Source organism: Ovis aries, chromosome 7 (assembly GCF_016772045.2).
Source record: "Ovis aries strain OAR_USU_Benz2616 breed Rambouillet chromosome 7, ARS-UI_Ramb_v3.0, whole genome shotgun sequence".
NCBI lineage: Eukaryota > Metazoa > Chordata > Mammalia > Artiodactyla > Bovidae > Ovis > Ovis aries.
Window position 1 is genome coordinate 57461496 of NC_056060.1, and position 72089 is coordinate 57533584.

At 43.8% G+C, this 72089-nt stretch overlaps 1 protein-coding gene across 2 annotated transcripts; it reads left to right on the top strand.

The window, feature by feature from the left end:
* The first annotated feature begins 14090 nt into the window (after positions 1-14090).
* On the top strand, positions 14091-57063 carry TNFAIP8L3 (TNF alpha induced protein 8 like 3). 2 transcript variants are annotated; one of them, XM_027971837.3, is made up of 2 exons: positions 14091-14337; positions 55544-57063. In XM_027971837.3, the coding sequence occupies exons 1-2, from the start codon at positions 14286-14288 to the stop codon at positions 56104-56106; spliced, it is 615 nt and encodes a 204-aa protein (XP_027827638.1). In that variant the 5' UTR covers positions 14091-14285; the 3' UTR covers positions 56107-57063. The 2 variants fall into 2 exon arrangements, with proteins under 2 accessions (XP_027827638.1, XP_042108399.1); XM_042252465.2 differs by lacking the exon at positions 14091-14337 and adding an exon at positions 49336-49537.
* Positions 57064-72089: the final 15026 nt, after the last annotated feature.

Consider the following 72089-nt stretch of genomic DNA (forward strand, 5'->3'; position numbering starts at 1 on the left):
TGTACACTAAAAGCTTCCTCTTGGTTCTGTGATCTGAATCCCTGATGGTGGGACTTTAGGCACGTGCCCAGCAGGAGAGAAGGTGTGGAGCTGTTTGGTTTACCCAAACCACACCCCTTAAATCACCTCATGCCTACTTAGAAGGTTAACTCTAATAGCAGCTAAAAGTCCATTTATGTAGGCAAGGCATTAGAGAGATTTGAGAATTTAGGTCATAGTTCCAGCGGCATCATCCAGATAAATGACAGCATGCAGTCAGGGCTTGGATGGAGTTCTTGCCCAAAGGTTTGGGTTTCTTCTCTCTGGTGCTTAAAATCACTGCCTGGCAGAGGACACAGCCAGCAGGGGATCATTACCGAACCCTTCTTGATATGAAATGCAAGAATGTCCAGGCACTGCCTAGAAGCCCATGGTCATGATGCTTGCCTGATCTCCTAGCTGAATCCATTGAAAGGAATTATTTCAGTACCAAGAACACCTTTTTCCTGTTTCTGTCCACAAAATTGAAAGTGTTAGTCACTCAATCATGTCCAGCTCTCTGTGACTCCATGGACTGTAGCCCGCCAGGCTCTTCTGTCTGTGGAATTTTTCAGGCAAGAATACTGGTGTGTGTTAGTTGTTCAGTCATGTCTGACTCTTTGTGATCCCATGAACTATAGCCTGCCAGCCTTCTCTGTCCATGGAATTCTCCATGTAGGAATACTGGAATGGATTGCCATTCCCTTCTCCAAAGAATAGTGGAGTAGGTTGCAATTTCCTTCTCCAGAGGATCTTCCTGACCCAGGGATCAAACTCGGGTCTCCTGCATTGCAGGCAGATTCTTTATCTTCTGAATCAGCAGGGAAGCCCCTTCCATCCAGATGTGAAGAGAAAAGGCAAACGCCTCTCAATGTGCCAGTGCCCAGAAACAAGCAGAAACCTCACCCACAGTGGTGGCCAACATCTGAGTTTTTCAGGAGTCTCTTTGAAGAAGCAATGATATTCTTCTGAGGAGGGTGGGGTGTGGTGGTGATTAATATGGAAGGGGGAAAAGAAAACAGCTCAGAAAGTGAGGATTGTGTAAGAGGCTGTCCCCTGGGGGCATGTCTCTGCTTCCTATCCATCCCGCCTGCTGCACCCCAGGCCACTGGTTCCTTCCTCCAGCAGAACTAGTTGCAGCAAAACCCCATTCCCATGAAAGAGATGCATCTGAACTTGAAGAGGATTTGACCTATGCCTGGAGAAGTACTCTAACCTATGTGCACCTCAGGGTGGTTATCAATTCCCACCGTAATTGGAAAGGGCATGGAGTCCAAAGCTTAGTTCTCCCATTTAGCTGTGTGACCAGGACAAGCTTTTCAACCTCTCTAATCAGTTTTTCATTTGAACTTAAGATAACTTTATGTCCATAGGGCCATCTGGATGAAACATGATTAAATGTAATTTAATCTATTACTTTGGTCCTATACTTTGGCCACCTGATGCAAAGAACTGACTCATTGAAAAAGACCGTGATGCTGGGAAAGACTGAAGGCAGGAGAAGAGGATGACAGAGAATGAGATGGCTGGATGGCATCACTGACTCAATGGACATGAGTTTGAGCAAGCTCCGGAAGTTGGTGACAGACAGGGAATCCTGGCGTGCTGTAGTCCATGGGGTTGCAAAGAGTCAGACACAACTGAGTGACTGAACTGAAATGCAATTAAATACATAAAGGATCTAGAAAGTGCCCACGAGCTAATGGGTGCTCAATAAACACATTTTTCCTGTTGAAATGCCTCATTGTTTAACTTACTAAATGATGTTATATTACTTTGCAGTGGATTATTATTTCTTTTAACTTCCAGTCTAGATGGTCCCTTTTAGCTTCTGGTAGTTTTGTTTTAGGTAATGTAAGATATGTTTTATCTTACCATTTTATTTTGCTTACAATTTTGTGGGCTTCCCAGGTAGTGCTAGTGGTAAAGAACCTGCCAGCCAATGCAAGAGATGTAAGAGATACAGGTTCAGTCCCTGGACCAGGAAGATCCCCTGGAAGAGGGCATGGGAACCCATGCCAGTATTCTTGCCTGGAGAATCCCATGGTCAGAGGAGCCTATTCATGGGATCACAAAGAGTTGGATACAACTGAAGTGACTTAGCATGCATGCACACAAGATATGTTTGGTTTTTAATAAAGTTATAATAAAGCTTTATGTTGGAACTAGCTCAATCTAATAACATTCTCAAATTCTAAGGTGATTTGAGGGACATTCATTCCTGCATTAATTCATTTATAGCCCAACTGCATCAAAACACTTGTTTCAAAAGTATTTTTAAGGGGCTTACAAAAATGGATAGAGAAGGATATAAAGAAATAAAATTGTTACATGTTGGTCACAGAATTAGTCCTGAGCTTCCTAGAAGCCATAGCAAAGAGGAAAAGCTGAGCAAAAATAAGATTCACAGTGTTTGTAAGATACCAACTGCTCCCAAGAAACACTTCTCCTGCCCTAAGCTCTAAGTGACCTCGATCCCCTCTCAACAGTATCTCCACAGAGCAGCTGCCTCTGATCCTGTCTGTTGGTACAAACTAGGGCACCACACCTGAGGGCCACTCAAAAACAACCCAACCAAGGTAGGCTTTCTGTTGGTTGGGCTTGATTCAGGGGTGGGATTTTACTGACAGGAATCAATGAAATGTATATCTCTTACAGTTACTACAGATGCATAACAAATTACCCTCAAATTTAGTGACTTACAACTACCATTTTATTTTCCTTACAATTTTGTGGGCCAGAAATTTGACCAGACTGTAACATCTTTGGACAATACAATCTGCTATAATACCTTTTATGCAATCACCCATAAATACTGTATCTGCAACTAAGCCTTGATGAGAATTAAGTAGATCTACAGGGCTTACAGGGTGTCCTTCTGGTGCCAAACATCAAGGAAGAAGGTCTTGGCTTATATACAGCAGGTTCGAGAGTCACAGTGAACATACACTGAATGAAGCGGCAGATTTTCGGTCCCCATGTATATCATTCTGCTCAATCTCCACACAAGATACCATAGACTAGGTGCTTAAACAAAAGAAATGTTATTTACTCACAGTCTGGAGGCTAGAAATCTAAGATCAAAGTCCCAGCATAGTCAGCTTCTGCTGAGAGATTTTCTCTTGAGTTGTACATGGCCAAATTCTCACTTCCCTGGTAGCTCAGCTGGTAAAGAATCCTCCTGCAATGCAGAAGACCCCAGTTCAATTCCTAGGTCAGGAAGATCCCCTGGAGAAGGGATAAGCTACCTACTCCAGTATTCTTGGGCTTCCCTGGTGGCTCAGACAGTAAAGAATCCCCCTGCAATGTGGGAGACCTGAGCTTGATCCCTGGGTGGGGAAAATCCCTTGGAGGAGGTCATGGCAACCCACTCCAGTATTCTTGCCTGGAGAATCCCCATGGACAGAGGAGCCTGGCGGGTGACAGTCCATGGGACTGCAAAGAGTCAGACATGGCTGGATGACTAAGCACAGCATAGCGCAGTACCTTCTCACTGTGTGTTCACATGACCCTTTCTTTGTGTGAGCTCATGGAGAGAGGGAGAGAGTTCAATTCTATCTGTTCCTATAAAGACACTAATCCCATTATAAGGACCTCACCTTCATAACCTCATCTAACCTGAATCACCTCCCAAAGAACTCATCTCCAAATACCTTCACATTAGGATTTCGGGCTTCAACATATGAATGGGGACACAAACATTCAGTTCAGAATACCATAGCTGCAGATATGCCTGCATTTAGTGGGAAACGATGTCAATTCCTGAATATGTCCAAATATCTGGAGTCTTTAATCAAGTAGACAAATCATCCACATATGTGAATTTTTCACTTTTTTTCCAGTTTAGTCTTATAGTTAAAACTCAAGCCAGAGACTATGGCAGATATAAATAGAGCATCATTATATATAATTTGGAAAGGATTTCACTGGTGTACATCTGTAAGCAGTTCAGGAACACTTTCAAGCTGTGTTTACATGATATCAAACATCTGGATGAAAACTGAAAAAAATAATCAATTTGGATTGGAAACAAAACAGAAGTACAAATCTCAGTGCGCTAGCTCTTGGAATACTGAACACAGCATTCCCATACCCCAAGAAGGAGATAATGGTACACAAGAAGGGCTATTAGAATGACCAGGCGGTGGGGAGGGGCTTCTGTGGGAAGGCATACTTTATCTTTTAATTTTAATTTTTTTATATTATGAAACTATGATAACACACTTACAGGAGAGTTGGAAAATACAGAACAAGGTTACATATAGTTCCACTATATATTACAATGATTTTTTTAAGCAGATAAAATAAGATTTTTAGTTGGAGTTTTAATATCAAACCATTTACCTCTTACCTCTTACACTGAGGTAAGACCCAAGAACACTGTTTACACAGTCTGGGGGACAGAGCCAAAGGAGAAACTGTGGGTCAGTGACTATACAGGGACCCAGGGTATGCTGAGTGCCGGTTACAGATAAGACTCATCCCCCTCCTTGTCTTGTGGCAGGAGAAAGGGGCTTGGTTAGGACAGGTTTGGGCATTAGCAGGGAAGTGGTGGATATGTTCAAGGCATGCAAGATGGCAAGCTGAAGGTCCTCAGAACTGGTATCTGAAGAGGGCTGAGGCAGGCAGCCCTGACTTATTTAAACTCACACATCAAGTTCATGACAAAAATCCAGGTGTCTTCACTCTGACATGCCAGAAATTACCCAACACTTAGTGGTCCAGAAGCAAAGCCAAGAAGATGTGGGTTCCAGGAACATCAAGGATTGTTGGCCCAAAGTTCCCATGAGGGTAATTCTGGGGACAAGGGCCTAAGGCCAAGCCAGAGAGTCAAAACCTCTAGCTGTCAGAGCAAAGCATCCCGGCTGGCTGGAAGGAGGCAAGCCTTATGCTAGGGGAAGAAGGAAAAGGGGCCAACACATCAGCAAGTAGAGAGAGAAATTAAGGCAGGAAGCAGAGAGAGACTGAAACGCGGTGCACTGGGACAAACCATCATTGTTGATACTCTGGCAAGTTCTTTGTTTTGACACGTATTCAAGGCTCTCCTGGGCATAGGGAGTAGAGCAGGATGGCGAAGACACAAACCCTCAGATGAAAAAGAGTGATGGTTGAGGGAGCCTGAGCTCTGGCTTGGGTACAGGGGGATTTATTTGGGCAAGGCTGGAGGAAGTGTGTTGTTGCAGCATTCAAGACACTGGTAAAGAGCTGGGAGGAGAGAGACTGTGAATTTGGAAATGAAAGAATAAAATCTGGGATGACCCAGAGGGATGGTATGGGGAAGGAGGTGGGAGGAGGGTTCAGGATTGGGAACACGTGTACACTCATGGCGGATTCATGTCGATGTATGGCAAAACCAATACAATATTACAAAGTAGTTAGTCTCCAATTAAAATAAATAAATTTAAATTTAAAAAAAGAGATCTGTGGAAGAAATAGCATTAGAATTTGATAGAACTGTGAACACCAAAGTGGAAGTAAGACCCCCCAGAAAAATCACAGAACTAATTTGAAGACAAATGTGGGGAGCTGGGAGGCTGTTGGCACCTTAGGTAACTGTGGAGATTTTGGAAAGATGTGATTTCTGGAACTGAGAGTTAGTGTTGCTCTGACCCACCGTCCAATCCTCTCTAGGAGAGGAGAGCACGATGGGGTTAGGATTCTGGTGTCCAAGGCTGCCTCTTTCCTCTGTTCCCGCTAACTCTTATAGCAGTACCACCTGGACCAAGGAAGGAGACGGGTGTTCCCTACGTTTGTTTCCTGGGACAGAAATCCAATATTTGATCCTTGGACTTATCGACTTCTTCAAGAGAAATTAAAGTATGAATTATAGGAATGTGAAGGGTAAAGTGAGTTCCTGGATTCTTGATAAGTATGTGACTTGACAAAATCCACATTGGAAGAAAGTAACACAAAATTTGGAAGGATAGAATAATATAATTAAGCCAACTGGAAATATGTTGTCAACGTGTCTGTTTGGGGGTAGGATTAGTTCATTTGAACAGGGTCACGGTGACTCAAATATTATATTGCAATGATGTTATCCTGAAAGAGCTTCAGTAAATCTGATCACTCATGACTGTCCAGATAACATAAATTTGGAAAGATCTAAAAACCAGCTAAGATTGATACTGACAGCCAAAAGAGAAAGTTGAAACAATGGAAATTCCCATGGGATGATACATTTTAATAGTCTGACCTAGAATAAATATTACATTCTTGGCTAGGGGAGGATTTCCCATCTATGCTATAGTGTTTGAGGTGTTAAGATGATCACATCCATAACTGAGAGGCCAGAGAAGTGATCTGGACAGGCCCAGGGGGCCTGCCAAGGAATGGCATTAATTTATGGCTTTCCTCAGAGAATGATCAAAGGTTTATGGCAACCAGGAATCAGATCCAGGGCTTGAAAGATTCCTCGCTTAGAAGTGTTGATGGCTTCAACTGGGATGACGGAACACAAAAGGGAGAGACCGGTTAAAGGGCCAGGCCAAGAGAAGACTTGGTGGGAAGGAAAAATGTTGGCTAGGGAGGAGAGAAGAATGGAAAATCTGAGAATCCAGGAAAGAAGGGGAGTGGAGGAGAAAGAAGGGAAGGGGAAGGAGCCAAAGGAAGTTGTTGATGAGATAAAGAAATTTTAAAAAGGGCTTAGTCAACTCCTACTTTGATAATTCCATTCCAAGTGGAGATGGGCTACTGAAACCCTGGAAAGCAGGAGTTCGAAAGAAGGGAAAGACAGCACTGGGAAGATATTTGGGAACTGAAGGCAGAAGCAGATTGAAAACTGGATGCAGTGAATGACAGTAAACAGCCCATAAACGAGTATGATGGTATAAGTACCTTGAACTCAGACCTGAGACCTGGGTTCTTGCCCTACTCTGCCCCTAAAGTTGGGAAAGCCACTCCGTCTTTCTGAACCTGTTTCTTTACATCTAAAGTGATAGGGTTAGACTAGGTGGCCTTGAGCATTCCTTTCCTTTTCTACAGCCCTCAATTCAACATAGACATTATGAAATCAGAGACTTATATAAATGGAATCTTCCAGATTGGAATGTGTATTTAGCTTTTCTAAGTACAAAATGCTTTGAAGGAAGGAAAAAAAGGTTCTACTCAACCCTTGGCGAGTGGTATTTGTTCTGTAAAATAATTAGCGAGTAAGTGTTATTGAACTAGGTTGTCACATAATCACAAAAGAATTTTTTTAAAAAAAGGATTTAGGAGACTCAATTTTCCCTCCCATAGATCAAAAGAGTGACTAATAGAAACCATGGGTGGATGGTTAATAAAAATTTATACAGGAGGAGAGAGCCAACATGAAATGAAAAGAGTGCTGATCTCAGGTCAGGAGCCTTGAGTTCTAATCCCAACTCTGAAAATACATTATTTTTAAAAGAATAATGCATGGGACCAGTTACAGGGGGATGGAAGAGCTGAGAAGCCAGAGGGCAGTGCAGCAACCTGGAGTGTTTGTGCTCAGTCATGTCCGACTCTTTGTGACCCCATAGACTGTAGCCCACCAGGCTCCTTTGTCCATAATATTGTCCCAGAAAGAGCAGGTTGCCATTTCCTATTCCAGGGGATCTTCACCACCCAGGGATTAAACCTGCATCTCTTGTGTCTCCTGCTTGGCAGATGGATTGTTTACCACTAACACCATCTGGGGAACCCCAAGGAACCCTAGATATTAGCAACAGCAGGAAGCCACTGCCATCCTGGGCTGGAGGGGAAAAAAGAGAGGATGTGCTATTACTGGAACCCAGAGGCCATGGTGACCTGATGGAAGCTGGAACCGCAGTGGGTCCATTAGCGGGAGCTGGAGCCACAGAAGAGATACAGCAACAGTCCCAGGACTGAAGGATGGAGGGCTGGAGAGAATATCCTGGCTCTTTCTTGCCCTGGCCTCCCGTCTTCTGCCAGTGCTTCACATTGCTAGATCCAGCTAGCAACTAGCTCACATCACAGGACAGCAAATGCAGCCTGCAATGGTCAGCGCTTCCTCCAGCCCATCCTCCTCTCTACAGAGCAGAGAACGTGCAAGGATGGTTCTGAGGACAAGCAGGCCAGGAATGGCCCTAAATACAAATTCTGCTTTCGTGTAACACTGACCCATAGTGTTACAGATCAGCATGCAACTTATAATACTGTGTGTAACTTATAACAGTGTATAACTTATAACACTGATCTCCAGTTCCCTTTTGGCCTAGAGTCTAGGTCTGTACACATCTGAGGACGTCCATCCTGTCATGTCTTGTTTTCTTCCTTTCCCAAGCCTGACATTCAAACTTCCTTATACAGAATACTTCCCAAACCTCCTTCACTGTTCTGGTATCCCTCCTTCTGGGAGCTCCCTGGGATGTGGTACCAGATGTTCACAAGACCCCTGGTGACCCGAACACCAGCTCAGAAACAGAGGACTAATCCTGCCCTTCTTGTAGCACTGCAGCAGTCATCCCACTCATGTGGAATCTACGGACTATCAAGACCCATGTACTTTTTTTCTATGTGATTTCAAGTCTTTCCTGATCTGTCTTAGCAGGGCAACCACACATTTGATAAACACAACCAAATTCATCCTCCAAAGCGCTGGTTTAAAAAGAAGAGGAGGAGGAAGAAAAAGAATAGAGTAGACCAGAGCAAAGAACCGAGCTCTGTGTCACTCCACCGGAGAACTCCCTTCAAGTTAACTCAGAACTATGAATCAAGCCTCACTGGTTGGTGCTGCTCAACCAGTTCTAGATCCACCTACCAGCAAGGCTTCATCAGATTCTTTACTTATATCACAATGTATAATATCCATGGCAGTCAGCTCTCTTCACTTCAAGCACAGAGCACTTAACTAATACTTGCTGCCTTAAAGTTAAATAAAATTATCTTGATTCACCTAATGATACTGTTTAAAGAAAGTTAACATGGTCATCTTAATGGGATATCATAATGAACCCATGTTGGCTGCTGGGGATCACCACTTTCTTCTTTAAACATATATGAACCTACTTGTTCCAGACGTTTTCTAAAGAGTGGCCAAAAAGGCCTATTATGGACCTGTGATTCCTGAAATCTACTCCTTTCTTACTTTAGAAAGCTGGGGCAATATTGCCCGTATACAGTCTTTGGGTACTCTCTTATCTTCCTAAACTGGAGGGATTCTAGTTGCTGCTTGAGTTTCATGGGTCTTGAGACCACCCTTCTCCCCAGTAGGAATAAACTGACCCTTTCCACACAAGGAAGGATCCATGAAGATGGGAAGACATATGGCACAGCAAAATCCATCATTTAGGGTGCCCATATACAAGCCTTGTGGATGGTTATAAGAACAGCTCCAATACAGCACCCTCACATCCTGCAGCCCCCAGACGGAATGCCACAGGGGGCCCAAGATACCATACGTAATCAGGGGGACTCCCAGAGAGGCTGAACCTGTGATCCTGGTCCTTCTGTTTAAAAGGCTTATAAACAGCCCCATAGGAAGCTGAGCCAAAACACAACGGAGATCGGGGCCATGAAGTTTTCCTCCTCATCTCTCTTCCTCTTCTCTCTTTTTCAGCTTCCCTCTCCCTCTGAATCTGTGCTTTAGAGTCACTATCATTGCATTTGCTGCTCAGGAAGCTGTCCTGTAGGCAGCTCATGAGGGCAGAACTAAAAGCCTGGGAGAACAGCCTGAAGCCCAAATGACCAGCCTCTTCCACCCCTGCCTCCCCACAGGGGTCTGGACGTGGATGGGCCTGTGCAGAGGACACAGTGCCCACCAAAAAATGCAGAAAGATGTTTTTTATTCCTCGCCTCAACCCATAAAAATGCCCTCTGAGCTCAATCAATGCTTGATAAATTCAAGAACGAACTCAACTAACCCATCCTCTGCCAAGAGGGATCGTGCTCATTAAAATTCTTGATAACCTTAATGTTTCAGGATAGATACCGCTATTATTTTGTTAGCTATAATTTTCTGTCTTGTTTTTTTCCTCCCAAGAACAATGGAGGCTGCTGAAGGTTGACAGACACTGATTAAAGACATGTGCAAAGATTTGGACAGAAAGATATTCACTCATGCTATTTTAGCAGAAAATTGGAAACAACCTATATGCCCAACAATAGAGGATGTTTAAATACCTATGGTACACCCATATAATAGAATACTGTGCAGCTTTTAAAAATCATGTTGTCAGACAGTAGATGGAGTGATGTTCACCACTGTTAAAAGGAAAAAGCAAGTTACAAAAGCAGACTGCTATACACACAAAGAAGGAAAATTCTCAAAAGATATGCTAATAATTACTGCCACTGGTGGAATTATGAATGGATTTTAAAATCTTCTTTTGCTTGTAAGTTTTTCCCATTTTTTTCTATAGTAATGTGCATTGTTTTTGAAATAAGGCAAAGTGGGATGGGTAACAATAAAAATTATTTTGCTAGCCAGGAAAAAAAATAGGAAAATCCCCCTCTTTCAAGGCTGTCTTCCAGCATCTTGTTCTGCCAGATGGATAGGAAGCAAGCTCAAACCCCACTGGTCCAGCTTGCCCAGAGCCCCACAGAGGTCACCTTGGCTCTGGGCAGAAGCTTCCTTGGTGCCAGCAACCATCTCAAGACGAGTTATTTAAAATGAGGCTGTCCCAGGCAAGATCTGGTTCCAAAGTACCAAGGGCCACTTCAGCCCAAAGAAATGGCAGTTCCAGAACCCTGTGAATTTTCGAAGCAGAACAGCAGCCCTAGCTTGGGAGAGGAACCTCCCTCCCTCTCTTCTCCCGGCTGCCTGCCGAAGGTTGCAGACAGCTCCCTTTCCATCCCACAAGAGGAGACAGGCAGATGAGTCATAGCACTGGCTTGGATTAAAGGAGTATTATCGTGTTAGAAGAAATGGATCTATTTTATTATCTGTTTCTTGTCGCCTTACAAATAAATATGCTTTTCCACCAGACAAAGTTCCTTAAAAAGCCACCAATTTCATTAGCTGAAGCTACGAAATGACCAATATGAGTTAGAAATGTTCATGTCTGAAGAGTAGCCAAGCCAAAAAGATGTAGTGGAAACACTGAGGAAAGTGGTTTAAAAGTCTAGATTCAAGTCTGCAAAGTGAGGCCATTCTTCTAAAAATATACAGAGGAACCACGGAAGTCCTTTCCCCTTTTCTAAGAGCTTTCTCTTTCTTTCTTTTAAAGAAACATACTAGGATTGGTTTGTAAATCTGAGATTCAACACCTCAGATTTCCCCTTTTTTGTTGAGATGATGATCAAGCGATACTATTTTAAGGACTTCCTTCTCTTATACAGATTTTTCCACACTGGGAGGATAGATAAGGTATGTTCCACTAATGTTCCTCATTAAACCCATTTGCGTGCCAGCAGTCATTTCCCTTTGTCTTGCTATCCCATGACAACAGATTGCGTATCATAGGAAATTGGAATGGAGATTTTATTTGGTTTGGATCTCTCTTCTCCATTGTTTAATTCCACATTCAGTTTTTCATTCTACATCTGCCTCCTTTTACAGACATATACTACGATTAAAACCTCGGAGAAGGCAATGGCACCCCACTCCAGTACTCTTGCCTGGAAAATCCCGTGGACAGAGGAGCCTGGTAGGCTGCAGTCCATGGGGTTGCTAAGAATCGGACACCACTGAGCGACTTCACTTTCACTTTCAAGCATTGGAGAAGGAAATGGCAGCCCACTCCAGTGTTCTTGCCTGGAGAATCCCAGGGACAGGGGAGCCTGGTGGGCTGCTGTCTATGGGGTCGCACAGAGTCGGACACGACTGAAGCGACTTAGCAGCGACTACGATTAAATACAGGGATGGCTAAACGAGTTGGTGTTGCTTATTGACGACTCACCTCATAGACTTCTCAGGAGCTCTCTGACCAGCCCTCTCTCTCCCCGGAGTTGCAAAGAGTCAGACATGACTGAGCATACATACACACATACCCTCTGCCCTCAGAATCTTATCTCTGGTCTAAAATGTACTACGTACTCAGTAAAGAGCTGATGACTGACGGATATATCTCTGTTGTTAATTGCACTCCCAGTACTTTGTTTACTGTTGATCAAGTTCCAATAGTGAGTTTCCCTGTTTGCGCTAAGATGTGTAGATGTTTCAGTGATATTTCTGTCTTCAACCCAGATCACTTGTCCATTAAAACAAAGAAAAAGAAAAATTAAAAAAAAATCTTCCACCAAGTGCCAGAAAAGTAGGTCTAGGGGGGCAGAGAAAGTTTCACATTTCCTGTTGCTGAATTTAGGCACGGCCCTTAGAGGAAGCTGGATGACTTTTCAATCCAATATGCTCTGTTCTCTGATGCTATCATCCTTGTTTTTCCTTAGGACTACAAAACCATGATGCCAAACTTTTTTAATGACCCAGCTATTTGTTTTTTGAGTGTCAACTTTTATCCAACTGTTGCTGTGACTTTTTTTCTTTTCACTTAAATTTGTGATTTTAAAATATTTTGTTTTTCTAAATGGGATCCATTAAATCTAAGAATGTTCTTTCCATTTATCAAACATGAACTATGTGCCAGGCATTGGGTACTAACTAGCTTCCACACTCATTATTTCACTCACTCCTTTACAACCACCCTATGAAGGAGATGCCATCGCCTGAGAAAACTAAGGGAGGTTAAGCCATTTGTCCAAGATCTTATGTCTAGCAAGGGTTCTTTAGACCCTTCCAGTGAAATCCATCCAGCTCTTACTAGCTTAAGTCCATGAGTTTTGCCATCCAGAAAACGTTTTCTGAGAACCCAAAGGAGAACTGTATTTGCTCTCTGAAAAGTCCAGACCTCCTCCAAAAGAGGCAGACTCCAGGCAGTCAAGAGGCCAAACTCACTTGTGATGCTACCTTAATGGTCAGTAGAAAGCCCAGACATCAGATCAGATTTCAAGGCCCAACTCACCCACATACTGAGCCTGAGACCATAGGCTCAGAGACTGTTTCCACATCTCAAAACGGAGATAACAGCTTAAGTTATCTTGGAAACTGCCAACTTTCAACCATTTTTGACCTCCAAAACAAAATATTTTTTTCAAATTCCTCACTGGATCGTTGTAGAGGTTAAAACGAGTGCACAGAGGAAACAGTAAATGGCTCTTTTGAGCAGACTTTTCTCTTTCCAATTTCATTTTGCTCGGGTCAGTAAAGTGTGTCCCTGTTCTCTGCCCACACTTTACATGTAGAGAAGCTGGCTTAAGGTTATGTAAGTGTTGGAGCTGACAGTTCAGGAAGAAAATAAGACTGCGTGGATAATCAGGAATTAACAACAAAGGATCCCCTCAGGCCTTAGTGCTCCGTGCATTTCCCCCCAGTTTAGTCTCTTAATTACTAAATCAGTACACAACTGCTTCTTTTTCTCTCTCTCTCTTTTTTAAGTTTTTTTCTTTTAGAAAGTGGAAGGAGGAGGGTATTGAGGAAATTTAGCACTCTGCGTTAAAGTAAAGGTTTTAAAATCCATTCTTGCCCGAGTCTATGCCTGGAAATGGCTTGGCTCCTTGGCCAGCAGGTGGGGGAGTCCTGCCTTGGACGGGAGCTAGGGCTCCAGACCGTGGCCACCCGCACCCACGCCAGAAGAGCCACCAGCGTTAGTTTCACCTGCCGCACGCCGTTTACTTCCTCGCTAGGTGCCAGGCCCTGATCTTGGCCCCTCACACGCATGACTTACATACTCCTCTCACACCATTCGGGACAAAAGGGAACTCTCATTTTCCCCATTTTCCAGGTGAGGAAATAGGCACAGAGAAGCTAAGTCACTCGCCCAAGATTTCCTAACTGTAAAGTCAGACTCGAACCCGGGCAGCCCCAGCATTCCCTCTCGGAACCTCTCCTTTTCCAACTTGGGCAGAGGCGCTTTTTCATTTAAGAATTCTCCAAACTTGGCCACCCGCAAGGGAAGGGGCTCGGCCTCGCCAACTCGCACGACCTAGCCGGGCTCCGCAAGTCCAGGGCTGCGGGTCGCGGGTGGAGGAGCGGCGCCTCCCCCGGGTATTTAACCCCAGTCTGGAGCCCGCGGGCGCCGGACGCTCCTGCTCCTCCCAGCTCGCGCCTCCCCGCCCTCCTCCCGGCTCTCCCGGCGCGCCCCATCCTCCGCCCCGCTCTCGCCTCGCGCACAGGCACCGGCCGGCGGGCGCGGGGAGCGGAGAGCGGGCCGCGCTGGCCTCTTCCGAGCCGCCCCCTACCGCGGCCGCCGCGCATCGCCCGGCCGGAGTGCGACGCGGCTGCCCGAGTCCGGACGCCGGCCCCGGACTCCCCGGGGACGGACGGGCGGCTGTGGACGCCAGCCGGCGGCATGGATTCAGATTCAGGCGAGCAAAGCGAGGGCGAGCCCGGGACCGCCGCAGGTACGAGGGGTCGGGGCAGCGCCCCCAGGAAGACTGGGGCATCGAGGAGGGGAGGCCCGGGAGGGAAATCGCGAGTATTCTCGGAGCTGCCAGGCGGGAGGCCGATCCCCAACAGTCCGATCCTTTCCAGGCCGGGACTGGGACGGCTCTGCGCTCTGACTTTGCTTTGGGGTTTTCTCCCCATTGCATTTGGGCGCTGGAGGGAGCGTAGGTGCGTTTGAGGGTGGCTCTCCGTGCTGCAGGATTGGGTCGTCGGGCCGGGGCAGGGGGTGGGGAGGTATTGGGCCGGGGTTGGGGTGGGGGAGCGGGTGACAAGGTTTGGGAAATCCTGTCCTGTAGTTTGCTGCAGTGAGGGTTGAAACACATCTGCTTTTTGAAATAACTTTCCAAGAGCCGGCCGGTTCCTCGAACTCCGAGCTCCAGGGACGCTGCGGAACAGATGACCGGCTCCGAGGGCGTGACAGGACATTCGGGGAAGAAAATGCCCCCGTGGGTGGCTAGGCAGGACTCAAACCACAGCTCGTGGTTGCGGTTCCCGAGGTTGCTAGATGAGCCGGTGCGGAAGCGTTGGCCCATCACTGCCCTGCACACGCGGAGGAGGTCCCCCACGAAGGGTCCAGGGAGACAGACACGTTGGCGCGCGGGGGCCGAGCTTCGCCTTTAAGGGGCGCAGCCAGCTTTTCACAATCGATAGTTAATCGAAACGATGGGTGGATGCTTACTTAAGAAAAAAATGAATGTCCTCCCCCGCCTCTCCCTGATACTGAGCAACAGGAGGAAGCCACCCACAGCCTTGAGTCGACTTACCGCCGGGCTCTGCCCACCTACCTCCACTGGCCCGCTCCGCCCGCCGCCCACGGGTCCAGGGGCAGAAGACCTATGGTACGCACAGGTACCCGTGGCTTCCCTCGCATCACACCGCCCTGCAGGCTGGCCCTGGCCAGCAGACCTGTGACCTGAGAGCTGGGGTCCTCAGGTACAGATCCGAGGTCCCAGACTAGTCCCCACTCTTCCCAGTTCAGACCAGGGTCCCCAGGGTGGGGACCAAGTGTCAGCAGGCACCGTCGGCCCAGGCGTGCCTGTGGGAAAGGCAGACTCAGGAATCAGGCAGGTCAGCGCCAGAAGCTGTGCCAAAGGCCCTGCATATATTATTCTCCTTCATCCTCACAGCACCTAGCCTGGTGGTTATTATCTCCATATTTCAGAACTGGGTTAGGTGGCTTACCCTTAAATCATAGCCAGGGCCTAGCCAAGGGCGGAGTGACTGCCTTTCTGTTGCACCTCACAGGGCAGCTGTGGTAAATACCTACAGCTGGGTGGGAAGAGAGGAGGATGGCAGAGAAACAAGGTGGCATCGTCAAGATGCCTGTGTGTGAGGACTCCTATCTCTGTGCAAGGGCCACCTGCTTTATGTAGGTATGTGTGGACCTAATTAATAAACATGAGCTCTTCTCCAACCTGTATGTTCCCATGACTATGAAGCACCAAGCTTTTGTTTCACAGGTGGCTTGTGGATCTCTTCCCATCATTTAAAAGTTCCAGTGGGTGTTTGTGTGTATCTAAGTATATCTCTAGAGTTCAGGAGGAGGAGGGGAGGTGGATACATTGACACTGAAACTTTACTCTCTCAAAATCTCAGGAACATGCTCTCCCAGCTCCCACCCTCAGATCTTTTATGTCAGTTGATGGAGAAGGGGAGGATAGGAGGCTTTGAGAAAGAGGAGGGGGAGAGAAGGTGGTGGAGGGGCGGGGGGCCGTAGCAGGAGACACTCAGAAGAGTTGGTACTTGGATGACAGGTGAGGAAAAGAGTTCTGAAGGGTCTGGTTGCTTCTCCCGGCAGCCTGCTCAGCAAGGAATATCCCTGGGGATTCATGTCTGTTTGTGTGGAAGACCGCTACACGGCTAACAGCAGCTGAGCCGTGACTACTGAGGTTGGATGGATCCCATGAAGAAGGGCAGCCAGTTCTGTGAGCTGTCACCATTTGTTTCTGCCTTACCGTTTTCCACAGTCATTTCTTCTTCCTCTGTGTGCTTGAATCTCACAAGTTGAACATTTATTTGAACGTCACAAGCCATTCTGCTAAATGGCATTCAGTCTCACTCATCACTTTCAATCTTAAAGTCTTCGTGACACACCTTCAAAACTAAGTGCTAATTCATCATCTAGCTGTGGCTACATCCTATTGAAAGGAAACTCCTGTTGCAGCTTCAGATGCAGTTTAAATTATCCATAGGGCTGATCACTGTCCCTGTAAGTAACATGACATCCATCTGTGGACCTGTATCTGTGCAAGCTGAGTGGGTTTGTAACTGAGGACAGCAGAGGAAGTGGGGCGTCTTGGAGTATTAATGTGTGTATTTGTGTGTACCCACCTCACAGGGAGCTGAGATGAAGGGCTGCTTCCTCCTCAATGCCCTCTCCTTCCTGAACTTGTAGAAAAGCCCTGCTGTAAGATGGACCGTATTAAAGTTCTGAGTCTGGACTCTGGAATCAGAGAGACCTGGGTCTTAATCTCTACCCTCGTGTGTTCTAAGTTGCTTCAGTTGTGTCTGACTGTTTGTGACCCCATGGACCATATCCCACCAGGCTCCTCTGTCTATGGGATTCCTCAGGCAAGAATACTGGTGTGGGTTGCCATTCCCTTCTCCAGGGGTTCTTCCCAACCCAGAGATCTAACCAGCATCTCTTACATCTCCTGCATTGGCCGGCGGGTTCTTTACCACTAGCACCACCTGATGGGCAAGTTAATTTCCCCATCTGTAAAATGGGGATAACATTTAATAACATGTATAAAACATTTATAACATGTATAAAACAATTAGTATTATTGTCATTATTATTACATTAATGTAATTGCCTGAGAAGATTTGTTTTGAATTTTCTCCTTTTCACTCTGTCTTGTGTATGTGTGTGTGTGTGTGTGTGCGTGTGCACACGTGCACACGCACACACACACGCAGATGTATTTGTTTGGGAGAGGTTATTTTTAAGTTACCCCTTCTCATCCTCATGTTCTAGTTCAAGGCATAAAGAAGGGGTCTTTCAAAACTACTGCTTTCACCATCCATCTCTTCTGGCTTTAGAGAAAGTTGCACAAAGTAGAGAACACCTTATCCAGTCTACCTTCTAACCTGGAGGTTAGCCATTTTTATGCCACTTCCGATAGAAGAGTGGTTAATCCCCACACACACTGGTTCACCTTTTCCCTTCAAGGTAACAGGAGACAGGGGAGATAGTCACTATTCTTCTGTCCATTTTGCCCATCTCATAACCTTCCTGGTCAAAAACTGGCAGAGGAGTGAGGAAATGTCTTTACTGTACCCCTTTCAAGAGCCTTTTCCAAAGATCTCCACAGTATCTGCCGTACTGCTCTCTCATGGAGCAGTGCCTGCATAGGAAGGTCAAAGGGGGAGTGTGGATAAGATTTGTCCCAATCTGCATTTTCTGTTTTTCAAGAAGCACAGGATGGTGCTTCTATGTCATTCTGCTGCCTGCAGCTCTCCTTTGCCTCTCTGTAGTTTTATGGTTCTCTCTATGATTAGGAAAGAGACAGCGTTTATGAAACACTGGATTCTTTCCAGAGACCCAACTTGGCAGTCTCTCCTTTGACAAACCCACCATCCATCTCTCAGAAATCTTAGAGCTTGGTATATTAACTCAGCACTGATTCAGATTCTTTCCTAAGAAGCAACAAGCGAGTAAACATTAGCAGTGCCAGTTTCTTTCCTTTCTGGCTTGTAAAACTGAGATCGTCTACCCCAGCTGAAACAGACAAGCTCCTTCTACCCAGAGCTAGCGCGAAGTAGTCACACTGATGGAGCATCCCTGTGGCTGGGTAGGTGCCACAGAAAAGCATTTCTATGCGATGGAGTTGGGATGTGATAAGGAAACCTCAAGATAATAAAGGAAGTGGGAAAACAGCAGGCTCCTGACTTTGCCCTCCCTGTCTTTCCCATTCCCTAGGTTCTAAGCTTGGTCCAGGAAGACAGAGTGGCAAAGGAGTGGGTAGGATTCAGTAGTTAGCCAAGTGGAGATAAGGTGTTCCAGAAGTCAGACACCATTGAGCAAAGGCACAGATGAACAGGGAAGCAGTTGGAGTGGAGGGCATATACTAAGGTGTGCATGTGTGTGCTAACAGTCGCTTCAGTCATGCCCAACTTTTTGTGACCCCATGGACTATAGCCTGCCAGGCTCCTCATCTGTGGGATTCTCCAGGCAAGAATACTAGACTGGGTTGCCATGCCCTCCTCTGGGATACCAAGGTGTACTGGGAAATAAAGTTAGATGAATGTAGGGAGAGCCACTTACTAGAGGGGGTCTTAATAACTTGGTCCTGGCAGCGCTGAAGAAGCCCCAGCTGAGCTGATAGCAGAGCAGAGATGTCCCTGACTGAGAGCTGTGTTTTCAGAAGCCACGTCTGACAGACATGAAGTAGGGGGATGGCCTAGGCTTGGAGCCTCGGCTACCAGGGTGTGACCACACAGTCAGAGGGGATGGTATCCCTAAGCGAGGCAGAAGAGTAAGGATGAAAATGCCATTTCAGAGAAACAAACAGCAGAAGTTGGTGACAGATTGTACAAAAGCAGTAAAAGGAGAGGGACAGTGCACAGGGACTGGCGTGTTGAGTTGGGCTGAGGCAGGGAAATGCAGGAGACAGACTTCCCCACCCGGCCAGTGCTTCCTTTCTTTCCATCAGATACTTAATAGCGAGGAAAAGACCCCGAAGACAGGAAAGATTGAAGGCAGGAGGAGAAGGGGATGACAGAGGACGGGATGGCTGGATGGCATCATCGACTCAATGGACATGAATTGGAACAAGCTCCGGGAGATGGTGGAGGACAGGGAAGCCTGGCATGCTGCAGTCCATGGGGCAAAGAGTCGGAAATGACTTAGCGAGTGAATAACAACAAAGTTTCACTCAAAGGCACCTCCCCCCACCCACAGTAAATTATGCTGGGACATTGGTTTTGGAGGATCATGGGGTTTTGGAGTTTGTTGATTCTTATTGTTGGGTTATTTGTGGAGGCTATTCAGTAACATTTGTCGCCTGACAAATTAACAGTTGATGGACTGAACAACCAAACAACCATGGGCAAGGACACCACCTGGGGATGATGAACTACTTGGCTATCAGTCACAGTCCCAGGTCTCGTCCTTACTTTGGACACTTTCAGGGGCTTCGGCCCCAACCACACCGTGGGCTGCTGTGAGGATCAGGACCTTGTCCCATGCTTTCATGTTTCCAGGGTTTTACGGACATTATAAATGAATGAGAAATTTGAGGAGCCTCCTGAGAGCTCTGCACTAAAAGGCCAGATGGACAGCCAAAATCCTGTCCTATAAAGTAGGGCTGCCAACGCTTTCCTTCAGTGCTTTGCTTCAGTGTTTTAAGATCACTTGCACTATCTGGGACTCTGTGTTGGAAAGTATAGGGGCATGAAAAGAGATATAAGGATACAGTCCATTCTGACTCTAGGAGGGCTCGGGATCAGATGGGCAGATAGGACACAGGTACTGATGGCCACAGCTTAAGCCAGTACAGGAAGACTCTCACACCATTGCCCTGAGGTTAGATCCTGCCACGTCTCTGTTTATATATTTTCTCTTGACACCAGCCACTTTCCATTGTGTGTTTCACAGTTATTCCTGTACATGTCTCATCTCTGGTATTGGTCTTAGCTCCCTAAGGGTAAAGACTGGGCCTTTTTCCTCTATATCACCTCTCATCAACACCACCTGTGTGCCCTAAACACAGTGGTAGGTTACTGCCTGGCTGGCTGGCTGCTTGGATAGATGGATGGATCTACAAATGCTGTTATAAGTTGGTTCTCCAGGAAGCAGACCCTGAGATGGAGGTTAGCATGCAATGTGTTTACTGGGAGAGGGTCTTGGGATCAATACCTGGGGAAGACAAACAGAGGGGAGGGATGCCAGGCTGGGCAGAGGGAGAAGCTGAGCTGCAGAGCAGGCCCAACAAGTTGAAGGTGGAAAGCCCTACAGAACTGAGTTGAGGTGAGGGACTAGGCTTTTATATCCCCTGACATAATGATCAGTCGTTAGATGCAGGCCATCCCTGCATCTTGAACAAACCTGCCCCTTCAGCTGAGAGCTGTCTGCAGGCAGCACTTCCAGCAGCTGTGGAGCACTAGGCCTTTCATTCCTGAAGGGGGACCTGGAACGTACACCATGGCATCTACCACGGGTGGCCTCCACAGTTCTCCAGGAAAGTTTCATGAGGGGTGGCAGCCCTGCCTATGGGCAGCTATGAACATTATCTGGACCTAATTAGAGCAATTTAGATAGCCAGATGAAATTAGCCATTCTAGATCTCACAGATCTGCACCCAGCTGTTCAACCCATACAACCCAATAGATATTGGTTCATCATCTGTTTTGTGTTCAGTATGTGGGGGGTACTATGGTAGCAGACAGAAATGGTATTAGGGACCTCCCTGGTGGTCCAGTGGTTAAAACTCCACTTTCCAATGGAGGAAGTGTGGGTTAGATCCCTGGTAGGGGAACTAAGATCCATCCCACATGTCGTAGGGTGTGGCCAAAAATCAAATAAAATGTTTTTTTTTTCTTTTTTAAAAAAGAAATGGAATTAGATGTGGCCCTGCCCTCTAGAGGCTTGCACCCATAGGGAGAGAAAATGCCTACCCAAAATGAATCTGTAAAATTGACAGCATCAGCAATAAATAGTGGAGGATTCAGGGACTTCCCTGGTGGTCTCGTAGCTAAGACTGCATTCCCAATGCAGGAGGCCTAGATTCAATCCCTGGTTGGGGAACTAGATCCTACATGCCGCAACTAAGACCCAGTGCAGCCAAATAAATTAGTTGAAATAAATTTGTTAAATAGTGTCAGGTTTGGAGCATGGGGCATAATGGTCTGGGGTTCTGGGGGAAGGCCTCATGGTGGAGATGGGCCTTGAGGACAGCCCTGAAGGAGTGAAAGATTTCGACGGGGAAGAGAATGAGCCAAGGGACTCAGAGAAGAAGGGACAGACAGGAGTCCATGGGAAGCCTGGCGCAGCCCAGGGGGCCCCCTTAGAGGGCTAAAAGGAAGAGAGGGTGGACATATTTAGAATGTCAAATTGGGTATTGTGGTAGTTGTGGCCAATGTGTAAATTTCTGGAGATGGAGACAGAATGTGTATGTGTATGTAAATATAAAGCTATTTTCTACATTATTTTTCCCTAAAAATATGGCACCTGCTTTTTTATTTGTCAGCAAAACCAAATTATAGTTACACTTTCCATTAGCACTTTTCTTTAATTGGTTCATTTTCCTCCAGAGTTACCATTGGCTCCCATCTGAATTCACATGTAAATCTCTGTAAAGACACTATATACATAATTTTGTTTTGTTTTTCAGTCACTTGGCTTCCAACTCTTACTGTAAAATGCTGTGTAGGTGGGTGTTTGGGCTGTACTGTGTACAAGTATAGATATGAAGGCTTGAGAAGAAGAATTTAGCAGATAAGTTCTCTTGAGATAGCCCAGTCTAAGAAAACATAAAGAGTAGTGAGAACCCTTTTCCCCAGCATATATTATCACATGCCCCCAAAACATATTTTTTATACATCAGAAGTGCTCTTTTTAGGCAACTGCATAGGACAAATTCTGAAACTGCCTTAGAACAGTCTTCATGTTCATATTGGATTTCCTAAACATCATTGCCTAGGAGTAAAATTGAGATTGTTCATGGAAAATCTAGTGTGCAGACTATAAAAATGGAATGCTTGGCCTCAAACAAAGTGCTAGACACACCCTAATAGAAACCAGTATTTTGTAATTCAGTTCTCCAGGAAAAAAAAAAAGAGAGAGACATTGGTGGTATCCAAATGCTGGTTTAAACAGCTGAAAAACCACAGGAGCAGCCACTAGTTTCTAGATTGTCTTCTTGAAAGTAAAATATGCTTTCTGAGAAACTTTTCTAGCCTGAAAAGGAAGTATTTTGGTGATACACAGCTTTATGGAAAGTCACAGTTAATGTTTTTATGGTGGAGGCATCCAGGGTCATGTGCGGGACGAAATTCTGTAAAGGGTTGTTCTGGTGAGCACACACATCCCGCATTCCTAATTTGGGGCGTGAGGGTTATGCTAGGAAGATATAACCAGATTTTTGGGGAATAATATGGGAGGGAAGTGAAGGGGGCTATCTGCCTGGCAGGCCTCTGCAGCAGCTCTTCCCTACCCCACTTGAGTCTGGTTCCTTGGTTTGCTTGGAATGACATTAAGAAAGTCAGGGAGAGAAGACTGGGGTCCAGGTCACAGGGAAGAGAAAGTAGATTTAAGAAGTTGTGGCATATACCAAACAAGATGAGAAATGGTCTTTGCCAGCCAGAGTCCAGTCCCAGAGGGCTGGTACTGAATGTAAAATAATAGTGATGTTTTGAGTTTGTACTTAATTTTATATTATTTAAGTACATACAACGTATTTGAGACCAGGTTAACTATTTATATGGTATTTAAGACTTACACAGGCCTTATAGGTTAGGTACTATAAATAGCCCCATTGTATAGGCCAGGAAACTGAGGCACAGAGAGGTTAAGTAACTTGCTCAGGGATGTTCAGTTTCTCAGTGGATATAAAGCCAGTCTAAACTCCAAACACGGTGCTCTTTACCAGGTAAACTCTGTTGTTAGATCAGTAGATGCCACCAAGCTCCTTTACATCCGCCACCAGCTCCCACAGCGCCCTTGGACTATAAGGTTCCTTCTTCAGGCTCCTACTGGTAGCTTAGGACATTCTACCTCCAGAAGGCCCTGTTCAAGCTGCAGACATTTCCTGCAGTGGCCCAATAATACATGGGCAAGGAGGGGCTGTCATGGGTTCCAAAACAGGAGCTAGTAGGAGTTGGTTTAGGAGGGAAGAAGAGGAGAGCAGCACAAAGCAGCTCTCAGGGAGAGAAGGTCCTGGAAGGACCCTGCAGCCATGTATACGTCTAGGGTCCTGGCAACGTGGTGGAGGAGGAGATGGAGAGGAGAGGGGGTTGAAAAGCAGCATCAAGAGAGGTGCCAAACAAGTATTGCCTCTATCAGAGTGCACTTAGGCATTTTTTCCACTCCAGTATTTAGAATCATTCTAGATATAGAATCATCAGGACATGGTGACCAGTTGGGCTCAAGGGCAAGAGAAAACTCGAAGTTGAGACTATAGCACAATAACGAGACACTGAGCTGAACAACTTGGGTTTGGGTTTCTTACTTACTGCCTTTCAGTAGCATTATTTTCCAACCAAAGGAATGCAAGCTCATGATAGAATATGCAAAAACAGTACAAAGAAGAAAATGAGATTGAGTCCCAAGAATAGATGGGCTTTTCCAAAAGAGTGTAGTCCAAAAGCCATCCTGAAAAATGCAAGAGACCTTTATTTAGGGAGGAAGGAAGTTTTGTAAGAAAACAAGAGCCCCACTTCTGAAATGTTTAGTAAGAACATTGGCTACACTGCCAGACAGCATCAGCACCAGAGCTGGAAGCCAGATATTCTGGCTCTATTGTCCCCAAACATATGTAATTTTAAAAAAGGATCAGAGTAATTCTGGGTGTTGGGATATCAAAAGGACCACTCCCATGTTTCCTTTTGACACCGTCCACTGTGTTCTTGCCATCCCCTTCCCCTTTTCCTCTCCTGAGCTTTCTCCCTCCCAGCACAGCTGCCCAGAAGTCAGACACCACAGGCCCACACCAGGCCCTTCCCATGTACAGGGCCCTCTTCACCAGTCAGGAGAGCCCTACATGGAGCCCTTAGAATATTTTTACATTTTTTTTAATACCCAAGAATAATTTAGTATGTTTTATAGATGCATGGTGACAATTGCAAAGGTTAATTTACTTTGAGTTTAATAACTTCCAGCTTCGGGAATAGATTTATTCATTTCTAGTTCTCCAAATATGCTTTTACTCTTTGTTTAGATTGATCTTTTACTTTATAAGGAAAGAGGAAAATTTGTTCACCTGTGTTAGCCTTTCTCTCACCCTTAAGATTTAATTCATTGATTCAATCTCAGTCAAACAAAGCAGACAGAGCTAAGTTAATACAGTCAACTTTTAGCAGCCCAGAGCAGTACATGGTGGGAATTAAATGTAAATTTTCTTGACTCTTTTTTAATTTTGGTTTCTCTGATCGTATGTAATCCTGATTTTTCCTGTTGTTGTTGTTCAGTTGCCCAGTCGTGTCCAATTGTTTGAGACCCCATGGACTGCAGCATGCCAGGCCTCCCTGTCCCTCACCATCTCCTGAAGTTTGCCCAAGTTCATGTCCATTGCATCGGTGATGCCATCCAGCCACCTCATCCTCTGATGCCCTCTTCTCCTTCTACCTTCAATCTTTCCCAGCATCAGAGACTTTTGCAATGAGTCCACTGTTCACATCAGATCACCAAAATACTGGAGCTTCAGCTTCAGAATCAGTCCTTCCAATGAGTATTCAGGGTTGATTTCCCTTAAGATTGGCTGGTTTGATCTCCTTGCTGTCCAAGAGACTTTCAGGAGTCTTCTCTGGCACCACAGTTCAAAGGCATCAATATTTTGGCATTCTGCCTTCTTTACAGTCCAGCTCTCACAGCTGTACATGACCACTGGGAAGACCACAGCCTTGACTCTATGGACCTTGCTTTTCAACACACTGTCTAGGTTTGTCATAGCTTTCCTGCCAAGAAGCAATCATCTTCTGATTTCATGTGTGCAGTCACCATCCACAGTGATTTTAGAGCCCAAGAATAGGAAATGGAGCTGGATGCAATGATCTTATCTTTTAATGTTTAGTTTTAAGCTGGCTCTTTCACTCTCCTCCTTCACCCTCATCAAGAGTCTCTTTAGTTCCTCTTTGCTTTCTGCCATTACACTGGCATCATCTGCATATCTGAGGTTGTTGATGTTTCTCCCACCTATCTTCATTCCAGCTTGTAACTCATCCAACCTGGCATTTATCATGATGTGCTCAGTGTATAGGTTAAACAAACAGGGTGACAGCAGACAGCCCTGTCATACTTCTTTCTTGATCTTGAACCAATCAGTTGTTTCATGCAGGATTCTAACTGTTGCTTCTTGACCTGCATACGGATTCCTCAGGAGACAGGTAAGATGATCTGGTATTCACATTTCTTTAAGAGCTTTCCACAGTTTGTTATGATCCACACAGTCAAAGGCTTTAGTGTAGTGAATGAAACAGAGGTAGATGTTTTTCTGGAATTCCCTTGCTTTCTCTATGATCCAGCGAACGTTGGCAGTTTGATCTCTGGTTCCTCTTCCACTTCCTTTTCCCTGTATCCCTCCTCAATTTCCCCTTCTGCCATCCCTCATTAATACTTTTTTTATACCTGTGTCTCCTAAGGCTTTGCTCTTGGCCTTGTTCTTTTCTAACAATACACTTTCATTTGGAAAAGCCTGCCCACTTTTCATTCGGAAAGTGGAAAAGTGAAGTCACTCAGTCGTGTCCAACTCTTTGTGACTGTCCATGGGATTTTCCAGGCAAGAGTACTGGAGGGGGTTGCCATTTCCTTCTCCAGGGGATCTCCCCAACTCAGGGATTGAACCCCTGAGTTCAATTGAATCCCTGATTCAACCCCTGAGTCCGCGTTGCAGGCGGACGCTTTACCCTCTAAGCCACCAGGGAAGCCCTTTTTCATTTGGAAAAGCCCTCCCATTTTTCCAGCATGAAGCTAAAGGTTCCCAAAGCTGTGGTCTAACCTGGTCCTCTCTCCAGAGCAAGAATCATGCCCTTCAAAGTCATCTGGGCTTCATCTCCTTCCTGTCCAGGAGATACCCCAAGGCAGCACAGCTGTACCTGGACTGTTACCTTTCCATCACCTTCTCTCAGCCCTTCTGGTGGCCTCACCAGCCACCAAGTCATTCAAAATTAAACTGTGAAGTCATAAGAAGAATGAAATCTCCTATACACATGCTCTCATAGCAAAATCAGGAAATGGAGAAAGCAGGCATTATTCTCAGTTTATAGATAAAGAAACACATCCACAGAGATTATTTACCCCAGATCACAAAATAAGTGGTAGATTTCCACTATTTAAAGCTACATCCCCCTCCCCCCCCAAGAAAAAAATGGGAGGGGCAGAAACAAATCTAAATGTTCAACCTAAAAATATATAAGCCCAGACTTTGGAGTCACATATGACCTTGAAGCACTGCCTAGAAACATTTCAGAATCTGTTTCCTCACATCCCTGGGGTGGCCAGCAGGTTCCATGTGTGCTCAGTTGCTCAGTCATATCCAACTCTTTGCAACCCTATAGACTGTAGCCCGCCAGGCTCCTCTATCCATGGAATTTTCCAGGCAAGAATACTGGAGTAGGTTGCCATTTCCTCCTCCAGGGGATCTTCCTGATCCAGGAATTGAACTGGAGTCTCCTGCCTTTCCTGCATTGCAGGCAGATTCTCTACTACTGAGTCACCTGGGAAGCCCCATTCAACCCAAGCATGTATTTACCTATTTACCTGAATATTATTCAGCTGTTAAGGAAAATTAATTTGGAAAAAATATAGATGTTTGTACTATAATATATGGAGAAAGCTTGATAATCTATGATCATAATTTTGCTATATACATACATGTACACATATATACATGTATATTTATTTATACATGTACACCCATACACCTATACGTACATATCAATCCATCCCTTTTTAAAAATTTGTATTGAAATATAGTTGATTTACAATGTCCTGTTTAATTTCTGCTATACAGCAAAATGGCTTTGTTATACATATACGTATATATATTATTTTTCATCCTTTTTCATTATAGTTTATTACAGGATATTGAATATAGTTCCCTGTGCTATAGAGTAGGACCTTGTTGTCCATCCATCCTGTATATAATGATTTGCATCTGCTAATCTCAAAATCCCAATCCATCCCTCTCCCCCCTCCTCCTTGGCAACCACAGTTCTATTCTCTATGTCTGTGAGTCTGTTTTTGTTTCATAGGTCACATACCCCTTTTTTTTAATAGAGAGAAGGGGAAGAAACTCTCCCTCCATTCACATTCATGAACTATTTTTTTAAAATCCTGGAACAGAATTAACCACTCTGTATGATAAGTTTGTAGGCAATTTTAATTTCCATCTTTTTTGCTTTCCTTCCATACTAAATGAGAATGTATAGCTTTCAGCAGATTTTTATTTTGAAAACCACCCCAAATGAGATCCAGTGGACTTGTCCACTGCTCATCCTTCTGACTTTCTTGCAGGTTTGTCACAGGTCCCTCTGTTTTCTTCCTTGACACTCATTCTTCCCTCTGTTCCCCATGATCCTCTTCCCCATCAGACCAGGCCTCCATGGGTTCTTTTCATGGGCTCCTAGTGGCTCACTGGTGGGGGCAATTCTGGACTTCTCTCCTCAGCCCCCTTCCTACTTGCCCACTGCCCTGGCTTCAGCTCTGCACCTCCACCTTATCACACCCTCCCTTCTGAGCCCACCTGGCCTGCGCCCCCATGCCAGGTATGGGAAGCATGAAGAGTCAGGGTAGATAACGAGCTTATAGATTTGAGGCCAAGGACCTTGCAAGCCAAATGGACCTGCTGGGTGAGCTTGCTGACTCAGCCATTTTGGCTCTAGACTGTGGCCTTGCTGTTGCTTGATGACCAGCAGTGTGTGCATCCTCTATCCCTAACCCTACTCCTTCCCGACCCCCATCCCAAACATGAGTGACTTTCAGTTTCCACTTGTTCATCCTCACATTGATTTTGTCTTTACTACTTTTACGATTTGAAAAAAAGAAGAGGCATTTAAAATTCTGTTTTAACAGGATTATTAGCTTTTCGGAGATATTAGTCTTCCACCCCTAAGTTTGATCTGTCTTTCCAAAAAAGTTCATTATTGAAATGCTGTTGTTGATGTTTAGTCGCTCAGTCATGTCCAACTCTTTGTGGCCCCGTGGACTACAGCTCACCAGGCTCCTCTGTCCACAGGATTTCCCAGGCAAGAATACTAGAATGGGTTGCCATTCCCATCTCTTGGGGATCTTCCCAACCCAGGGATTGAAATCCACATTTCCTGCATTGGCAGGCAGATTCTGTACCACTGAGCTACCTGGGAAGCCCATTGAAAAGTTAATATGATATTAAGTATTATATGTATCTATTTCTGAAGGAATTAGAAATCATTGAGGTCTTGTAATAACCTATAATGGAAAAGAATCTGGAAAAGAATCTACACAACTGAATCACTTTGCTGAACACTTGAAACTAACATAACACTGTAAATTAACTATACTTTAATAAAAGAAAAAGAAGAAATGTATTGGATTTCATTTGTATCTTGGAGCTGAAAATAAGAGATATCATGGCCCCAGTATTATTTGCTGCCCCCCATTTCCATCTTATTTTACTCTAGTCCATCAAATAGGGATAGCCCAGTCAGGAAACTCATAGGAAACAAAGGTGTTCACCCTTTAGACTCACATTAATTAGAGTTTTTTAACCTAGTTTTAAATTAGCCCCATTCACCCTTAATAACCGATATTCCCCATCAGCTAGGATTTTGTCTATATTTACTTTCTTGACTTATACTATAAAATATGATTATTTTATGAGGTCACAAAGAGTTGGACACAGCTGAGTGACTGAACTGAATTTATATTGATACTGATGATTATTTTACTCATTCTCAGATATAAAAACATATAGTAACTAAGCATTTTTACCCTGCCAGAAAAGTTCCTCCTTCCATTAAAAAAATCACTTTCTTAATCTTTAAGTGGAAAGCAGTATCAGTTTCCTTATTGAAAAGCCATATCTTATTAATTGCAAATGGGGGAATATGACGACTGTGGATTTTAAAGGAGAGATCAGAGAATATGAGAGGAAGAATAATAGAGATAGGAGTACATTCCTAGAGGAAGCAGGTGTTTATGTCAAGAGTGATGGTTGGTACATCCTAAGACCAGCAGGTTCTATAAGCACCCAAGCAGGATCTCTAGAGACTATCACCTGTCTTTCCCTTCACCCTAGGAGGGAAGTCAGTGATGAGCTGGCACTCACTCGTGAGTAAAGAAGTTTGGATCCAACCATTCTTGGTTTTCTTTATTTCATTTTTATTAGAAAAAAAAAAAAAAACAACAACCAAAAAAAACCCTCTCCACATAAATTAGCTCTTCGGGGCTTCCTGGTGGCTTAGTAGTAAGGAATCTCCCTGCCATGCAGGAGACACAGGTTTGATACCTGATCCAGGGAGATCCCACATGCCTTAAAAACAACTAAGCTCGTGCACCACAAACTACTGAGCCTGTGCTCTAGAGCTTGGGAGCCACATCTACTGAAGCACAAGCACCCTAGAGCCCATGCTCCAAAGCAAGAGAAGTCACCACAATGAGAAGCCTGCAAGCGGCAACTACAGAGTAGGAGAGAAAAGCCCACACAGCCATGAAGACTCAGCACAGCCAAAAATAGATAAATTCAAGCCAAAAATAAAATTACTTTTAAAAATAGCTTTGCTAGAGATCTAATTGCCAACATCCGCTGGATCATGGAAAAAGCAAGAGAGTTCCAGAAAACATCTATTTCTGCTTTATTGACTATGCCAAAGCCTTTGACTGTGTGGATCACAATAAACTGTGGACAATTCTGAAAGATATGAGAATACCAGACCACCTAACCTGCCTCTTGAGAAATCTGTATGCAGGTCAGGAAGCAACAGTTAGAACTGGACATGGAACAACAGACTGGTTCCAAATAGGAAAAGGAGTACATCAAGGCTGTATATTGTCACCTTGCTTATTTAACTTATATGCAGAGTACATCATGAGAAACGCTGGACTGGAAGAAACACAAGCTGGAATCAAGATTGCCGGGAGAAATATCAATAACCTCAGATATGCAGATGACACCACCCTTATGGCAGAAAGTGAAGAGGAACTAAAAAGCCTCTTGATGAAAGTGAAAGAGGAGAGTGAAAAAGTTGGCTTAAAGCTCAACATTCAGAAAACGAAGATCATGGCATCTGGTCTCATCACTTCATGGGAAATAGATGGGGAAACAGTAGAAACAGTGTCAGACTTTATTTTGGGGGGCTCCAAAATCACTGAAGATAGTGATTGCAGCCATGAAATTAAAAGACGCATACTCCTTGGAAGGAAAGTTATGACCAACCTAGATATTCAAAAGCAGAGACATTACTTTGCCAACAAAGGTCCGTCTAGTCAAGGCTATGCTTTTTCCAGTAGTCATGTATGGATGTGAGAGTTGGACTGTGAAGAAGGCTGAGCACTGAAGAATTGATGCGTTTGAACTATGGTGTTGGAGAAGACTCTTGAGAGTCCCTTGGACTGCAAGGAGATCCAACCAGTCCATTCTGAAGGAGATCAACCCTGGGATTTCTTTGGAAGGAATGATGCTAAAGCTGAAGCTCCAGTACTTTGGGCACCTCATGCGAAGAGTTGACTCATTGGAAAAGACTCTGATGCTGGGAGGGACTGGGGGCAGAAGGAGAAGGGGACGACCCAGGATGAGATGGCTGGATGGCATCACTGACTCGATGGACGTGAGTCTGAGTGAGCTCCGGGAGATGGTGATGGACAGGGAGGCCTGGTGTGCTGCGATTCATGGGGTCGCAAAGAGTCAGACATGACTGAGTGACTGAACTGAACTGAACTGATTGTTACAACCCAATGAGAGTGGCTGAGGTCTGAGCCAAGTCTGAAGAGGGGTGAAGGTCAGTGGTTACTAGGGTCTGAGACTGTCATATCAGCAGAATAAAGACCAGGGGTGAGGACTAAGCACAGCTGGTCAGGTGGCAGGGAAGCCAGAGGGGCCATAGGCCTGACCGATTCTCTTTTTTTTTTACTTTTTATTTTGTATTGGAGTATAGCTGATTAGTAGTGTTGTGATAGTTTCAGGTGAACAACGGAGGGACTCAGCTATATATATACATGTATCCATTCTCCCCACAGACGCCCCTCCCTTCCAGGCTGCCACATAACATTGAGCAGAGTTCCATGTGCTATACAGTAGGACCTTGTTGGTTATCCATTTTAAATATAGCAGTGTGTACATTGTCCATCCCAAATGCCGTAACTATCCCTTCCTCTCAGCCTTCCTCCCAGCAACCATAAATTTGTTCTCAAAGTCTGTGAGTCTCTTTCTGTTTTATAAGTAAGTGCATTTGTATTCCTTTTTATATAAAGGATGTCATATATCTCCTTCTTTGTCTGATTTACTTCATTCAGTGTAACACTCACTAGGTCCATCCACATGGCTGCAAATGACATTATTTCATTCTCTTTAATGGCTGAGTAATATTCCATTTTATATTTGTACCACATCATCCTTATCCATTCCTCTGTCAATGGACATTTAGATTGCCCCATGTCTTGGCTATTGTAGATAGTGCTGCCATAAATATTGGGATGAACGTTTCCTTTTGGATCATGTTTTTCTCCATATATATACCCAGGAGTGGGATTGCAGGGTCATATGGTAGCTCTATTTTTAGTTTTTTAAGAATCCTTTATACTCTTCTCCATAGTGGCTGTACCAGTTTACATTCCCACCAACAGTGTAGGAGGCTTCCCTTCTCTATATACCCTTTCCAGCATTTACTGTTTGTGGATTTTTTTATGAATGCCATTTTGGCTGGTGTGAGGTGATACCTCCTGAGGGCCACTTGGCTTGCAGCAGCCAGAGATGGCTGCCCCAGCCTTCTTGAGCCTCCCCACCTGGAGAGTAGCCCCCTTTAATATTAAAGAGCCCAGAACTTTGAGAAAAGCTGGCTTCCAGCTGTGGCCTTCTGACCTCTTACCTCCACCCCAGGAGCAAGTCTTTCTAACCTCCCTTCCAGCTTGTTTCCCTGGCCCCAGATCTCTGCTTCATCCTTAGTGCTTTGCTTCCCTGAAGCCCCTCCCACCTAGGTGTTCCTCTCCATTTCCTCTGCATTGATCCTCCCACCCATCCCACAAGCCCTCCAGAGTGCAAGAGGGACTATAGCAGTGGAAACACCAAGATAAATGGCTGTGACTGGAGACTTGTTATGAAGCAAAGATATTAAAAGCTTCCAGAGAGAAAAACCAGGCTCTTAACAATGCACTAGTCAGAGAAAACCATAAGTCAAAAAGATACATGCACCCCAGGGTTCATAGCAGCGCTGTTTACAATAGCCAGGACATGGAAGCCACCTAGGTGTCATCCACAGAGGACGGGGCAGAGAACATGTGGCGCATAGACAGAATGGACTATTACTCAGCCACTAAAAAGGAACAAAGCTGGGTCATTTGCAGAGACATGGATGGTCCCAAAGTGTCTCATACAGGGTGAAGTAAGTCAAAAAGAGAAAACTAATATCATATAGTAATGCATATATGCAAAGTCTAGAAAAACAGTATAGATGATCATATTTGTAGGGCAGAAATAGAGACACAAAGGTAGAGAACAAATTTATGGATACCTGGGATCGACACATATACACTACTGATACTATGTGTAAAATATGTAACTGATGAGAACATACTCTATAGCACGGGGAACTCTATTTAATGCACTGTGGTGATCTGAGTGGGAAAGAAGTCCAAAAGGGACAAGGCACATGTATACGTATGACTAGTTCATTTTGCTGTAGAGTAGAAACTAACCCAATACTATAAAGCAATTATACTGCAACAAAAATTAAAGACAAACGAAAAGCAAGGCACTAGTTTTCTACATAGCTGAGGACTAAGCGACAGAGTTGCAGTATCTTTGAATTCTCAAGGCGAATGATTGGTGAGAGAGTTCTGAGCGCAGTCAGACTATCAGTCAAGTGTGCGAGGTAGACTAAATCATTGCATGATAAAGTAGATCTCAAAAAAATCACCTCACTGTGCTCCCTTCCTTAGGGAGCTGCTAGACTAGGGGTCAGCCAGCTGACATCCCCAGGCCAAGACGGGCCTGTCACCTGTTTCTGTGCATCCCACAAGCTAGAAGCATTTTTACTTTTTTTAATGGTTACATTGTAAATGGTTTTATAGGTACTTTTTTGTACTTTTGGCCCTTAATCTCTGGCCCTTTAAGGTAGTTTGCTGATGCATATACTGGACAAAGTGTTACACTGAAATGGGGAGCAAGTTAAGAAAGAGAAAGCTGTGAGAACCAAGAAACAGGAGATGGATACAGGAAAGAAGAAATGAAGAATGAAGGAAGAATTGGGCTGAGAGCCTGGAGCAGGCTAAGAGACCTTTGCACCCAGATTTGAGCCAGGGCACACAGCGCTCCCAGAGGCGTCTCCAAGAAAGATTAGTTGATTTGTTTGAACCTGTTGTGAAACACTTTATATTCTGCTTAGAACTTTAAGAGTGAATTACTACCCAGTAGAGTGAATTACTGCCTGGTAGATAGAAAACTAACCAAAAGAAATACAAGGCAGTGTTTAACTCCTGGGAAAACAAGATGAATAAGAAAGGAAATGCTGTCATGGAAGTGACAGAATATATATGACTCAGCTATGAATGGTATCTCTATCACAGAAATGTAAGCACTTAAGTTTGATTTAAACAAATATTGAAATAGAACCAAACTGGAAGGTGGAAGGAGAAATGAATGGAAAAGACAGCTAAATTCTCACCTTCTGTGAAAGGAAGTTAAACATAATTATTAGTAATTGCTAATAACTAGTAATTATTAGTTGCAACGGTTATAAAGTGTTTTGCCTCCAGAAAGCCAGCATCAGAAGTAGGCCAGTGTCTACAGCACTATGAGCCTTATAGAAGGATTTAACTTTTTAAATAATGTACCTGTATTACTTTGAAAAAAGACTTTTAGAAATAAAATGGTAAAGAAAAGTAACTGGTCAGCTCAGAGCGACCATGCCCAGGTGGGGAAGGGGCAGTGTGGCAACCTCAGGCCCCTGTGTGGAGGAAGCAGGCATTAGAGTCCTGAGACCTCACCCGCTCCAGTTATCATTATTGTTCCTGACATGAGCATGAGTGAATTTCAATAAAATGTCAAGACTGTTAGCCATTCATTCACACAACAGTCTCTATGTTTCAATCCCTGGCTAAAGTTGCAGTGTTAAACTAATGATGATTCCTGCCCTCAAGTTGTTCACAGACTGGTGAGATATAAAGTCACTCATTCAACCAATGGATGATTGCTCTCCATGGTGATAAGAATATAACAGAGGGAAGAGTAGTTGCAGAGAAAAGTTGCTGAGACGTTAGAAATCCTTCGGGGAGCCCTGGAGGTTATTGAATAGGAACTGGCGGTGAGGGCAGAGCCAAAGTTCAGGCACAGGGGAACTGAATATATAAAGGTGCAGAGGGGACCCAGACATGACAGAGCAGGACAAGCGACACCTGTGCGTTGCCTGCAATCAGGAGCTCAGAGTCTGTGGAGGATGAAGCTGGAGAGGTGAGCTCAGCAACCAGCATCCCATGCTCAAGAGTCTGGCCTCTGTCTTCAAGTCCATGGAAGCCAGCCAGTCAATTGATGTTCTCCCTGGTGGAGGAGCATCATGAAAGCCAATTCTTAAGCCCAGTGTGGAAAACAGAAAGGAAGCTGGGGCAGAGAGATGAGTGAGGAGACAGACAATCATTTGGGTGAGAAATGATGAGGTATTAAGGTGTTGTCAGTGAGACAGAGAAAGGCAGATACATTTGAAGACGTGAAGAAGGCTGAATTGACAGTATAATGCCCCCTTAGATGCGCGAGGTGAGAGAGAGAAAGAAGGCAAGGATGACCCCCACGTTCTTGTCCAGACACTGAGCAGGCAGCAAAGCCACATATAATACAAGGAGGAGGCTGCAGAGGGGTGGGAGAAAGGGGCTGAGGGAAGCTCTGAGCATGAGGCCTGGGAATCTAGGTGGAGAGGGCTGGCAAGCAGTAACATGTGGGGCTGGGCCTCAGCAGAGACACCTGGGCTGGGAGGTGTATCGGGAAGAGCAAGGCGTGACATCTCACATTCTGAGACAGTGTGTGGCAAGAGAGAAAACGGTCCTGAGCAAATGGAGAACACCCGGGCCTCAGGCCTGGGCAGAGGGAAGAGGTGCCCTGGAAGAGGCTGTGAAGAACCGAGACAGGGGAATCCAGAAAGCAGAGACCGAAGGAGCATTGCAGGATGTTGGAGGTCAGGTGAGCCAAGGCCCGAGTGTGTGTCGCAGGGTGCCACAGGCATTCCCTGTCCCAGAAATTACAGCAGAGGTAACATATCTGACCACACCCACTGATGCCCCATAGAACCCCCTACTCCCATGCTATGACAACAAAATGTCCTCCCATGTCCAGTCACTCCCCAGGAACAACTAGAAAGTGACCTCGGGAGAGCTGATGCCATTGAGTGTGGGGTGAAAGCCAGGGTAGGACAGGACCGCAGCGCCTCTGTCCTCTTGCAGCTGACCCTCCTCAGGCCTCTTCCTGGGGCCCCGGGCTCACCCTCTTCCCCATGACATCACTTCCTGTGCTGACCAGTCAGTGTTGGGGATTGAGGCTTAAATCTATCATCGAGCTTCTTCTATGTGCCGGGGACACCATGGCGGACACAGCAGTCCTGGTCCCCCTCTCCTGGAACTTGCAGTGAACGAACACGTGATGCCAAATGGAAGGTCCCTGAACAGGCCCCAAGAACCGAGTTTGTTCTGGAGAAGAGGGCTCAGAGGAGAGGGGAAAGGAGGACAGCAAGGGATGCTTGGATCTGGGGAGAAGATTCACTGAGCCATGGGTGAAACCGCGAAAAGGATGAGCCAATCTCTCTTGGGGGCAGAGAGGTGGGATGACAGGGCTGTGGGCCTGGTGAGAGGAACGGGACCTGGCATGTGGGACACAGCTCCCGTGTGCAGCTGCGTCAGCACAGGGCAGCCCGCAGGCGCTGGCTGTCTGCGGCTTGGTCTGCGGGCGCTGAGGTCAGCACTGGGAGAAGCCTGGGGGAAAGTCTGCTTTGTGGCGAGGACAGGCTGACATCTGACAGAGAAGTCAAGGGCCCTGGGGCTGGAGGGGGGAGGGGGGAAGAGGGAGGTGTAATTTTGGAGGAAAGCCACAGGAAAGGAAAGCTGGAGCCTCCAAGGTCCATGCCCCAGGTTTTCAGAAGGACAGAAAAGCAGGAAGCATTCCACTATGGAAACCACTGGCAGTGCAGAGCTGAGGGAGAGCTCAGAGGCTGGAGGGAAACCAGTGTGAAAGAAGGAAAGCTGAGAGAAAGCTGAGAGTCTCTCCCACCGGCAGGGGCTCTATCTCAACAATGCCCAGTGGGGTTTTTCAATGGACTTTAAAACTCAGTTTCTGATTCTGATGAGGTTATTATTAAATTGAGAATATAAAACAAATGAGCAGAATCATCTAGTCCAACTCCCAGATGTATAAACCAGGAAGGTGAAGACTTGGGCCCACAGTACACAGGGAGTGCCCTGGGGCTCTTTCCTCCATTCCTCTGCTGTGGGCTCATGGAGAGACAGGACCCAGGTCAGCTCCCAGTTTTCCCTGTATTGGGGATTTCCCCCAGACTTGGGGATCAACTTCATAGCCACAGCCCTGGCATCCTGGCTCCCCAAGATAGCAGTTATCAGCATCTTAGAGTGACTGGTGCCTAGTGACTTGATTTGAAACAGTGAAACTTTTTGGTGGTACTGTCATATTACCATGCTGCTAAGTCACTTCAGTCGTGTCTGACTCTGTGCGACCCCATAGATGGCAGCCCACCAGGCTCCCCCATCCCTGGGATTCTCCAGGCAAGAACACTGGCGTGGGTTGCCATTTCCTTCTCCAATGCATGAAAGTGAAAAGTGAAAGTGAAGTCGCTCAGTCGTGTCAGACCCTCAGTGACCCCATGGACTGCAGCCTTCCAGGCTCCCCCATCCATGGGATTTTCCAGGCAAGAGTACTGGAGTGGGGTGCCATTGCCTTCTCCAATATTACCATGAAGTATAAATAACTTTCTTTGGAGGCTTTTACTGCCTTTGAGACAAGTATGGAGAAAGTTTAATTTAGAAAAGAAGCCTCAGAGAAAGACACGCTTACGGGCAACTTCCAGAAAGGCAAGTCTCCACAGCTACTCTCTTGTTCAGAATGGTTCCTTCAGAGGTGGGGTACCAGCAGAACTAAGGCACCCAGCCTCCAGGGACCTGGCAGGAGAGCAAGCTATCCACCATCCCAACTCCCCTCAGCAAACTGGGCCAAGTAGGACCATGGCACCAACGGATTTCCAAATGTGTCTCAACTCATGTCTCATACCTCAGATCCATGAACAACAAGAAAAAAACCAGTTACTCTAGAATACCGTTAGGGGGTACTATAAGTCATATTACATATGCCCATTTCCTGTTCATATTGACTGAAATCCAAAAAAGTCATTGTACAAAATTCTTATTTCACTAAAAAAAAAAAAAATTAAGTAGAATATTAAGCAAGGCATAACACTGGCTGCCAAATCATCTCCCATCCAGAAGCACCTTCTGTTTCTTCACCCTCGGGTGTTTCGACGTCCCTAGTACAGCAAATTGTTCATCTTTTTTAAGCTCACTAAACTGAGGGTTAACATATTACTGTATTAATCTCATTATAGCACCTTCTAAGAGCATCAGTGCTTTGGGCTTAAGTACCCACTGTCTCAGCCCATATTTTGTTTATTTGTTCCAATATAGATAAGAGTTTGTTTCCTTTTATTGCCTGCTTTAAAAAAAAAAAAAACTTTTTAGGCTTTATAGCTGTCCAAAAATGGGAGAATTCCAAAGACTGACATTTTTATTGCATCGGTCTGTTTACTAATTTCACATATTACCAAGTTGGCATCCTCCCACGGCTCTGAATGTGGCATCCTACTGGCATCCTTGTTAGCAGTCTGATGGCCTGAGCCTGAGTGTTTGAGCGCCTGCCTTGGTGAACAGTTTGGGAGCTGCCAACAGAGAAAGAGAATCACCCAGAGAGACAGACATGTCCTGCGCTATTCTGATCCCCAACAGCTCCTGAGTATTAAAATAGCCTGTGAGCGTGAAGGGCCGTGAATGGGGGAAGGCTCAGGGGTGGCAGGAGGGGTGGATGCTGCTGCCATGGAGAGAGGGTTCCTGCTGGAATTGAGCACTGAGGGTATGATGGGGTGAGGCATCTTGGCCCCCAGGTGCTGCTGCTGCTTGTGGAGGCACAGACAGAGCCTGACTGGACCAGGCAGACACCTCTGTGTGACAGGCAAGGGATGGAACTCAGTCCCTCAGCTGAATTCAGTACTTTTTTTTTTTAGTGAGATCAGTTCAGCCTGCACTTTGTGAATACATACCTTATTCCAGAATGTATCTTGAACAAATAGAATCTAGGCCTCCAAGTGTGAGAAAAGAACAGGCTAAACCATTCATCCAGACATTCAGGTAACATTTATTGGACTACTTCTGCTTGATTGACACTGCCCTAGGCGTGAGGTTCACACCCTCCCGAGCATCAGCCCCGTCAGCGCCCAGCGCCAGTCACAGCACAGCAGCACAGGGAAGGACAGGGAAAGGCGGGCTGCACTCAGGCGTGAGGGCCACCGTCCCTGGCTGGGAGGAGGCCTTCAGCTGGAACAGACAAGCTGTGGCTCTGCCCCTTCCGCCCAGACAGGGGTCCACTGGATTCACGTGTGCACACGCGGGGCCCCGGGCTCCACCCTCATGGAGAGCCAGCTGGGTGGCTGGTGCTGTTTGGTTCTTATCTGCCTGGCTTTCTTCAGCCAGCTGGGCTAGGGCACAGCCATCCTAGTGAAGCCACCCTGTGGCTTCTGATTTCAGTATGACTGCTGACTGACATGGACAAGCAGGCCTCCAGTGGGAGGGCTGGAATTGGGGTAAGTGGAGCCAAGGAGTCTGCTTGTGGGGCTACCTCTGGTTGTCACCTGCCATATCCTGGCTCAGGAAGGAGCATTAGGAGGGAATACTGCCATTTGCCAAGAGACACCTTTGGACATCCTCCCCATCTTCATGCTCTGTAAGGCTTGGAGGGCCGCACTCTGAAAGGAACACTCAGGGACAGCCTCTAGTGGACTGACAAATTTTTATTATCCAGCTTTCACAGATATATGGTCTCAGGGAGCAGAGCATAAAGCAGACTTGCACTTAGCCTTTCTCAATAAAACATCAAAGCATTCAAGCATAAAATACAGTTCCCACCGCCCAAGCCATAACATGCTAAGTCACTTCAGTCGTGTCCGACTCTGTGCGACCCCAGAGACGGCAGCCCACCAGGATCCCCCATCCCTGGGATTCTCCAGGCAAGAGCACTGGAGTGGGTTGCCATTTCCTTCTCCAATGCGTGAAAGGGAAGTCGCTCAGTCGTGTCTGACTCTTCGCGACCCCATGGACTGCAGCCTACCAGGCTCCACTGTCCATGGGATTTTCCAGGCAAGAGTCCTGGAGTGGGGTGCCATCGCCTTCTCCGAGCCATAACATAGCTTTGGCGAAACTCTAAAGGGAGTCTTATCATGAAACAACAGTCCTTGCTCCCAGAAACAGGTGGTCAGAAGGAAGCCTCTGAACACCTCAAGGCCGGGCGTATGACCCTTCATCATCCGTTCCCAGCCTTGGGCACTCGGTAACGCTCATAACCCTTTGTTATGCTCGTCCTAGCTTCCAACCTTCGTCATGAGTGGAGCAAATACATTTTCAGTATTTGCTTAAAGCCTTCCAGCTCCTCCACAGTGCTCCCTGGTGCTAGGTTATTTGTTACTGTCTCCAGGTCCTTTGTAGCAAAAACTGTGAACAAATTAAAGTCTTTCAAGAGAGAATTGGGAGAGGAAATGGGAAAATCAGAGCAGGGGGAAATTATATCATCAAAAAATATATAATCTACTTATTGACAGAGAAAGATATCCTCAGAATGCTAAGTGAAAATGCAGATTAGAAAATAGTAATCATTGTTGCCATGTTAGTGAATATGAAAGTGCTTATGCCTGGGAGAGTGTTTTGAAGAATATATATACATGCTAACCATTATGCCGATGGGATCATGGGGTGCTTACTTTCTTCCTTTAGCTTATCTGCCTTTTCTGATGGTTCTCAGGGCTCATGTATCATTTTTATAATAAACTTATTAAAGAAAGAAAATATTTTGAGAAACAGCTCCTCAGTCTCCCCTCTTAAAACAAAACAAGAAGAACAGTATTAAAAATTATGCCAGTGGGTAGTGTTTGTCTCTTTACTCCTGAGAGTGATCTACCATTCAGAATGACTACCTACTTTGTGGATGCTCTAGGGAAAGTAATAAAACTCTAAAGATTTTGGATTAAGATTTTAGATTTTAAGCTCTCAAGAGCTTAAAGTAGTTGTTAAATAAAAAATTATAAGAATGTTCTGTTTTAGGGAATTATTGCTCTTCTACACCAGGAAACATTAAAGAAATTGATTCTTCATTCATCCCTACTCTCAGAATAAACAGTAGTCACAAGTGGCTTTTATGGACACATTTTACTAACCCTTCAAAAGACCATTCATCCTTGTCTGACATGTACAATCTCAGAAAACAGAAAAAGAGAAAGCAACCCAATCCATTTTATGAGGCTAGTTTACTCTGACATCAAAATAAGACAAAGACTATAATAGAAGAAGGTTATAGACCAGTCTCACCTTTGAGCATAATTGCAAAATGCTGACTGTGATATTTACTAATAGATTTCTGCAGTATATTAAATACATGACCAAGTAAAGCAGCTTATCCTAAGAATGCAGTGATGATTCAAATTAAAAAGTCTCTAAATAATTGGTTAAATAAACATATTAAGAGAGACAAGCCATATTATCATCTCAGTAGGTACAAAGAAAGTGTTTGATAAAATTAGATACATATTTTTACCTTAAACAAAGCCTTAGCAAACTAGGAAGAGAAGGAAGGTTCCTTAACTTCATAGCAGCATCCATCAAAAATCTACAGCAGACAGTATATGTGGTGGGAAATATTATTAGAAGCAACCCTGTTAAAGTCAGAAATGAGACAGGGATGCCAAATACCACCCTTACTATTCAGTATTGTACTTCAGTTTCCTACTAAGGCGATAAGGCAAGAAAATGAAATAGGAGGTAGACGAAAACAGTCATTTTGTGCAGGCAATGTAGCTGTCCACATTAAAAATTACAAGCAGTGCTACATAAAATCTATTAGGACTCAGAACTCAACAAAGTTTTTCAATTGGAAACAAATATACAGGGATCAACAGACATGAATTTGAGCCAACTCCAAGAGGTAGTGAAGGACAGAGGAGCCTGACATGCTGCAGTTCATGGGGGTCCCAAAGAGTGGGACACAACTTAGCAACTGAGCAACAGCAACAATACAGGAATCAGTTGGGTTCCCATGCATTATCAATAACCATTTAGAAAATATAGTAGAAAAAAATTACACTTAGAGTAGCAACCAAAACTATATGGTACCTAGAAGTAAACCTAATGAAAGATATGCAAGAGCTTTATGGGTGCGACTGTAAGACCTTATTGAAAGACAGAGAAGATACTCTGATTAAATGGAGAGATATATCACGCTAATGAATGGGAAGCTTACTATCATAAACATATCAGTTTACCTCAAATGAATACAAGGTGTTCATTTGGTCAAATGACACTAAAATTCATTTGGAAGAGTAAAGGCAAGAATAATCAAAACAATTTCTAAGAAAAATAAAATGGGGGGAACTTCCCTATGGCCAATCAAGACTTACTATAAGTAACAGTAATTAAGACAGTGTGGTATTGGTGTTGAAATAGACAAAATGATCAATAGAAGAGAGTAAAATACTCAGACCTCTGCAATATGGAACTTGACAAGAAAAAGGTGGTCTGGCAGATCAGTAGCAGGCAGATGAGCTATTCAATAAATTGAATAAATTATGAGGAGAAAAATATACCTTCTACAGTACCCACAAGTAAATTCCAAATGGATTAAAGACCTTAATGTGAAAAACAAAACCTTAAAACTTTTGGGAAATATATGAGACTCACTTATTGCCTCATGGCAGGAAATAATTTTTTTTAACACAAAATAAAAACCACTTCCCTGTTGGCTCAGATGGTAAAGAATCTGCCTGCAATGCAAGAGACTTGGGTTCTATCCCTGGGTCAGGAAAATCCCCTGGAGAAAGGAATGGCAACCCACTCCAGTATTCTTGTCTGGAAAATTCCATGGACAGAGAAGCCTGGTGCGCTACAGTCCATGGGGTCACAAAGAGTTGGAGATGATTGAGCTACTAACACTTTCACTCCACTTTCACAAAAACCACTAACCATAAAGGGAAAGACTGATAAATTTAACTATAATAAAAGTTTGAATTTCTGTATAGCTGAAGACACCATAAACAAAATTAAAGGGTAATGTTACAGACTGGGAGGAGATTTTCACAAGTAATGTGAGCAGCAGAGATTTAGAATCCATAATACATAAAAACTCCTACAAATTAACAGGAAAAAGACACACAATCCAATTGGGTGGGAAATGACCATGAAAAGAAAGTGAAAGTTGCTCAGTTGTGTCTGACTCTTTGCAACCCCATGGACTGTATAGTGTATGGAATTCTCCAGGCCAGAATCTGCAGTGGATAGCCATTCCCTTCTCCAGGGATCTTCCCAAGCCAGGGATCGAACCCAGGTCTACCACATTGCAGGCAGATACTTTACCAGCTGAGCCACCGGGGAAGCGGGAAATGACTATATGAATAAGTAATTCACAGATGAGAAAGGCCTAAATGCTCAATATACACAAAATATATTGACTCTCAGTGACAATCAGGGAAATGCATATTAAAATCAGGTACCATTTTGTTCTTAACAAATTGGCAAAAATTTTAAATCTGGATCTGAAGTGTTGACGGGGAAGTGGATCCACAGGAAATTCATACACTGCAGCTGGGAGTGAAAATTAGTGCAGTCTTGCTGGAAGCAGTTGGCAGCTGTGGTGCAGGATCTGGCAGTGCTGGCCTAGGTTTAGAACCCAGGAGGCTATTGTGTGTGTGCACAAGGAGATGCGACTTGGACTTACTTTCTTACAGAAAGTGGAAATAATGTAAATGTCCATCAACATGAAACATGGATATAGAATATATTCATGTAAGCAATGAAATGACTAATTAGATCAATCTTGCAAGAATGAGGTTGAATGAAGAGACGCAGAAGGATCTGTGTAATGTTATACCTTCATCTGAAGTTTAAAAACACTCTGAACAGTATAATGCTGATGTGTGCAGACTCATGAGGTAAACATATAAAAACATGGATGAGAAAAGACACACGGACTTCTGAAGCTGCAATTAGAGCTGAGGAGACAGAAGGGAAACAAAGTTGAAAACAAAGCGGGCTTCATCTCCCTATGTCTTTGAGGGCAAAATATTAAGGTTTGTTCCATATGTGTGGTGACCATACAAGTAAGGTTTGTTATATTATCTTCTGTTTTGTCTATATATTTGTAATGCTCCGTGGGTTTGTAAAAAAATTAATTCTTCTGAGGAGAAAACCAGCTCAATCTCCATGTTAAAGTGAGCAGTAATTCAAAAAAGCCTTTAAACTAATTGGTGTTTATCACCTCATGAATGGCAGGTTAGTGTGGGGAGTTGAAGCACAAGACTCTAGGACAGCCCGAATCCAACTCTGCCACTTCCTAAATGGTGCATTTAAATGGCTACTGATCCTCACTTTGCACTTTCCTTGTATGTAAAATGATGATGGTGGTGGTGATCAGTGCCTGCGTGTTGAATTGTTGCAAGGATACGATGAGCTGCTGTGCATAGTGCACCACCTACATAGACTCTATTTTTATTATTTTATTATGCCTGAGTGTGACCTGCTGTTCAGGGAGACACACTAGTTATTTGTTAGAGGCAAGAGAGGTTGGGGGAGGGGTGAATAAGCTTTGCTTAAAGAAATCATATATCATAGATGTTGTTTTTGGTGAGAGTTGCTCTTCTACTGCTGTGAGACAAAAATATCTCTCAGATCTCCAAAATTAACCTGTTGAGTTGGAGATGATTCACCACACACACACACCCCCTACCCCAGTGACTTCACAAGTATCTGCTTCAGTTAGTTCTGTTGAGTAAAATTGTCACTCATTCACTTTTCAGAGCTAGCTATAAAATCAATATGGAAAACAAAGCCAGTATACAACTCTGTTCGAATACACAGAGTGGCCTCTCAAAAGGAAAGCTACATCTACCTTTAAGTTTTGATGAATAGGTGGTATTGTTCTGTCACATCATAAGACTGGCTTTTGGGGGATAATATTTTTTAAAAATGATGAAATGTAAATCTCAGTGCTAGATGGTGATTTTAATTGAGACCTATTTAATTTCTCAAATAAGTGAGAAATCACAGTCATTAGGGAACCAGGGACAATTTTCTAAAAGCAGATGCAGGGAGGCAAAGATTGCAGGCTTTGTCTAGAGTTGATTTGGCTCAACTTCAGCTGTCGTACTTAACTAGTCTCATAGTTTTAAACAAATTACTTAAATCTGCTGTTCCTCAGTTTCCTCATCTATAAAATAGGACTCACAGTCTTCCTTTTGCAGCCCTTTTGTGAGGATCAAATACATAGTATACACTACCTGGGGTACATAATCTGTGCTTGTAGTTAACATTATCCCTGACATGATTATTAACTGAGTTGCGAATTCCTCAGTGCTGAGGTGGGTGGATTGGGGGCGTCTAAGACAAAGTGAGATAATGAGCTAGAAGAGCTTACAGCTGACCCTGCCAGATTTCTTCACCTGAAATGGTTATTTCAAGGCCCAGGGATTTTTTTTTTTTTTTTTGAAATGAAAAAGAGTCTTCATCTTGAAGGTCATTAAATGTTGCCTTTGAAGTGTACTTATTCAGTGTGAGGCATTGCAACAGTCTGAATATGCTTTCCTATGAAGGCACCTTGTTTTGTCTACCATTGTTTTCGTATATTCTTTCTCAGCACCCTAAAACTTCCAATATAGCTAGGAAATTTCATCATGTCTGGTCCCCCCTCACTCCCCACCACAAAACACTCAAATCCTCATTCCTAATTGCTAGATGAATGAATCTCTAGGACTGAGCAGCCACCAAAAGTGAGCAGCTTTTGCTTGCTGAGCAGCAAGCAAAAGTCTGTGACTGTTCCTAGGCCTTAGCCAAGGGCAAGATTTTAAGGGCACCCCTTCCCTGGTGGCTCAGATGTTAAAGAATCTGCCTGTAACGCAGGAGACCCAGGTTTGATCCCTGGGTTGGGAAGATCTCCTGGAGAGGGGAATGGCTACCCACACCAGTATTCTTGCCTGGAGAATTCCATGGACAGAGAAACCTGGCAGGCTACAGTCCATGGGGTCTCAAAGAGTATGACCCCACTGAGCAAATAACACTTCACTTTCTTTCAAGCCCAAGCTAGAGGCAGGACTCAGGGTGGGTGAAGACGGGCTATTGCGACACCCTCTCCTCTACACTTGGTTGTCTCTGACAAATCAGTCCTTCCTCCTTCCACCCTCCACCTCAATCCTTTGTACTGAAACCTACCTGTCACTTCCTACCCTCATTTTAAAATAATCCGTTTTCTTGGTGGGGAGGTGGACCATGAAGTAGGAGAGGAGCCCTAGGAGGGCTGCAATGTGGCTCTGATGTGATCCCCAGGAAGCAGTGAGTAGAGACTACACTTTAATGAGGAATTTGCATTTTAAAGGAAGAACCTATTTATCCCCCAGGATCTTTCATTGGCTAATTATTTAAGGAAGCTAGGTCTTTTCACTGTCAACTGCTTGATGGATAGGGACTGGGTCTGAATGGAGAAATGGGAAGCTCAGGGCAGAACATGTCAAGCTGGAGATGCCTGCTGTACAGGCCCCCGGGACCCCTAGAACTCAGCATGCTCAGGCCTGAAGTCATCCTCCCCACACACGCTCTCCCAGATGCTTGTTTGAGTTGGTGGTGCCTTAATGTCCCCCACCTCATGTCTTCCAAGCTAGAAGCACTCAGCCTCACCCCTGACTCATCCATCTCCCCCAGAGTCACCCAGGCTGTTCCTTATTACCCTCACCCACAGTACAAGCTAAGATCAAAATCACTATGTGTCTGTCTTGCTGGGCTTCCCAGGTGGCACTGATGGTAAAGAACCTGCCTGATGATATAAGGTAGGAGAGGAGATGTTAAGAGACGCAGGTTTGATCTCTGGGTCGGGAAGATCCCCTGGAGGCGGACATGGCAACCCACTCCAGTATTCTTGCCTGGAGAATCCCCATGGACAGAGGAGCCTGGTGGGCTACAGTCCATAAGGTTGCACAGAGTCGGACATAACTGAAGGGACTTAGCACTCAGCACTCAGTGTCTTGCAAATTGCCACGACTTCCTACTGCCTTGGGGGATATCTTGAGGCAAGTACAAGTGTATGAAATCCATACTTCAAATAATCTTATTAGAATTTTTGAAATTTTTATAGCTCATTTCTTGTCTGATCTGATTAGATCGTTACTTTTACCTTATAATTTGGCTGTGGAAAACCTCTTTTGATGAGGAAGATAATCATTAGCTCTGCCATTTTCTTGCTACTCACTTGTGCTGGCATGATTAGTGTATTGTCTTCAGGCCTCAGTTTTGTTTCTTGCAAGAATCTTTTGAAATCATTGGTCCATTTCATAATGGTTAGTTTGCTGCTGCTGCTGCTAAGTCGCTTCAGTCGTGTCCAACTCTGTGCGACCCCATAGACGGCAGCCCACCAGGCTCCCCCGTCCCTGGGATTCTCCAGGCAAGAACACTGGAGTGGGTTGCCATTTCCTTCTCCAATGCATGAAAGTAAAAAGTGAAAGTGAAGTCGCTCAGTTGTGTCCTACTCTTAGCGACCCCACAGACTGCAGCCTACGAGGCTCCTCTGTCCATGGGATTTTCCAGGTAAGAGTACTGGAGTGGGGTGCCATTGCCTTCTCTGAATGGTTAGTTTAGTCAGAACTAAATAATATAAGCAGTAAGTCTATTTATCCAAGCTCACATAAACATATGCCAAAATAAGCCAAAACTGCTGAAATGGGACAAAGAAATAGAGATACACACTAAATACTTCCCCACCCCCTGGGGAATAGGGGGATCTTCTCCTCTTTTCTTAGACTGCCACACACCGGTGGGTCCCAGGGTCAGCCTGAATGTTAAATATTAGTAAAGCTTAATCTATCTCATTAGAAAACAAGGAATCAGAAATAAAATTCTAATGTTCTCATTTTTCACACCCCTTCATGGTGCCTGGTGGAGGCTGCTGCCCTTCCAAGCCATGGTGACTCACCCACGGGACCCACAAGCTGCTTGCTTCTTATTGCAGGTGGTGGAAATTTGGAGACCTTGGGTCTTCTCATGGGCCTCCCAGGTGGCTCAAGTTGTGAAGAATCTGCCTGCCAGTACAGGAGATGCAGGAGATGCGGGTTTGATCCCTGGGTCAGGAAGATCCCCTGGAGGAGGAAATGACAACCTGCTCCAGTATTCTTGCCTGGAAAATCCCATGGACAGGAGTGCTTGGTGGGCCACAGTCCATGGGGTAGCAAAGAGTTGGACATGACTGAGCTACTGAGCATGCAGGCACGCAGGGGTGAGCCCAGGGGCTCTGTCCTCAAGGCAGGAGAACATGACTAGTATAATCAGCTTTTCTGGGTGCCTGTGCAGGTGAGCAGAAGATGGGTGCTCATCATGAAAGTTCACATTCAGAGTAGTTTGTCGGGCTGCTCCATCTCAAGGAGACTTGCTCAAACTTTATTTCCAACAGCTAAATTAGGAGATTGGGATTGACATATACACACTATTATATATAAAATAGATAACTAATAAGGACCTACTGTAAAGCACAAGGAACTCTACTCAGGACACTGTAATGACCTATATGAGAAAAGAATCTAAAAAAAGATTGGCCATATGTATATACGTAACTGATTCACTTTGCTGTACACCTGAAACTAACACAGCATTGTGAATCAACTACACTCAAATAAAGCAAACAAAACAAAACAAAAACCCAGTGAAGTGAAAGTGACTGAGCGCCAGAAACCTGGACAATCACAGATCACCCTCTGCCCAGGTCTTACCCCTCCTCGTGCCCTGGGGACTCCCCTCCCCCCTTCCTTGTACTCTGGGCCTCCTACTTTGACAGATGGTGCTTATTAAGCACCACAGATTGTTTTTCTCATGGTACCCTCTCCACCCCTAACTTCTACTTAACAATTTTTAGCCTACTGTCTTCCTTGCCATTTTCCTAAGCTATTTACAGAAGTGAAGTGAGATCGTGTGAGTGCTGGCTATTACAGATAATTTTATAATTTTGACACAGCTATCCACACAGCCATATATGTTTTACACACACTCTTTAATCAGAGGTAGAGAAGTTACAAGGTCCTGAGAGTAAGAAGGAAAGAGCCGAGTCTGTCCCCCAGCCCCTCTCGGCCACAGCACATCCTGGGTTGATGCTCAAGAGTTCTTCTCTGGGCTGTAGCTGACAGCTGAGAGCCTGTCATCTTTCATAACCGTCATTTATTTTTCCCAGAATGTATCACCTTGCTCTTACCATGCTGAAGCTCATCTGCCTCTTTTCTGCCCACTCACCCTTCCTGCTGTTTATCACCACCAGCTTGGCATTTCACCATCCAGGAGAGCTTAGTGTTTCTACAAACATGGAAACATCACTTGTGCTACAGCTAAACATCATTTATAGAAGCATCAGCTCAGACTGGCCCCAACACTTTTCCATGCAGTAAAGGGTCCACTCAAATTACCTTTTGCATTCTCTCTTCAAACTAGTTCATTCCCATTGCCACACCATTCTCCCAACAGAGTTCTGGTATTTTTCCTTTCCTTGTAGTGATCCAAGGTTGCTTATTCTCAGAGCACTGACTTCATAATCATTTTATTTGAGTGCCTTCATCAATCTTGGTTTAAGGAAGCTCTTGTTTTTTTCTACAAGGATGGACTTTGCAGCTTTCTCAGTCTCATCTCCTTGTGCTAGTCACACAAGCTGCATAATCACCTTTCTATTTCCATTCTCAGACATTCTCAGGTACTGTAAACAATCCATTACTTTTCATGGCTGGGGAATGAGTACTGTTGTTTAAATGTAGTTAAGAGAATTGTCACTGGCTAAAAGAGCCTTTTTAAGGCTTGTATGAAGGAAAAAGAGAATAGTTTTTGCCATGACCTAGCAAAAACTAGGATAGTTTTTGCCATGACCTAGATCTTCTTGGTGTTTCCCCCAAACAAACACATGCACACTAGTTTGACCTGTTTTCCCAGGTATTCCCAGGGCACTCCTGACCTTGGCTTCCAAAGTTCACGCTCTTCCTCTCAGTCTGCAGTGCTTCTCCCTGGTGAGTCGCCAACATGGTCCCTCTGCAAGAGACGGAGACAGAAGGATGGGTGGAAGGAAACAAGTCCAAGATTTCCACATGCAAAAAGTCTGTCCCAAAGCAATTATCCTCCAATTAAAAATAAATTGAAAAAAAAATCTGCCCCCCACCCTCAAGCCCTCCCTTGGTACACACACTCTCCCCTGAATCGTGTGCCTGTTGGAAAGAGTATTAGCTCTCCAGCCCTCCCCCTGGGAGTTGTTAGAGTGGACCAGATTGGTGTCTTGATGCTATTTCATCAAATAAATAATAAAACTACACAGTTATTTTTACTTCAGGACTTTTCAGAGCCTTTAATAAGCTGTCTAGTGTGGCACAACATCAAAAGCCAGCCACAATATATAGTCATCTACAAACTCATTTAGCTGACCACGAAATCCTCTCCCCTGCAACATCTGACAGGACCAGTGTTCTGGAAGTAAGATACATGTTGGGGCGTGCCGTGATTGGTGGGTCCTATCTTTAGTAGGTTGGAATCATGCTAAACGTTAGAGAGCTTGTGATTGCTGGCCCTCCTTCTAAAGATTTTAGTACTGACAGTTTGGAGTAGAGTGTGGGAATCTGCTTGGTTGCTGTTTTTTCTTAAAGCTTCTCTCATAATTCGATGATCCGTAATCCCTCTGCTCTAGCCTCTTGATTGTTAGGCTTCAGAGAGTCAATACCTGTGCCCCTCCTGAGGGCTCAGCATAGAAGCTTGTACCACAAGTCCCTTTGTAGGTAAATAACATGTTCTTTTACAAGAGAAATTGCTGAGAACATATGTGGGAAACCACCCAAGGCCTTTGTGATTTGGAGGAAATTGCTGGCCTATTTCGATGACTTTAGAAACCACCTCCTGATATTGTAGCCATCCCCACCTATCCACATTCAAGTCCACCTTCAGAGCCCAGAGCTTCGACCACCTGTTCTCTCTCGTGCCAATTTGGGCTGTTTCATGTGTTAAAGTATTTTCTTTCATTTGTCTCTACCCTGCCTCCCTGCAGGACCATATTCAGAGTAGGACCCAATTAAATATTGGGGAAAGAGGGAAGGACGTCCCCCACAGCACTTCTACAGAGTTGAACAAAGAGTAAATGCTCAGTAATTGCAGAGAAACCAAGGGACAAAAGAAACCTTGGCCCAAAAGAGACCAAAAAAGGTCAAGATTGACTCTAGAATTAAAAAGCAAGTAGAGAAGTGTGGTATGTGTGGCAACAAGAGTAAGCATCTTACCCTGCTGAGATGATAGCAACTTCAACATTGTTCTTCATTTTTTAGGTCAATGATCTATGTATCATTAGTGGCTCAGGAAGAGGGTAACCAGCTTGTCCCAATTTGCCTGGGCTTTTCAAATTTAACACCAGAAGTCCACGATACAGGAAACCCCTAAGTCCTGACAACTCAGGGCAGTTGGTCACTCTACTCAAAAAACAGAGTTTGGTAACTAGATAAAACTGGGAAATGCTTTACCACACTCTGGGCTTCCTTAGTGGCTAAAGTGATAAAGAATCCACCTGCCAAGCAGGAGACATGGGTTCAATCACTGGGTTGGGAAGATGCCCTAGAGAAGAAAATGGCAACCCACTCCAGTATTCTTGCCTGGAAAGTCCAGTGGACAGAGGAGCCTTAATGAGTCCATGGGATCAAAAGAGTGATAGAACTTAGTGACTAAACAAGAACATTTCCACACTCTACTCACCTGAATTAGTTTCTACAGCTGCTGTAAAAAATTACCACAAACTTAGTGATTGAAGACTATATAAATTTATCGTCACACAGCTTTGGAGATCAGACATCCTGAATGAATTTTATAGCTCTGAAAACCAATGTGTCAGCAGGGCTGCATTTTTTCTGAAGGCTCTAGGGGGTAATCTGTTCCCTTGCCCATTTCAACTTCTAGAGGCCGTCTGTGTTCCTTGACTGATGCAGTTCTCTCTCCCATCTTTGAAGCCAGACATTACATCCCTTTGATCCTCTGCCCCCATCATCAAGTCTTTTTTTGACTCTCTCTTCCTCTTTCACTTATAAAGAGTCTTGTAATTGCATCAGGCTTACTGGCTAATCCGGGGTAATTTCTCCATCTCCAAATTCTTAACTTAGTCATATCTATGAAGTCTGTTTTACCCGGTAAGGTAGTACATGCACAGATTCCAAGACTAGGATGGAAATATCTTTGAAGTCTCATAGGAAAGAAATCTGTTTAATATTGCTTAAGCTAATGTTTTCCAAACCTTTTTTGATCAAGAAATTCTTTATTCAGGGAGTAGTATGCTAAGTAAAATAAGTCAGAAAAAGACAAATACTGTATGATACCCATTATACATGGAATCTAAAAAATACAACAAACTAGTGAATATAACAAAAGAGAAGCAGACTCACAGATATAGAAAACAAACAATCAGTTACCATAGTAACCTTCTTCCTTGGGAGAGGGAAGGAGGAAGGGCAAAATAGGAGTGGGGGATTAATAGATATAGACTATCATGTATAAAATAAGCTACAAGGATATATTGTACAACACAGGAAATTTAACCAATATTTTATAATTATGGAGTAAAACCTTAAAAAAAAAAAAAGAAACTCTATTCCTCTGAAAAGAACAGCACTTAACATCTCATGGAACAACACTGCTCTTATAAAAGAGCAGGATTCAAATTGGTGTGTGCACCATGGAGAGTCCAGAAACTTTCCATGTGATGAGCACATGAGGAGAGTTTTGAGGGAATTGATATCTAAGTCCAACTCCTCTTTCTCACTTCACTACTCTTCTAAATTTAACTGTCAGAACAACAATCTGAGGTCAAAGTGCAGTGAGCCTTCCTTCTTTCCACTGGTTCAGTCATGGAGTTCCCACCCATGAAGAATCTTATTGGAATAAATATGAATACATTTCACTGGGGTGCAAAACCTGGTCAAACAAAGTGATGACCTGCCTCTACTAATCTCACTTGAAGGTACATGCCCAATAAAACTACTTTTTACGTTTAGTATTTATAACAGTTTAATACTTCTACCCAAAATAAGTAGAGTGATAACTTTTTAAGGAATTTTTTTAAGGATTGGAGATTTTGATCACTAGAATTATCTTTTAATTTCAATTTCAATTTTTATGTATCCTTTGGTTATAGAGAATTATGGATGGCTTGATCAAATAAAACATTTTCAAGCATAAAAACAGATACTAAGTTAAAGTTCTCTAGATGTCATAGATATACAATTTTAAGTAGAAAAAAAACAATGTAGCAGCTCTCATTTTTAAAGAAGAGCTTGCTCCTGTCATTTTCAAATGGACAATAATGGATGTTATATCACTGTGGTGTGGGCTGTGTACACTGGATACTTTTAAAAGAATAAACACATTGTTTTTAAAGTATCAATATTTAAAATATCTAGACATGTAATCTATTTTGAAATTATAACTGTTTAACCATAAGGTGAAAAATACTTCCTGTCAAGTTAAAAAATATGCAAGGAGGTACTTGCTTTTCAAAATTCTTATGGGGATAGAAGAGCAAAAGGTGTGATGACCCTTTGGAATCTGGCTAGCAAGAAAGCCTTGGTAAAAACATCAGCTTCCCATAGTTCTCAGGGGTAAAGCCATGAAGCGCCTGGCTCAGAGCCAGTGTTCCCTCATTCAACAATAGCTGCCAAGGGCCACCTGGGTCCAGTGGGCCCACTGAGTCCAGTGGGGCTTGGACACGAACTCCCGTTCCCATAGAGCTTATATTTCAGCAGACACATAGTTAGTTGGTCAGTTGCTTCTGTGCTGCATTTCTAGAGTGCCTCTTCAAATATCTTCTCAAGTTTGGGGAATTGTGTCTACAAAGAAATGACTCGTTTTTTCATATTCCAGAACAGATCCATCTGGATTCCATTGTTTCCCAACAGAATAACCACCTAGGGAGGCATACAGTTATTTTGGTGACAGAGCCAAAGCTTAAAAGTCTGTAAGTTTCTCCTGTGGAATTGACTTCAAAGCATGCAGCACAATCTTTTAAATATCCTTAATGCTGGTAAATATTTGTATGGGGAGGAGGAATGTGATGTTTTGGGAACAAAGGTTATCTACACAAAGGTCTGATGACCATGGTAGATGATCAGACTGGGCAGGAATATTATTTGTCTCCAGCTCTGGAAGGGCATTAATCTCACAGTAAGGAAAAGTCAAAAATTGATGTTTCTTCCCTTCATACTGAGGCTGAAGGGAAAATCCTGGCTGTGTCAGGGTCACTTGCTCTGAAGTTACTTGAAGAATCTATGTTCTCAGACGTTCAGGAGAGCCTCCTGGGGCCATGGGAGACCCACGGTGCCTGCTTCTTTAGTTCTACTGATCCCACTTTAGTGACCCCACTCCAGGCCATGCCCCTGGGGCTGACAGCTGAAAGAGCTCCATGAGCAGGAGTAGCTGTCCTGGGAAAACCCAGGGCTGAGCTGGGAGGGAAGGAGCCAGTCCATGAGGGGGCATACAGGTGGAGGAAGAGCTGGAGCCTGTGTCTGAATCGTGTTTGAGTATTTACTGAGTCCGTGTTTGTGAGGCTTATGCACCCAGGGATTAATGGCATTCCATTGAGGGATGAATCCAGGGTGAGCAGAGGGGGTGGGATTGAGATGAGGAGGGGCCGGAGAGGATTGCAAAAGCTGGTGTGTGTGGCCATCTGTCTGTCCATGCTGCCTGTCACTTCCATGTAGCCACAGAGTGCTGGAAAAGAACTCCTGGGATCCTAGAGGGCCCTTAGTTCTCAAAGGGAAATTTATTCTGCAGAATTTCCCTAGCATTTAACTTAACAAATGCCATTCCATCCCTGTGCCCAGGACTTAGCTAGGTGCTGCGGGAGATGCTGTCTCTTTCCTCAGGCAACCTGACTCTCCTTGGGAGGATAAGAATGATACACATACATACTGTTGAATGAAGAGGCCAATGGGTTTCATTTCATATACCAGTTTCAGCTAACTGGTAACTTCATGGAGTATTCCATCCAGTCTAAGACCCCATCAATTATAAGAGGCCATTTTATATGCTCTTAAGAAAGAAGAAAATGTTTCCAATTAAATTACAAATGATTTCTTTCTTACTGCTTAGAGTTTTGTGTCCAATTTCTTATTAGAAGATTCTTTTTAGACTTACTTATACATAGTGTTTTTCCTTTAACATATATTGTTCTCATTCGTTCACAAAGTGGAAAGTATGGGAAATAAACTGGGTTTGATTTTTCTACATTTCCTCACATTCAGGGTACTACTTGGCAGAAGCATCTTTGCTCGGAGCATTGATGTCTGTTTCCCACACAGTGTAGTTCTCTGTCATCAAGAGCATTGGTGAGGCAACATTTCTTTCAAGAGTACTCATGATTTTTATTTCAAATCCCTGTCTCCTATTGTGTAAATTGATGTACACACAGGTAATGCAACCACAACACAACTACCACCTGGCAACAGTGATTATAAGATAGATCACTACTTCCAAGATATCAAATGTGAAAAAAATACATCTTAGACTCAATGAATATGGATTCTAAGACTCAGTCAAAAAACACTCCCATGATCAACCACCCAGGTCTGTCCTAGGAATGGGGTTGGCACTGGTGCTACATTCTTATCACTAAGCAATAATTTCCTCCTGTAAATTTGCAAAATTGAATGGTTTTCATTACAATAATTATTGTAGAGAGTTCTCCATGAACAAATAGATTCAAGGAGGTTTTCTGCATGAAGTAGGTCAAAAGGATGAGATCTGGCCTGGGCATGAGAAGACCATGTCCAGAATGGAAAAAGGACAATTTAAAAGGTTCAAGAAGGTAAACAGGCATATCATGTGGCAAGGACAGTGAAGTAACCAGACTAGGGTAGGGTTTCATAAAAGAGTCATGGGTTATGAAGGCATGAATTTTTGCCCCAAGAATGTAAAGTTCAAGTTAGTATATTTCACTTGTAGAAACCTAATCAAAGGTTCTCCTATTTATATAACTTTTATTTCTTTTCTTACCATAGGTCCTGATGTTTTTAGTTCAAAGAACCTTGCCCTTCAAGCCCAGAAGAAGATTCTGAGCAAAATAGCCAGCAAAACTGTGGCCAACATGCTGATTGATGATACCAGCAGCGAGATCTTTGATGAGCTCTACAAAGTCACCAAAGAGCACATACATAACAAAAAGGAAGCCCACAAGATCATGAAAGACTTAATCAAGGTGGCAATCAAAATCGGGATCCTCTACCGGAACAACCAGTTCAGCCCAGAGGAAGTTGTGATAGTGGAGAAGTTTAGGAAGAAGCTGAACCAGACCGCCATGACCATCGTCAGCTTCTATGAAGTGGAGTACACCTTCGATCGAAACGTGCTCTCCAAGCTCCTACATGAGTGCAAGGACCTGGTGCATGAACTGGTGCAGCGACACCTCACACCCAGGACCCATGGGCGCATCAATCATGTCTTCAACCACTTTGCCGATGTGGAATTCCTCTCCACCCTTTATAGCCTTGATGGAGACTGTAGGCCCAACCTCAAGAAGATCTGCGAAGGAATCAATAAACTGATAGATGAAAAAGTCCTTTGAATGCCTTCTCTCCTCCTGGACTTCACTGCATTCATGTCATGGCACCCAGCGTGTTCCACATGAGAATCAGGAAACAAGAAGAAACCCTTGTCAAAGATGCCTATGTCTGTTTTGTTCATCCCTCTAATGTTGATGCTAGGTTGAGCTCAGGTGTGTTTATCCTCTGAGCTATCTGCTGAGGTATGTACTTAAAATCTCCTTTGTTTGCAAACCCAAAGGACGTCTTCTCTCTCCTGAGCAGAAAAGCCACCCTGCTCACCAGGGTGGGCCCAGTTCACCTTGTGGAGTGGAAGGAGCCCTGGACCAGGGGTCAGAGTACACAGATTTGCTTCCCACTCCATCAGTTATGACTTTGTTCTCTGGATCCTGGAACCACTGTGCCTACATGCCTACCTCCCAGGGTTGCTGTGAGGATCAAGTGAGACTATGTTCATGCTTTTGATAACTCTAATGTGAGGTCTTACTAGTTTCTCTTTGGCATGTTGTGGAGACCAACCTGGATCTAGACTATCAGGCAGTGGAGGAAAGAACAATAGTTTCTAACAGGCTGGGTTTGCAATCTGTGTCGAGATGTACTGTTTCAAACACACAATTTCATTCATAAAAATGAATCCAAAGGTGTGAAAAAGTATAGCAGCAAAGTGGAAAAATGTTTTTCAAGTCTTAGATGTGCAGGTTTATGGTCCTGCAGGGGGGAACTTTCTGGGGGGTAGGGGAGTAGAGAGAGAGTCTCCCACCCATGAGGAAGAAGCAGAGAAGAACTGTGCTCACCCTGCTCCTGCAGGACGGGCCTTCCCCATCCAAGGGGCACCATCAAAGAGGCACAGGGAAGGTTTATCCCTGCATGCACAGGAGAGTTGGGCTGAATGAACCCCTGTCTGTCTTTCTTAGTCTTTCACAGTCATTTTGTGCTGTTTATTCTGGTTTGTTAATAAATTGGAATTATCCTTCAAACAAGATGTTTTTGAGTTGTGATTCAAAAATCAAATTCCTTGGAGTTTGGTACAGTGTTAAGAATGATGGGATTGAAAGGAGGAAGAAAATAAAGAGTAAGAGCTTTGCACTCAGACCCTAAGGGAAAGTAGCCCCTGGGGGAGCAGGTATAGGCTGAGAGCTGTGCCCCTGCTCAGTGGGGAGCTAGTTATGCACATTGTGACCTCCTTCCCCATGTGTCTTAAATCCTCACATTCACACAAAGTATTTAATGCTTTATAATGTTGTCTGGAGGACATCACCTTAAGAGACTTGCCCATCCAGCATCACCTCTGTCCTGTTATGCTTCTCTGGTATCTGATAATAATGCAAAAATACTACATTAGCTCAAGCCCCATGATTCATGCCCACCCCATGGCCTCTCCCTGGCAAGAGCATCAAGAGATGGTTTGTGGGCAAGTGTGAAAAGATGGCAGCTGAACCTACTGTGGCCGTTCAACCCCAACTGGCTCCCATGTCAACATCAGTATAAAGCATCCGGTTAAGTTCTTCAGCCACCAGCACTCAAAATTTGTTCATAGAAAAGATGTCTACTGGGTAATAGGGAATAGGTACAAGTCAGCCCCTGTCTTCCTGTTTGACAAACGTGGCTCAGCCCCTCTTCATAGTCCAAGGACCAAACAGTGATGGCCTTTGCACATTTGGGCTGGGGAGGCCATTGGTCATTTAGGCAGTGCCAGTGGAAGGGCTTCCCTGGAGGCTCAGTCGGTAAAGAATCCTGCAATGCAGGAGACCTGGGTTCGATCCCTGCATCAGGAAGGTCCCCTGGAGGAGGGCATGGCAACCCACTCCAGTATTCTTGCCTGGAGAATCCCATGGACAGAGGACCTTGGCGGGCTACAGTCCATGGGGTCACAAAGAGTCGGACATGACTGAGCAACTAAGCACAGCACAATGGAAGCTGCAGGTGACAGACTCCTTCCTGCCCACCTGCCAACTAGGCAGCAAGCAGCACAGCACTAGCCAAATTTTCACATATTGCCCTCCATGACTGCCTTGGTGTACTCGTCTGATTAAGCACTGCATGCTAATATGACGGGTGGTTCTAGAAGCAGGTTCTTTTTCGCTAAGTAGGTGGACCTACCTACCCAGAGAGCTCAACCCTGCCAAAGGAATAGGTAGAACTGTCTCCTCTTCATCTGAGACAGCAGGGAAAGAAGGCAGGATCCCCAGTCACAGAGGACTGCAGGTTCTCCCCTCTCCATATGTCACAGCATGGTCAGGGCACAGCAGAGCTGAGCAGGTTCTGAGCCATCAGCCTCAGAAGGAGGGGTCCTCCTTGTGGTGGTCAGAAAAGGATCAGCAGTTCCACGACCAGGTCTCAGCAAGCACAATACAGTGTGGACCAAAACATTCTACCACCTCCAGCTTCCCCACTGAGGCAGCCAAGCAAGGGGCACTCTACCTCGAGGCCAGTGGGGTGTGTTTCCACATTATCAACAATAGCCCAGGGAGCTGAGCAACCCAGGCATAAGTAACCCACCACACCTCTAAAAATAGTCAATGCCTACCCTCCGTCCCCAGTATACCTTTCAAACACACCATGGGCATGTAAATTCAAGTGATGAGTGAATTTCATCACAAACTAAAAAGCTACACATTTTCAATATTTTACATAACAATCTAGTGGCCAAGGAATCTCATTACTGGTTTATCTGACGACTCTAACCACGTCACTTGGTGCCCCTAGAAAGCCATTTTGGTTGAAAACAATGTGACAGAGACCAGCAGATGATTTTAAAAACTAGACTCTTTAGATGTAACTTTTGTGCCCAGAAAGTGAAAGTCACTCAGTCGTGTCCGACTCTTTGCAACCCCATGGACTGTATAGTCGATGGAATTCTCTAGGCCAGAATACTAGAGTGGTAGCCTTTCCCTTCTCCAGGGGATCTTCCCAACCCAGAGATCAAACACAGGTCTCCCACATTGCAGGCAGATTCTTTATCAGCTGAGCCACAACCGAAGCCCAAGAATACTTGAGTGGGTGGTAGCCTATCCTTTCTTTAGCAGATCTTCCCAACCCATGATATGAACCGGAGTCTCCTGCACTGCAGATGGATCTTTACCAACTGAGCTATCAGGGAAGCCCTTGTGCCCAGAACTTTGTATTAAACTTTTAATAGCGAGAACCCACAAAAGCAAAGTTATGATATCTACATTTAGGTGGCACCCTAAAGAAAACTGATTTCAAGAGAAGCGACTGTACTAAAACACTCACTTGATCAAGTCCCACGCAAAATTCAGAGAGAAATGCCTGGCTCAGCACATCAAGGGCAGAGACAGGAAACAGCAGTTTTTCATCTGGAGACATCACTGAGTCTTTATCCATCTCATGGCACTCAGTTGTGTCCCCACGTGAGGACACCAGGAATTTGTGCTGAAGTGTCCATCCCACACCTGCTTGTATCATTCTTCATGTGTCTGAACCCTACAGAAACACATTCCCTGCCAGCTGTGCCTGCAATGTGTCTGTATCACTCTTCCTCCCTGTGTTTGCATCTGTGAGTCTTGACACCCTCAGCAACTCCAGGTCTCTGCTCAGTGACAAATCAAAATGAAAAGATTTCTCCATCTGTGCTTCTTCTCCAAATTCCCATTTCACCCATCTGTGCATTTTCAGGGGCAAATCAGTACATTCACTGTCTGCTACAATGAACTTCTTGCATCCATATATTAAAAAAGGAGCTTAGATAAGGCCTATATACCCTGGTCCCCAATATTCTGGGGGCTTTTAAAAATCAGCATGGTCCTAGATGTTGAGAGCAAAACCAGTTAGTAAAAATTCTAGACCAACTCTGGGATGCAAAGACTGTGCATTAATAGGAAATGTCTAGCTTGGACTGCAAGGAGATCCAACCAGTCCATCCTAAAGGAAATCAGTCCTGAACATTCATTGGAAGGACTGATGCTGAAGTTGAAACTCCAATACTGTGGCCACCTGATGCAAATAACTGACTCCTTGGAAAAGGCCCTGATGCTGGGAAAGATTGAAGGCAGGAGAAGGGGATGACGAAGGATGAGATGGTTAGATGGCATCACTGACTCAACAGACATGAATTTGAGCAAACTCCAGGAGTTGGTGATGGACAGGGAAGCCTGGCATGATGCAGTCCATGGGGTCACAAAGAGTCAGACATCACTGAGCAACTGAACTGTGAACTGTGTCTAGTAATGAAATGGGATGTTGACAATACAGTCACAAATCAGATGGCCTTGGGAGAAAGGGTTTCCAAGGCCCTCTCAACTCAGAACTGTGTGGTCAGTGGGTGACCTTTGTTTAGTCTGACCCTGCTATGGGATCAAAGCCCCAACCAGGCCATCTCTTGCTCTTGCTGCAGAGGGAGGTCTTGCTGGATAGGGGAAAGACTCTTCCACAATCCTTTTCCTTAAAATAGCATCTAGAAACCCATGAAAGTCCTGGGGAAGCAGGAGTGGTCTGGAGGGGGTAAAGTTCCATTAATTCTAAAAAGGGATTTTTAAATTTTTGTCTCATTCTGACAACTTTAAAAAAAAAATCACTATTAGCCCCAGTACCTTCTGAGTCATGGAAAACTACCTTATAGTCAGGTAGTACCATCTTCCTTCAGGGTCCGAGTTTCTCTTTGTGTTTACAATGTTGTTCATGCTGATTGATCAACCCAAATGAAAGAAAACAATTTAACTTAATGTGTTTCTCTAACTAGGCCTGAGCATCCCCAAGGGTCTGCAGGCATAGCTTAGGCATCCATGGGTTCTCCATTTTGAGAAATATTGCTAAAGCCTACAAAAATATAAGCTTGCAGAGAATGAATGAATGTTACCCTACCCTTGATGGAGACTCATTTGTGGGGACTCAAAGACTGAGAGGTGAACCTGTGTCTGGAGGATACATAGGCCTTCTGCAGGAAAAGGCGGGATCCCACATGTCCTGCCTGCCCTTTGAAAACTGGCCAGAAAAAGCTACCATAAATAATCAAAGAATTAACCAACCCATCCTGGCAACTCTGATAATAAATCTCAAAGACACAAGAGAGGCCATCACTGGACACACCAGGTACTGCTCTTTCCAAGGAAGGGAAGAGAGGAGAAAACCTGCAAAGCCTCTTTGGGAAGAAGAGAAGTCACCTGCACCTGTTCACATCCTCCCAGTTCCAGCAGTACCTGCAGCGTGTAGAGGCCTAGCTATCAGACACATGGTCCCAGGATCCCAGGGACTTATTCCTTGTCTGAACTCAAGGCACGTGACACTCAGAATTCCTCCCAGTCTCAGAAGAAAGAGTGGTAAGCCAGAGCAAGCGCTCTCACACCTCTCTCCAGCAGGGGTATATTCTCAGTATACTGGTATAGTGGTACAGTCAATATTCCTATATTCCTCAGTGCCACGACTAACCTATCCTTCCTCCACCTTGTCCTTTGTTTGCTGAGCTGGGGCAGGTCTCTGTACAGAGGAGGAGTCCTGGACACTTACCCAGGAAGCCAGAGCTTGGGCGGCCAGACCCCCCCAGGCTGTGGTATAGAGCTCCTTCTTGCAGACTATAAGACTTTTCTGGACCAGCTCCTGGGACAAGGAAGTCTGGGGTTTGGCTCTGCCTTAAGAGGAGCTGGGTAGGAGCCAGAGCTTGGCACAGAGCAAGAGGCTAGCAGGGAAGCCACAATTAGACTACATTATGGAGGGAGAGAAGAGGCCTCTTCACTTGCGAAGGAAGAGCTTGTGGGCTGTTCCCTGGGGAGTAATTGGGCTCCGCCCACCCCTTACAGCAACAGCATCCCTGCCAAGAGGGTCACATTGCCTCAGTGATGGGATGGGGCTGCCCCTGCTCTGTGATTCAGAAACAGTTACAACTTGACTTTAGAAACAGATTGTTGAGTCTGGGATGGGGAAGGCTGGGAAGATAGATATTTTGGGTTTTCTTTTCTGCTTTCATAGGCAGCAGAAAGTATAGAACATGAAATCAGCCATGAGTCAGGAGGTTGAGTCTCACCTTGCCCAATACCTGGTGATTTCTTAATACTTCACCTCTCTGGGCCTCAGTTTCCTCAACTGTAAAAGCAGACCATTGCACAAAATCTCCAAGAATCCTTCTAGCTCCAAAATTTCACATTCTGAGCACCACAGAAGGGAAGACGCTGTGGACATTTCTGTACTGTAGGTTTCTTAGAAGAGAAGTTATTCATTATTTAAATGAAATAATACTTCCAAATGGACTGAGAGATGACATATCAATGAACCCCTTCAAGACCTTTGTGTTAGAAGGCTTTTTTTTAAAATCTCATTTCAAATAGCTTAAAAATAAAACCAAAACACTAGGAATAATCTAACCAAGAAGGCGAAAGACCTATAAGCTAAAACCAATAAACCACTTATAAAAAACTGAAGATGATTCAAAGAAATGGGAAAATATTCCATGCTCTTGGATTGGAAGAATTAATATTGTTGAAATGGCCATATTACTAAAAGCAATCTACCGATTTAATGTAATCCCTGTTAATATACCCATAACATTTTTCACAGCACTAGAATAAATAATCCTGAAATTTTATATAGGACCATTAAAAGCCCAGAATTGCCAAAGAAATCCTGATGAAAAAGAACAAAGATGGAGGCCTATCCCTTCCAGATTTCAGAGTACGCTACAAAGCTACAGTAACCAAAGTAGTGTGGTATTGACACAATAAACAGACATATAGTTCAATGGAACAAAACAGACAGCCCAGAATAAACCCAGGTACCCATAGTCAGTCAATCTACAGCAAAGGGGAGAAGAATATACAATGGAGAAAAGACAATCTCTTCAACAAGTGGGGTTGGGAAAACTAGACAGCTATGTGTAAATCAATGAAATTGAAATACTCCCTCACACTGTATACAAAAATAAACTCAGAATGGTTTAAATACCTAAATATAAGACATGACATCATAAAACTGCTAGAAGAGAACATAGGCAAAACATTATCTGACATAAATTATAGCAACATTTTCTTAGATCAGTCTCCCAAGGCAAACGAATTAAAAGCGAAAACAAACAAATGGGACATAATCAAACTTACAAGCTTTCGCACAGCAAAGGAAACCATCAACAAAATGAAAAGACAATCTGTGGAATAAGAGAAAATATTTGCAAATGATGAGACCAACTAGGGGTTAATATTCAAAACCTACAAACAGCTCATACAACTCAATACTGAAAAAACAAATAATCTGATCAAAAAATGCAGAAGACTTAAATAGACATTTCTCCAAAGAAGACATACAGATGGCAACAGTGAATGAAAAGATGTCCAGTGTTGCTAATTGTAAAAGAAATTCAAATCAAAACCACAACAAGGTATCACCTCACACAAGTCAGAATGTCCATCATCAAAAAGCCTACAAATAATAAATGCTGGAGAGGGTGTGGCAAAAAGGGAACCCTCTGACACTGTTGGTGGGAATGTAAACTGGTGCAGCTACTATGGAAAACAGTACGTGTGTGTGTGTGTGTTAGTCGCTGTCATGTCCAACTCTTTGTGATAGCATGGACTGTAGCCCACCAGACTCCTCTGTCCATGGGATCTCCAGACAAGAATACTGGAGTGGGTTGCTATTCCCTTCTCCAGGGGGTTTTCCTGACCCAGGGATCAAACCTAGGTCTCCTACATTGCAGGCAGATTCTTTACCATCTGAGCCACCAGAAAACAGTATAGAGATTCCTTAAAACAAAAACAAAAATAGAGCTACTATATGATCCAGGAATCCTACTCCTGTGTTACATACAGAAAAAAATGAAAACTCTAATTTGAAAAGATGTTTATAGAAGTATTATCTACAATGTTTATAGAAGCATTATCTACAATTGCCAAAACATGAGAGCAACCCAAATGCCCATCACAAAAGCAACCCAAGATGACTGGATTAAGAAGATATTATATGTGTGTGGGTGTAATATGCAATAGAATAATACTCAGCCATTAAGGGAATGAAATATTGCCATTTCAATGTGAATGGACCTAGAGAATATTATGCTTAGTGAAATAAGACAGGGAAAGACAAATACTATATATTTTTTAAATTTATTTATTTTGGGGAGGCTAATTACTTTACAATATTGTATTGGTTTTGCCATACATTGACATGAATCTGCCACAGGTGTACATACATGAGTTCCCCATCCTGAACCCCCCTCCCACCTCCCTCCCTATCCCATCCCTCTGGGTCATCCCAGTGCACCAGCTTTGAGCACCCTGTATCATGCATCAAACCTGGACTGGTGATTCATTTCACTTATGATAATATACATGTTTCAATGCCATTCTCCCAAACCATCCCACCCTCGCCCTCTCCCACAGACTCCAAAAGACTGTTCTATACAACTGTGTCTCTTTTGATGTCTCGCATACAGAGTTATCATTACCATCTTTCTAAATTCCATATATATGCATTAGTATACTGTATTGGTGTTTTTCTTTCTGGCTTACTTCACTCTGTATAATCAGCTCCAGTTTCATCCCCCTCATTAGAACTGATTCAAATGCATTCTTTTTAATGGCTAAGAAATAGTCCACTGTGTGTATGTACCACAGCTTTCTTATCCATTCTTCTGCTAATGGACATCTAGGTTGCTTCCATGTCCTTGCTATTATAAACAGTGCTGTGATGAACATTGGGGTACATGTGTCTCTTTCAATTCTGGTTTCCTCAATGTGTATGCCCAGCAATGGGATTGCTGGGTCGTATGGCAGTTCTATTTCCAATTTTTAAGGAATCTCCACACTGTTCTCCATAGTGGCTGTACTAGTTTGCATTCCCACCAACAGTATAAGAGGGTTCCCTTTTCTCCTCACCCTCTCCAGCATTTATTGCTTGTAGACTTTTGGATAGTAGCCATTCTGACTGGCGTAAAATGGTACTTCATTGTGGTTTTGATTTGCATTTCTCTGATAATGAGTGATGTTGAGCATCTTTTCATGTGTTTGTTAGCCATCTGTATGGCTTCTTTGGAGAAATGTCTATTTAGTTCTTTGGCCCATTTTTTGATTGGGTAGTTTATTTTTCCAGAATTGAGCTGCATCAGCTGCTTGTATATTTTTGAGATTAGTTCTTTGTCAGTTGCTTCGTTTGCTATTATTTTCTCTCATTCTGAAGGCTGACTTTTCACCTTGCTTATAGTTTCCTTTGTTGTGCAGAAGCTTTTAATGTTAATTAGGCCCCATTTGTTTATTTTTTCTTTTATTTCCAATATTCTGGGAGGTGGATCATAGAGGATCCTGCTGTGATTTATGTCGGAGAGTGTTTTGCCTATGTTCTCCTCTAAGAGTTTTATAGTTCCTGGTCTTACGTTTAGATCTTAAATCCATTTTGAGTTTATTTTTGTGTATGGTGTTAGAAAGTGATCTAGTTTCACTCTTTTACAAGTGGTTGACCAGTTTTCCCAGCACCACTTGTTAAAGAGATTGTCTTTTCTCCATTGTATATTCTTGCCTCCTTTGTCGAAGATAAGGTGTCCATAGGTGCGTGGATTTATCTCTGGGCTTTCTATTTTGTTTCATTGATCTATATTTCTGTCTTTTTTGCCAGTACCATACTGTCTTGATGACTGTGGCTTTGTAGTAGAGCCTAAAGTCAGGTAGCTTGATTCCTCCAGTTCCATTCTTCTTTCTCAAGATTGCTTTGGCTATTCGAGGTTTTTTGTATTTTCATACAAATTATGAAATTATTTGATCTATTTCTGTGAAAAATACCGTTTGTAGCTTGATAGGGATTGCATTGAATCTATAGATTGCTTTGGGTAGTATACTCATTTTCACTATATTGATTCTTCCAATCCATGAACATGGTATATTTCTCCAACTATTAGTGTCCTCTTTGATTTCTTTCACCAGTGTTTTATAGTTTTCTATATATAGGTCTTTTGTTTCTTTAGGTAGATATATTCCTAAGTATTTTATTCTTTTCATTGCAATGGTGAATGGAATTGTTTCCTTAATTTCTCTTTCTGTTTTCTCATTGTTAGTGTATAGGAATGCAAGGGATTTCTGTGTGTTGATTTTATATCCTGCAACTTTACTATATTCATTGATTAGGTCTAGTAATTTTCTGGTGGAGTTTAGGGTTTTCTATATAGAGGATCATGTTATCTGCAAACAGTGAGAGTTTCACTTCTTCTTTTCCAATCTGGATTCCTTTTATTTCTTTTTCTTCTCTGATTGCTGTGTCTAAAACTTCCAAAACTATGTTGAATAGTAGTGGTCAGAGTAGGCACCCTTGTTTTGTTCCTGACTTTAGAGGAAATGCTTTTGATTTTTCACCATTGGGGATAATGTTCACTGTGAGTTTGTCATATATAGCTTTTATTATGTTGAGGTATGTTCCCTCTATTCCTGCTTTCTGGAGGGTTTTTATCATAAATATGTTGGTTTTTGTCAACATAAATGTTCAACATAAAATGTTGAATTTTGTCAAAGGCTTTCTCTGCATCTATTGAGATAATCATATGGTTTTTATCTTTCAATTTGTTAATGTGGTGTATTACACTGATTGATTTGCGGATATTGAAGAATTCTTGCATCCCTGGGATAAAGCCCACTTGGTCATGATTTATGATCTTTTTAATATGTTGTTAAATTCTGTATGCTAGAATTTTGTTAAGGATTTTGCATCTATGTTCATCAGTGATATTGGCCTGTAGTTTTCTTTTTTTGTGGCATCTTTGTCAGGTTTTGGTTTTAGGGTGACGGTGACCTCATAGAATGAGGTTGGAAGTTTACCTTCCTCTGCAATTTTCTGGAAGAGTTTGAGTAGGATAGGTGTTAGCTCTTCTCTAAATTTTTGGTAGAATTCAGGTGTGAAGCCATCTGGTCCTGTGCTTTTGTTTGCTGGAAGATCTCTGATTACAGTTTCAATTTCCATGCTTGTGATGAGTCTGTTAAGATTTTCCATTTCTTCCTGGTTCAGTTTTGGAAAGTTGTACTTTTCTAAGAATTTGTCCATTTCTTCCAAGTTGTCCATTTTATTGGCATATAGTTGCTGATAGTAGTTTTATGATCCTTTGTATTTCAGTGTTGTCTGTTGTGATCTCTCCATTTTCATTTCTAATTTTGTTGATTTGATTTTTCTCCCTTTGTTTCTTGATGAGTCTGGCTAATGGTTTGTCTATTTTATGTAACTTCTCAAAGAACCAGCTTTTGGCTGTGTTGATTTTTGCTATGGTCTCTTTTGTTTCTTTTGCATTTATTTCTGCCCTAATTTTTAAGATTTCTTTCCTTCTACTAACCCTGGGGTTCTTCATTTCTTCCTTTCTAGTTGCTTTAGGTGTAGAGTTAGGTTATTTATTTGACTTTTTTCTTGTTTCTTGAGGTAAGCCTGTATTGCTATGAACCTTCCCCTATCACTGCTTTTACAGTGTCCCATAGGTTTGGGGTTGTTGTGTTTTCATTTTCATTTGTTTCTATGCATATTTTGATTTCTTTTTTGATTTCTCCTGTGATTTGTTGGTTATTCAGCAGCGTATTGTTCAGCCTCAATATGTTGGAATTTTTAATAGTTTTTCTCCTGTAATTAACATCTAATCTTACTGCATTGTGGTCAGAAAAGATGTTTGGCATGATTTCAATTTTTTTGAATTTACCAAGGCTAGATTCATGGCCCAGGATGTGATCTATCCTGGAGAAGGTTCCATGTGCACTTGAGAAAAGGTGAAATTCATTGTTTTGGGCTGAAATGTCCTATAGATATCAATTAGGTCTAATTGGTCTATTGTATCATTTAAAGTTGTGTGTCCTTGTTAATTTTCTGTTTATTTGATCTATTCATAGGTGTGAGTGGGGTATTAAAGTCTCCCACTATTACTGTGTTATTATTAATTTCCCCATTCATACTTGTTAGCATTTGTCTTACTTATTGAGGTGCTCCTAAGTTGGGTGCATATATATTTATAATTGTTGTATTTTATTGGATTGAGCCTTTGATCATTATGTAGTGTCCTTCTTTGTCTCTTTTCACAGCCTTTGTTTTAAAGTCTATTTTATCTGATATGAGTATTGCTACTCCTGCTTTCTTTTGGTCTCTATTTGCCTGGAATGTCCTTTTCCAGCCCTTCACTTTCAGTCTGTCCCTTGTTTCAAGGTGGGTCTCTTGTAGACAACATATATAGGGGTCTTGTTTTTGTATCCATTCATCCAGTCTTTGTCTTTTGGTTGGGGCATTCAACCCATTTACATTTAAGGTAATTATTGATAAGTATGATCCCATTGCCATTTACTTTATTGTTTTGGGTTCGAGTTTATACACCCTTTCTGTTTTTCCTATTGAGAGAAGATCCTTTAGCATTTGTTGGAGAGCTGGTTTGGTGGTGCTGAATTCTCAGCTTTTGCTTGTCTGTAAAGCTTTTGATTTCTCCTTCATATTTGAATGAGATCCCTGCTGGGTACAGTAATCTAGGCTGTAGGTTATTTTCTTTCATCACTTTAAGTATGTCTTGCCATTCCCTCCTGGCCTGAAGCGTTTCTATTGAAAGATCATCTGTTGTCTTTATGGGAATCCTCTTGTGTGCTATTTGTCGGTTTTCGCTTGCTGCTTTTAATATTTGTTCTTCGTGTTTGGTCTTTGTTAATTTGATTAATATGTGTCTTGGGTTGTTTTGCCTTGGGTTTATCCTGTTTGGGACTCTGGGTTTCTTGGACTTGGGTGACTATTTCCTTCCCCATTTTAGGGAAATTTTCAACTATTATCTCCTCAAGTATTTTCTCATGGCCTTTCTTTTTGTCTTCTTCTTCTGGGACTCCAATGATTCGAATATTGGGGCATTTAACATTGTCCCAGAGGTCTCTGAGGTTGTCCTCATTTCTTTTAATTATTTTTTCTTTTTTCCGGTTTCATTTATTTCTACCACTCTATCTTCTACCTCACTAATCCTATCTTCTGCCACCGTTATTTTACTGTTGGTTCCCTTCACAGTGTTTTTTATCTCATTTATTGCATTATTCATTATACATTGACTCTTTTTAATTTCTTCTAGGTCCTTGTTAAACATTTCTTGCATCTTCTCGATCTTTGTCTCCAGGCTATTTATCTGTAACTCCATTTTGTTTTCAAGATTTTAGACCATCTTCACTATCATTATTTGGAATTCTTTATCAGGTAGATTCCCTATCTCTTCCTCTTTTGTTTGGTTTGGTGGGCATTTATCCTGTTCCTTTACCTGCTGGGCATTTCTCTGCCTTTTCATCTTGTTTATATTGCTGTGTTTGGGGTGGCCTTTCCGTATTCTGGCAGTTTGTGGTTCCTTTTTATTGTGGAGGTTCCTCACTGTGGGTGGGGGTTGGACGTGTGGCTTGTCAAGGTATCCTGGTTAGGGAAGCTTGTGTCAGTATTCTGGTGGGTGGAGCTGGATTTCTTCTCTCTGGATTGCACTGAAGTGTCCAGTAATGAGTTTTGAGATGTCATTGCGTTTGGTGTGACTTTGGGCAACCTGTATATAGAAGCTCAGCACTATGCTCCTGTGTTGCTGGAGAATTTGCATGGTCTGTCTTTCTCTGGAACTTGTTGGCCCTTGGGTGGTGCTTGGTTTCAGTGTAGGTATGGAGACATTTGATGAGCTCCTATTGATTAATGTTCCCCGGAGTCAGGAGTTCTCTGGTGTTCTCAGGATTTGGACTTAAGCCTCCTGCCTTTGGTTTTCAGTCTTATTCTTATAGTAGCCTCAAGACTTCTCCGTCTATACAGCACCGATGATAAAACATCTAGGTTAGTGATGTAAAGTTTCTCCACAGTGAGAGAGACCTGGAGAGGTACACAGAGTTACATGGAGAAGAGAAGAGGGAGGAAGGAGATAGAGGCCAGGAGAAGAAGAGGGGGAATCAAAAGGGGAGACAGCAAGCTAGTCAGTAATCACTTCCCTATGTGCTCTCCACAGTCTGGATCCCCCATAGATGTTCACAGAGTTATACAGAAAAGAGAAGAGGGAGGAAGGAGACAGAGGTGGCCAGGAGGATAAAGGGGGAAATCAAAAGGAGAGAGACTGATCCAGCCAATAATCAGTTCCCTAAGTGTTCTTCACAGTTTGGAACACACAAAGAGATTCACAGAGTTGGGTAGAGAAGAGAAGGGGAAGGGAGGAGATAGAGGCGACCTGGTGGAGAAAAAGGAGTGTCCAAAGGGGGAGAGAGCAATCCAGCCAGTAATCTCGCTCCCAAGTAAAAATGGGTACTGAAGATTGGGTTCTTAAAGGTACAAAATTGATAATAAATACCAAAAACCAAAGGTTAAAAAATCTAGAGTAGAGGTTAGATTCTCAAAAATACAATATTAAAGAAAAAAACAAAGTCACAAAAATTATTAAAATATATATATATATATATATATATATATATATATATGAAGTTTGCTTTAAAAATAGGGTCTTTTTGTGGCAAAGTAATAGTAGGTTAGAGAGATGTTATGGGGAGGGAGGTGGGAGGGGGGTTCATGTTTGGGAACGCATGTAAGAATTAAAGATTTTTAAATTATTAAAAATAAAAAAATAAAATGAAAATTAAAGGAGTAATAGAGGACTTAAAATTTTTTAAAAATTTAAAGAAATTTTAAAAATGATAATAGTAAAAATATATTTAGAACTTTCTCTGGTGTTGTTGTGGACAGTGTGGGGTCAGTTCATTTTCAGATAGTTCCTTGATCCAGCTTACATTTCTCAAGATCAATAGGCCCATTCCTATACAGTCAGTGCTGACTGCAGGGTTTTAATCTATTTCACCTGTCACTTCCAAAACGGTTCCCTCTGTTTATTTCAGCTTGTTTGCGGGCCTCTTCAGTGTCTAATTTCCACCCTGACACAGCGGGGTGGTGGTGGTCACTTTTTTTAGGCTCACTTGTTCAGTCGTGCTGTGGGGAGGAAGGAACACTGCAAACAAATATCACTGGTGTCTGTGGGGAGTGCTCCCAGTGTCTCGGCCACACTGGGTTTGCCCCCGCTCACTGGTGTGTGTGCTTTCCCAGTCTACACTGCTCAGGCTCTAGGTTGCTCTGCCGGGAACTGTCTGAGGTGGGCCCTGGGTTGAATGCACTTCCCAGGTCTAAGCCACTCAAGTTCATGTTCTCAGGTACTCCACAAAGGCACAGACTTGATTGGGCCTGCATTTTGTGCCCTTTGCCAGTCGGAGCAGCTCAGGTGACCAGGTGCTTGGCAAGCATGGTCGCCCCCAGTTGGGGCTGCAACTTATCACCTCCCCTGTCCCTGCCGCTTGGTTTTCTAGGTGTACAACAGGCATGCCTTCTCTTATGTGCCATGTGTCTCCTCTGGGGAGATTATCTCTGGCTGCGACCCTCCCGGCGGATGTCAACCGTCCAGAATCCCAAGGAGTCTTGGTTAGGACCGAAGCCTGCTTGCAGTTTGGTAGATGATGCCTCTCTGGGGCTGCGATTGCCCCCTTCCAGCTCTGGCTGCCCTCACCTGCCCGTCTCCAGCGGGGGATGGGCCCATTCTGCAGCCAGCTAGCTCTGCTCAGTCCTTTGTTCTGTGAGCAGGCCTGGCCGTGTATTAGGTTAGGGCTTTTGGGGGAGGAGGGGTGGAGGGGAGGGGAAATCTGGGTTGCTATCTCTAGTTGTTAGTTCCCTCAGATTGCCCTCGGGGCATTCAGGCCCGGTCCTTACCCTAAGCAATGCAGCCCCCACCTTCCTGTCCAGTCCCTGCTTGCTAGTGGCAGATGCAAGTGTCTGAGCTGCTTCTCCTCTGGGAGTTGCCTTTAGGCATGTAATCTGTGGGTTTTAATTATTTATTTATTTTTCCTCCCAGTTATGTTGCCCTCTGAGGTTCCAAGGCTCGCCACAGAGTCACCGGTGAGAGTGTTTCCTGGTATTTGGAAACTTCTTTTTTTTAAGACTCCCTTCCTGGGATGGATCTCCATCCCTCTCTCTTTTGTCTCTCTTTTTATCTTTTATATTTTTTCCTACCTCCTTTCGAAGACAATGGGCTGCCTTTCTGGGTGCCTGATGTCCTCTGCCAGCATTCAGAAGTTGTTTTGTGGAATTTGCTCAGCGT

Coding starts and splice junctions, on each gene's coding strand:
- TNFAIP8L3 (XM_042252465.2), top strand. CDS start 49,435: ATGCACACTAGTTTGACCTGTTTTCCCAGGTATTCCCAGGGCACTCCT. Junction 49,538..55,543: donor GTCTGCAGTGCTTCTCCCTG/GTGAGTCGCCAA, acceptor TTCTTACCATAG/GTCCTGATGTTTTTAGTTCA.